At 40.2% G+C, this 72,089-nt stretch overlaps 3 protein-coding genes across 5 annotated transcripts in view; 1 reads left to right on the top strand and 2 right to left on the bottom strand.

Annotated features, from left to right (window-relative positions):
* The window catches only part of smad2 (SMAD family member 2), an 8,433-nt gene extending 4,950 nt beyond the window's left edge, over nucleotides 1–3,483 (bottom strand). The window contains exons 1-3 of one of the 3 annotated variants that reach the window (XM_049737843.1): nucleotides 3,317–3,483; nucleotides 1,367–1,911; nucleotides 118–207 (exon numbers count right to left, since the gene is read on the bottom strand). In XM_049737843.1, the coding sequence (XP_049593800.1) occupies nucleotides 118–207; nucleotides 1,367–1,623 (347 nt within the window). In that variant the 5' untranslated portion in view covers nucleotides 1,624–1,911; nucleotides 3,317–3,483. The remainder of the gene's footprint in view (nucleotides 1–117; nucleotides 208–1,366; nucleotides 1,912–3,316) is intronic. The other 2 variants (XM_049737844.2, XM_049737846.1) reach the window with 2 other exon arrangements.
* A 314-nt stretch (nucleotides 3,484–3,797) lies between these two features.
* On the top strand, nucleotides 3,798–6,233 carry si:dkey-175m17.6 (N-acetyllactosaminide beta-1,3-N-acetylglucosaminyltransferase 2). The gene is made up of 2 exons (XM_049737847.2): nucleotides 3,798–4,198; nucleotides 4,650–6,233. Exon 2 carries the CDS (start codon nucleotides 4,676–4,678, stop codon nucleotides 6,005–6,007), a length of 1,332 nt encoding a protein of 443 aa, XP_049593804.1. The 5' UTR covers nucleotides 3,798–4,198; nucleotides 4,650–4,675; the 3' UTR covers nucleotides 6,008–6,233.
* An 8,615-nt stretch (nucleotides 6,234–14,848) lies between these two features.
* Nucleotides 14,849–67,489, bottom strand: LOC125979519 (ephrin type-A receptor 5). The gene is made up of 21 exons (XM_049737834.2): nucleotides 67,383–67,489; nucleotides 61,513–61,573; nucleotides 48,240–48,320; nucleotides 46,288–46,352; nucleotides 41,336–42,044; nucleotides 32,785–32,940; nucleotides 32,079–32,417; nucleotides 28,549–28,673; nucleotides 27,941–28,030; nucleotides 27,564–27,633; nucleotides 27,331–27,433; nucleotides 25,277–25,344; nucleotides 24,726–24,851; nucleotides 24,481–24,666; nucleotides 24,158–24,219; nucleotides 22,642–22,709; nucleotides 22,405–22,546; nucleotides 21,506–21,655; nucleotides 20,102–20,295; nucleotides 18,856–19,020; nucleotides 14,849–18,796 (listed from the first exon to the last, which is right to left on the bottom strand). The coding sequence occupies exons 2-21, from the start codon at nucleotides 61,553–61,555 to the stop codon at nucleotides 18,685–18,687; spliced, it is 3,054 nt and encodes a 1,017-aa protein (XP_049593791.1). The 5' UTR covers nucleotides 61,556–61,573; nucleotides 67,383–67,489; the 3' UTR covers nucleotides 14,849–18,684.
* Nucleotides 67,490–72,089: the final 4,600 nt, after the last annotated feature.

Raw genomic sequence — 72,089 nt, 5'->3', positions numbered from 1 at the left:
AAAAAAAAATTATGCTATTTTTAGGATTCAGCTATTTAAATTGAAAGTTGGTTGGCCTTGAAGAACTTTTCCCGCCCGCCAATGATGCACAATTTGTCGACATGCGAGTGTGGTCACCTGTTGTGGTCAGGGTATCCGTACATGCCTGAAGAGTCCCACTGCTCTATCATGTGGCCTGACCCTAGACCCCATAGATCTGAGCAATTGCTATAAACACACACATGCATGCACACACACAGACACACACGCACACACACATACATACAAGACATGAGCAAAAAACAATGACAAAAATAAAAGTAGACAGTAAATGTGTGATGTCACATTCTAAATAAGATGAAATTACAAACAGATACATCAACAATTGGTCTCTTATCTTTGCTTTTCATTTCAGAAATCAGTAAGTCAAATGTCATCCCTCCTAACCAAACATGACAGTCCATAAACCACCTTAGCTTTTTTTTTGTACACAAAACTATATTACACATAGTGATGGGAAAATGAAGCTTCAAATGTGCTTCATGAACCAGTTGTATTGTGTCTCCTCTCGATGGCACTGTTGCTTGAAATAAAGAGGCAAGTCTAGATTACTCTGCTTTATGTGAAACTTAGTTTCCCCATCGCTGCTATAAAATTACCAATTAATGACATGGGGGGAAAAAAAAGAAAAAATGCAAATGACTGTTCAAAATGTCAAGACCACATTGAACACTTGCAACAACAGAAGACAATTAGTGTAAAAATGCTGAATATGGCTTATGATTGACGCAACGCACGCACGCAGACACTCCTTCCCACCATCCTTTTTTTTTTTTTGGCATGCAAAGCAATGAAACGTGTACGGTACTACCGATCGTAATGATCCCACCCACGTGTGTGATCTTCTGCACGCTTCCTCCATTACATTCTAACACCTATTTCCTCCCCCCATCTGAAAGTTGTCTGTGGTGAGATGAATCACAAAATTTCAATACGTAGCAGAAGTACACACAACAGGAATCAGAAAAATCTCAAAGCGCCCTCTTGTGGTCGTTTTTCATAATGCCCATTCCAATACTTTTTCTCCAGACATTAGAAAACGAACGACGTCAACAATAGAAGCTCGGTTTCACGTGCGGGGTTTTGGTTTCCTTCACCACCGGTTTCACTTCTGCTCCAAGGTTAACCTGCGCGACCCAAATGAAGAAGTGGAATTTCCGTTGCGCAACCTTTTTGTCTGTGATATTGGGACATGTTTTTAACTCCACGTTACGTACGCTGTGCGGTCAGTCAGCTTTTTTTTATTAGTTCCTTCGAGCGAGATTGGAACCCACAAAGTGGAAAAAGTCGAGAATATGACAAAGTTTGCATGTGTGCGCCATCTCACCTGGGTATGGTGACACACTTTGTGTTGATGTTCTGCGTGCTGATGGCTTTTTCCAGCTCATCTAGCTGCCCCGTCTTCTTCAGCTTCTTCACCAAGCTCTTGACGGCTTTTTCGCACCATTTCTCTTCCTGCCCGCCTCCGTTCTGCTCCCCGACACCCCCGATGCCGCCTCCCGCTCCTCCGCCTCCCGCCGGAGTCTTCTTCCAACCCAGAAGCCGCTTCACCACCGGGGGAGTGAAGGGTAGTATGGAGGACATGTTGTGTGTACGTTGTGTACGTCAATGTTTTGAGTTAGCCTCTTAATCTGATGTCAAGGGATCCAGGGAGGGAGGGGGGGAGGGATGTAAAGCTGTTAGGCTGTATTGCTAAAATCCTTCAGGAAATAAAAAGGACAAAAAGAGAATATGCATGTGGATTTTGTCTCGTCCAATTTAAAGTCATTCGTTTTAAGGAAAAAAAAAAACCTGGACAATATTTCAATTGGAAAATTTTTAGATGGAATGTGCAAATGCTGGTGGGAGCAGAAAGCGGAGTATCCAATAATCCTAAAATACACAAGGGGACAAAGATGTGCAAAGTGATGAGAAAAGTCATGAAGGCTGTTGTCACAATTTGTGTACAGGCCAGTCGCTTTGCTGAAATAATTGTGTCAACATAGGGTAGCTTTCGGTTACTAGGTCAGCGTTAAAACCTAATCCATCTTAACAGAGGTGACAAATCTTCTACGTTGATGCTGATACTAATCAAACGCTAATCCCACACAAAAGTACCGATCCCATTATCAAAACCAGAGTTAACCTTCTCTCGCTGAGCAGTGTCAAACCGCATTAAAACCTGGAGGGTCAAACATGGTGCCTCGCTTGGATTTAGAGAAAACGTGTTTGGATTTTTTTCCACATACTATGAGGAGCGGTAGTGACAATTTGATGTGCAAACTCCAAAAGGTTTCTTCTCAAATCTCAGTCAGCAATATTTGCATGTTTACTTCAAAAATCCATTCAGAGAGACACAGCTGAAAAGAGACAGGAATATATTTTTGTTTTGTTTTTCAAAGTATTGACGTGCTCTACGACCTTCACGTGTAACCTCATCCGATCAATTTCCCTGCAAGGCAGTGAGAGTAAGCTGACCAACGAAATAAATGAGATCAATGTTTATTTTACAGAAAAAAACCATACTGGATCATCGAGGATTCAAATTCAAAGAAAAACTTAGAAGAGGAAGGAGGAGATCATCACTTCTGAGTTCCTTCTGAGATTTTGCTTGAATTGTTTAAACCTTGAAGTGCTCATAAGTACGACAGATCAATTCCACACTTTATTTGATTATGATTATCAAAAATAATTACTCATTGGGAGATCATTGCACGCCAAAACAAAGAGACAAAAGGGAGAAGGAAAAAAAAAACGCCAATCAGTTGCAGAATGAACATATTGGAGTATGTTTGCAAGGCACAACAAAAACCTCGAACCGTGTTGATACGGCTGGCTCGAACGTCAGAATGAAATGCTAATCGGGACTAGCAGGGCCTTGTGGACAAGATAAGGGCCCGTATTTTGTCTGTAACATCAAATCTCACTCTTTGTAACCACCCACAATATAAACACACATGCACAAAAAACACACATGCACTCCTCACACGGTTCGAAGAATAAGCTAATAAGCTTCGCTGCAATCGACTCAGTCTAGACTTTGAGAAACAGCAAAAAAAATAAAAAATCATAGCAATTTTTGATATTATTGCCAAGTGTGTAACGCATTGAAGTTTCTTTGTCTTGCTTGTAATTACTGTTACTCCTTCTCCTCCTCCCTTCGGCTTCAAAAGCGAGTGCGAAAAAAAAATCGCTAGCAAGCTTGCTACTTTGTCCGACAGACAAATAATCAGGTCTGCTGCATGTTTTTTTGTCCCTTGCAAATTTAATATTATGAACTGTTTTAGAACATACTTACCGACTAAGTAAGTGGAAGATAGTCCGGAGGTCACTTAGGTACCTGTCAATATATCCAGCTTTTTCATTTTAAATCGGTCCAGCGAGTCCTTAAAGTGGAAATACAATCGCCGAACCACCGGAATGATGGCCCCTCATTCAAAGCTCAACCAAACTGTATTGCTTGTATCCACACTAACACTACGGTTTAGCCCCGCCTTTTCTCTCTTTTCATTGGCTGGATTCATTGGTTCAGGCAAGGACCCTGATGCCAGATACGTTTTTTATTGGTTGGTGTCAATGTCAGTTCTGTACTATTGTGACGTTTGCATGGATCGGTGATGTTTACAGTTTACTTTAATTGCCCTACTATTATTTATTTATTTATTTATTTATTTATTTATTTATTTATTTATTTATTTATTTACTATTATTGTCCTTGTTGTTATTATTATTATTATTATTATTATTATTATTATTATTATTATTATTATTTTGTTGATATTAAAACAGAAGGATCATGTCAGTGTGAGGCTTTTGATAGGTATTTTGGTGGCATCATGCAAATACAGTGTTACACTGGCAGATCCTGCATGCAAATCCATTGTTGAAAGAAAAAAACAGGTCGTTTGAGCAGCTTCCTGGGTTTAAATTACTTGGAATTTCATCTTAATATAGATGTTACGTGTTGGGCCAAGAAATTGCGCATGCTCAGTGCTTTCTCCATCTCACCTGAGACTTGTTGCTCAGAAGCGGAAGATGCCCAGCAGGGTTTCTTTCTTTTCTTTTACATCATCATCGACATCAGTGATGCTTAACCAGACGGGAATAAGAACTATCGAGATGGATTCTTTACCTCACTGAGCCTCAGTCAATTGGACCTGTTTTAGAATTTTGTTGTTTTGTAAGTATTGCCTTCCCTCCTTCCTCTGATAATTTTCATGGAATTTATACACGTATATGAGAAATTAAATATATGTTGTCTTTTAGATTAAATGCTGTAATTTCTCATTGTTACATCACGTCATTAATGCCGTTGACAAAAAAGGAAAAGATATTTTACCGAATGCAAACTGAGGTCACACTTATCTTGACTAACAGTAGGGCAAAGACAAAATATTTTTAAAAATTATAAAATATATATTGCATGTCCTCCAGGTAGGTAAAGAATGATGCTCTGAGTTAATAAATCTCGCTGGGCCATCACCACGGTAACAAAAACTCAAGAGGGTTGACTGCAGTGCTAGATATAAACACACAGTATGCTACTGTAGGGATATAAATTCATTCAGTTATTTGAGGCTTGTTCATTTTTCCATAAACTATATAAAGATTTCTATTTGCTTTGTATACAGGCGTGTGCCTAATTTCACCACATGCAATGGGCAAATACTGCAAGTGCAACGGGAGGCTGCTTTGCATGTGCCTGCTGCCTTGCATGATGACCGGCCATCTTTTGATTTATATCCTGGTAACCATTTTCGTCACCATCTCCTACACTCCCCCGAAAATAACCGTCCACTACATCGCTCCGGGGATTTCAGCAAATTCCGGGGCCTTGGCCTCTTATCCTCTCAGCCCCTTCTGGAAGCTTCATCTTGAGCACAGCGCACTGTGGAATCAGTTGCAGCACTCCTTGGATCGTCACTACAATCCGATACTTCGAGGAAATGCGACTGGGATATCGAAGGAGCCCAGAGGAAAAGATTCATCTCAGGATGAATGCTTTTCTGCTTGTGTGTCACGAAAATGTTCAGACTCACATCTGTATGATGTCAACAAAATACCGGCACAATTGAGAACATTTGTCAAGTCGATGCATTGCAGGAGTTACCCGATGATCATCAATCAACCCACCATGTGCAAAAGGAACAGAACCAAATCAGGTCTTCGTTATCCAATGCTTCTCATAGCAATCAAATCTCAAGTGGGGAACTTTGAAAACAGGCAAGCCATCCGTGAAACCTGGGGGCGCAGCGGTTTTGTGACGGGGGAGTTCAAGAAGAAAGGTGGATTTGTGCAGACTGTGTTTCTGCTCGGCAGGCAGGACTCCAGTACAGGACCTCACCCGGATTTGAAAAACTTCCTGGACTTAGAGAATCGAAAATACGCTGACATCCTTCAATGGGATTTTCGGGATTCTTTCTTCAACCTGACCCTGAAGGACTTGCTGTTTTGGAAGTGGCTCCAGAAATACTGCCCCACTGCTGTGTTCATCTTCAAGGGGGACGATGACGTCTTCGTCCGAACCGGTGCCCTTCTCGATTACTTAAATCAGCAGTGGGAGGATCACAAACGGCGTCTCACAAATGAAACACACATGGATTTGTTTGTGGGGGATGTCATTCATAACGCAGCGCCAAACCGGGATCCATCGACGAAATACTACATCCCGGAAAGTTTCTACAAAGGAGCCTACCCGACGTATGCCGGAGGAGGCGGGGTGGTGTACTCTCGCTCACTTGCGTTACGATTAAAAGCGGTGTCCCGCAGGGTTTGTCTTTTCCCAATTGATGATGTCTACCTGGGAATGTGCCTGGAAAAACTCGGGCTGTCTCCAAGTCATCACCCGGGTTTTTTAACATTTGATCTCCCGGAGACAGACAGGGAGAATCCCTGCGCGTATAAATCTGTGCTGCTTGTTCACAGGCGGAATCCTAAGGAGATGTTGACATTATGGCACAAGTTGCAGAATCTGAAGAATCGATGTTGACGTTTCATTCCGTCTTAAACTGACTGACTTTTCGGACTTGTAGTGAAATATTACATGATCAGCTTTCACATCAATGGAAGCAAAAAAAGTGACACTAATGATCATTTCACAATGTCCCGAGAAACTTTTAATTTCATATCTTTGTGCTATATTATATTGTGTGCTTTAAATGACTTAGCTTCACCTGTGTTAATGATGCCATGAAAATAAATTTATCTGAACGATATTTCTTATCTGCTAATGATGGGGAAAATGAAGCTTCAAATGTGCTTCACAAACCAGTTGTGTTTATTTGACTCCTCTAGATGGCACTGTCTGTTCAACATTACTGACTTGACCTATGCTTAGCTTCTTCATTTAAAACTGCCATCCATCCGAAAAAAAAAAATACAACTGGTTCATGAAGCACATTTGAAGCTTCATTTCAGGTTTTAGTCTCAAATTTTTTAACACAGGTGTGAATGGCTGACTATGTGTCGGCCTTGTGACTGACAGGTAATCAGTCCAGGGTGTCACTCTAAATGAGATGGGCTAGACCCCAGCTTCACTGTGACACTTTAACAAGCTAAGTGGTCGGGAAAATGTGCAGTCAGATGAATTTCAGTCTGTTTTTAGTCTGGTGACTTCAAAGGTTAAGCCTGCGGCTCTCCTGGAATTATCTATGAGGGGTTTACCAGGAGTCTACTTGGAGTAGTGATAAGAACACTTCCACACAAGATCCCGGAAGAGCCTGAGTGGGGTCATGTGACCAGACTCATTATTTGGAAACTGGCATGTCCCGAGAGGAGCTGCCTGCCAGCAAATCAGCAGTGGAAGAAGAAGCATGCAAGGCGGGGCATCCTGGAAGATATTTGAGCCACCTGAAGGGAGCTTATTATTAAAAAAAAATAAAATAATTATTTGCTAGTATGTGTTGAGGAACTCACTCAGCATGCATGAAAAAAAACCCTGCTGTTTTTTTTTTTTTTTTTTTTGCATTTCTATTTGCAGTTACAAATTTATGAAGATCATCCTTATTGAATGTTGAGCATCCAAAAAGTAACTCTAGCTAATTCAGCCTCACTCCCAGACAAACTCCATGGTGGTTTTTAAAGCCTGTCATATTCATGTGCTCCCACAAGGTGGCAGTGTCGCACAATGATTATAATCATTATAGGGCGACACTACTCTGCTAGAGGTCAAGTTAAGTTAAGAATCAAGATTAAAAGAGAGAGAATGACCTGGTAACTTCAATTTAGAGTAGTCATTGAGAATATATATATTTTTTTCATTATGGACTGACGATGGTACAAATCAACAATGAGAATTGTCTTATTGGCTTATTTAGTCATGCATGTATTTTTTTTATAAATACAAATTGTTTCCAGAATCATTCCAGTGACATCTTCGTGGTAATATTTTCACTTTAATTCACTTTTTAAACCTTTCATCTGCCGATGCGGGACTTTATTCCAGACAGTCTGTGAAGTAAGTATGAAGGACCAAGTAGGGCAAAAACAACCGAGGAGGCAGATTTCAACATATTCCGCCTCAAAAAAAAGATGATGAAACATCACATCACTGCTTGGTTGATACTACGCCGAGGCCAGTGTCAATATTTTTGACATACAAAGAGAATATGTGATTTTTTTTTCTTTTAGTTGCTTTCACCTTTGGATGAACTCCCCAAAGTGGAGGCAGAAAAAAAAGTAGCTGGGGTAGAATGATAGGTAGCAAAAATAGAGGACGGATGGGGGGGGGGGGGGGGGGGGGGGGGGGGGTGAGGAGGAGAAAGCAAGGATCTGCTCCATGTAAATCATCTTCATTGTTCTCCTAATGCTGCTTGTGGGCAAAAACATGCGGATGCACTGAAGGAACCAGGACGACGAGAATCTCAGGATGCAAACTCCCACTTCCTTCTTCTTGTCTCAATCTGTCCCTAATGGAGCTTTTTTTTTTTTTTTAATGAATCACAATCTTTACCCCAAAATTAAAGAGTTAGCCTCCTATCTACCTTTGTGCTTGTGATGGGCATCAACACACACACACACACACTGCCGCCAGCACATCAACATGCAGTCATTGGGTTGGCATCGGATCGCAGGCTGCTAATTGGCTGCCAAGGAATGTGTGTATGTGTGTACGCACAAACGTGTGTTCCTCTGCTGCAGAGCCGAGGTTGCTAAGAAATTCCCGTCACGTCTGTGAGCCTCGATTAAGATGTTGCTCCAGTTTCCAACAGACAGACATGTGGGGAGAGGGGGGGGAGGTGAAGTGAGGTGGGGGGGGGGGGGGGGGATGAGAGAACGCTAGAGGAGGTGGGGAGAGAATGAGAGGTGATGAGGCGGGAAAAAAGTGAAGAGTGAAGGAGCTAGCGAAATGCTGCAGTGGTTCTGTTGTGGAGGAAGTGATCATTCTCTGAAGGAAATATTTTTTCCGCATATGGACGAAAAAAAATATTGGATTGGAAATTTGATGAGCAGGAATCACATTGTATTTTTTTTTTCTGTAAAAATGAATTAACAGTCCTCATTTTAGTCTCCAGAACATCTTAATATTCCGTCCCCTTATTCTAACACGCTGATATTATCTCCACCATGCATCTGGTGTATGCAAAACCATGCAAAGCTATTCTTCTCCAGATGAGCCTTTCATTTCGTGACGTTGGAACAAATTGATGGGAAGTACAACATGTGGCCTTAACGATAACAAGATAATTAAAAGCAAGTTATGAAAGCTTAGATTATTAGAGCAGATGACTTTTTGCACTTTCCAAATGACAAGGAGGGTGATGTTAGGGTGAACGTGTGACAAGGAAAATGATGAGAAGGAATGAGCAATAGGGGAGAAGAAAAATAAACACGAAAGGGAATCTGGGTGATATAATGAAGCCGTGTGAGACTGTTGAATGATTCTAGGTCAAACTTACAAATTTACTTTCATGTGCACACTGTACGGGTTTGTACGCGCTCAGATATTTCACCGCAGAGGCCGTTATGTAATCACGCCGGAGAGGGAGCGAGCGAGAGCTCAGAATCTGTAGCCTAATTAGACGCAGACGACGGCAGACACGTCTTACAGCTGTCTGTCTCGTACTTCCACCGCAGCCAAGCAGCTGCTTGTCTGCTTTGGAATTTTGACAGCTTTATTTTTAGTCTGATGTTTTTTTTAATGAGATGCATTTAATGACTTGTTTGGGTCAGGTCGATAAAGAGGAGGAAATTTACCAAAATTTAATTTTTAAAAATTTCTCACACTGCCTCTTTGCAGATTTCGACCCAGAGAGAATTTAAAGAAATAATACCAAGTTGATCTTTCCCCTTTTTTATAATTATTGCAAGAATTGATTAACACGATCGCCCAAAGATGAATATCATTCATTATTAATGATAATATAATTTTCAGCAATGCATTATTTCAAAGGTGCAGGTCACTATCAAAAAAAAAACTTACTGACCCCTGACCTTGTCTATTCCATTATTCATTTTCCCACCCTCAAATAATCTTTTAAAGAAAAAACATTAATTAAAATTTGAGTTCATATGGATTAGTTACAACTGCATGGAGATGCTTTCGTTTTATGAATATTAACGATATCTTTGAAATGCCATGAGAGCAAAAAAATATTTTCTTTTTTTGTGGACGGTTTGTGCTTATCCGTGCGTGTGAATGAATGAACGTCTCCGACCTAAGTGATCTCAAGGTCCTATCATGTTTGGAGGATAATTAAATCGGTAATGAAAACCAACCTGTTCTCATTGCAATCGATTTAATCGATACCGCACACACACCTATATCCATTTCCCAACCTGGAATAAGCAAAGACCACTCTCAAGGTCTCAAGGAAAGATCCAACTTGGTTTTGAAATTGCTTTCATGGATCTATTTTAAAATCTGCACCGAAATTTCTTCCATGTTGCCTTTGGTGTCAGCAAGTTAATAAAAAATGCATGATTTGGACTTTTCACCTTTGTGATTTTGATTCCTTGTATAAATCAAAGGAAAATGGAGCCTTTTATGGTAGGAGCTCATCCATGTTTGATGTGCAGCCAGGAGGGAGACCTAGATAATAGAAACGATCACACAGATACAGTCCTGTGTTGGTGTATGTGTGTGTGTTTCATTCCACGGAATTAATAGACTTAAATTAGCGCATAGCAAGAATTGTGCTATGTAGCGTAATGCTAGCATTTAATAACCGGGTTGCCGTCTAATAGCTGTGAAATGCGACCCTGCAAATTGAAATCCTACAAATGAGGTCAAAAGGTCAAGAGCTTTTTTCAGACAATTCGAAAAAAAAAAAAAGAGATACATGAGACGTCTTCCACTCTTATTCATTCCTCAACCATTCAGACAAATCCATTCATTCCAGAGAAGCAAGTGTCTTCTGTGAAGATCCGCAAATATAAGAAAATAAAAACTCGAGTTCAGAGCACAGCCGATTGAATTCATCAAAAAAAAAAAGCCACTGATTGTCTACAGGGAAAGTCCCGAAGGGGAACATAACATGCGCATATTTTCTGGTGTCCCTCGGGAGCTTGATCTTGCTGTGGGATAAAATCAATAGTCATTTTCAAAACATGACTTAATAATGAGTGATTACACACACGGCGTGGCGGGAATGAGGTATGCAACCATTTCACTTTTTAAAGCAAATGGGTCAATCGGGAAGAGTTGAAAATGTCTTTAATCAATGGCGAAGGTTTTTTTTTTTTTTTTTTTTTACAGAAAGGCATCCCCCTTTTTAAAATGGATGTTCCCTTTTCAATCCAGATGATGCATTACCGTCATTAGCGTGTCTTCATAGCCAGCATTCGATATTAAGACAAATGAGATGTTTCACACTCAAAAAGACATTCTCGCCGTATAATTTATACATGACAACGTTTATAAGGAAAGACACTTATCTAGCCTTGGTGGAAATTTGTTAGAAAAAAAACAAAAACGATGGAGGTAATTTAAAGTATTTTGGAATTCTGATGATGATCTTTTCAATTCCAGCGTTATAGAAGAAAGAGACAAAAGGAGACATGTGTATCATCGAGGTTGCTGAGGTCATAATAAAAAATAAAAAAACTCAAGATGATACCTCAAGGCCTTGGATGTTGACATATCTCTAGAAGTAAATCTGCGCTAGTGTTCACCTTTCCATGAAGGGTGTGATCACACTCCTGAGCTATCTGGGGAACGTCTATTCCTCAGCACTGGAGGCAAGCCTGTGATTACAAATTCAAACTGTAGGCTACAATGTGCTTTCCTTCTTAATTGACAGAAATCTCAGAAGCAGACGAGGCGTGATGGAGAGTGTCCACTTTGGTGGAGTGAGGATCTAATCTGGGAAATTTGCATAGAACGTAGTCCTAAATGCTGATAGGAAAATTATATAATAAAATTATATTCAAATTAAAATAATAAAATAAAATAAGAGTAAAAATTGATATTAAAATTATTATAATTTATTAAAATTGAAATAATAAAATAAAATAGAAAAATTATATTATATATGCTAAATATATATATGTATGTATGTCAAAATATAATGAATATAAAGGGGAATGACCTTTTATCTACTCCTTCTACTGAGGGTTAACATCTCGCTCACTTGGAGTAGAGTCAGTTGAGCTGGTTGTCGCTTTTACAATGGATGAACCTCAATAAGTGAAGCTAGTAAAAATCCATCCGTCCGTTTTATATTCCACTTATCTAGCTCCCTGTTCGGGTTGACCGGGGAGCTAGACCCCCATCCCAACGGACGTCGGGTAATAGGTGGGCTACACCCGAGGCTGCTCACAAGTCAATTACAAGGTGATTGAGAAAAGTGCATTGAGTGGAAATCGATTCCACGTCAGATGTAATCATCGAAGTGACCTACAGCACTAGTAATGGCTGAAGGAAGTTAAATCATACCCAGACTAACAACAAACAATTGGAAACCGTCCAAAAATTAAGCAAGGGATATAAAAACACAATAAGTCACAATTTCTGTTGCCCTTTATAAAATCCTGACGTGCATATTTATGATTTATCTTTATTATGAAGCTTCTCTAATAATTCTCCTAGAACACATTACAGAGGTTACCGTACAGAATCCCCAAAACAATTATTAAGAGAGACGAATCGGTGCACAGGCAGCAAGTCTTTATTAAAGTACACGGCTGAAAGCTCCGCCAAGCTCCAAATGTGCCGTGCGCGACCTACAATCTCAAACTGCCAGGAAAGTCTGCAAAACACCTTCATGCGTAGCTTTTGTTCATTTTGTGAGCACCAGTAATGTCATGGTTCTTTGTCTCTTGACTAATTTATGTCTTTGGGGTATTATTTAAGAAAAAGAAATAAATAGTGAATCAGTGCGTAATATTAAAAAAATATATAAAATAATGTAAGAAATATAGATTAAAAGTATAAATATAAAATAATATAAAATAATATAATAAATCAGCATATTTAAAAAATCAATAATGAAAGAAATATCAGTGTGTAATATTAAAAAAATAATATGATATAAGAAATATAAATGAAAAATATAAATATACAATAATATAAAATATATATATAAAATAATATAATAAATCTCTCTTAATATAAATCTCTTGGCTAATTTATATCTTTGGGGTATTATTTATTTAAAAAAAATAGTGAATCAGTGCGTAATATAAAAAAATATATAAAATAATATAAGAAATATAAATAAAAAATATAAATATACAATAATATAAAATAATATAATAAATCAGCATAATATTTTAAAAAATCTATAAGGAAAGAAATACACAGCGTTTAAATCTCAAATCTACTCAGCATTGCTTTCCATTTGTGTGAAGCAATGCATTATTATGAAGCCATTACGCAAGATTTCATCACCTGGTATGGACTCCACTAATTAGGAACCAGCATGGCCAAGAACAAAGAACATCCAGCCGGTGACAAAGCGTGCAAGTCTGCGCTGGCATTCATCAGACCGTATTACCCAAGAGCAACGGCGCTCATATTACAGCCATTAATATATATTTGTATCTCCCCCGTGTCTCCAATTTTTTCCTCCATCTCACCTTGACCGACCTTCAACACACGTGCGATCGCTCGTATCTCAAAAAGACAGAGCCCATTGGTCCGAAAGGACATCACATTAGGGACAATTCAGCGCGTGCATGATTGACTGCTCGGGATAAAGGACCTTGGAAAAAAACATCTGGGCAAATGACAAATACCTCCCTCTGGCTACCTTTGTATGAAGGCGACAGGCAAGAGAGAAAGGTGGGGGTGGTTTCCTCGTGTCTGTGTGTGCGCGTTGACTTATCTCCAACGCTACACAAAGACCTGCTGGTGACGTGTGTGTATGTATGTGTGTGTCCTTGCCAGCCAGCCACTTGACATCACACGGCCCTCTCATGGCAGGCTTGTCGGATCACTAGCAGAATGGATAAGGCTATTTACCAGCGGCTTATTTGCTGGGGGGGGTCAGACCAGAGTTTCATGTCAAAGCATCGGCGCTACACTTAGATCATCTTTATCTGCTCGTGTCCACCTTGAGCTAACAGCTACACAAATTGCATTTGGGGAATTAGGAGAGGGGGAAAAAAATATTTTGCACGTAATTTGGGTCAATGGAAACAAAAAATGAAAAAGTAAAATATCCAAATAGATAATACATGACAACACAGAAACGTCATCATCAATTCCTCTCAAGTGACAGCTAAGGTTCTACTGAAGGTCATTCATCATGATTACCGAGGACTCTCGGCAATGATTTTGAAATGACCCAAGGGATATTTCGACCGGTGGCATGTCTTCGAGAGAAAATTACTTTATCGTACCATGGGACACCTGATTTTAGACGGACCGTTGACGGTAGCGGGACGGCGTAGGAACAAAGATGGCAAACAATAGGCCACATTTGACAGAATCCAATATGGAGTCAAAGCGGGATGAAGGTGTCTGGAAGACGAGGATGAGGATTTAAATAAAAAGATACTGTCTGCAACGTATATTGAGAGACAGACGGGAGCTGCTGACATCAACAGCGTGTGTCACTCTTGTTGCTCGGGCTTGCATCATAGCCTTTGGAACGACACCATAAAAACCTCTTTGGGTTTTATTACAGAGTATTACTCTTAGCCGCTAATGCATTGTCAAGTCACGTCACTTTTATTTATATAGCGCAATTCACAACGGAAGTTAGCTTAAGGCACTCAACAAAATGGAACGGCTGGAAAACCTGGCCGAGTCAGTCACAATCGATTCTGCCAAGCTATTCCATCTTTGATTTGTTCAAATATTGAAAATAAAACTTTTGAATGAGAGTCCAAGGACTCCTCAGACTTTTTTTTTTCTGTAGCTATTATTCGTTTCTTCCAGTGAAGTTCCACTAGTGTTATTAAAAAAACAGCAGTAGTTGTAATTTTCAATTTTAGTCAACCTTTGACAAATTTGACCCTTGACACCCGCAGACAACTGTGATCACACAATTACCTGTATTTCTATAAATCTTTCATCAGGTGCCATTTTGAGTGACATTTCAAATACCAAATTCTGAATCACTTCCTGGTCTTTATTACGTAGCCTGCGAGGCAACAATTTTTCTGCGTAAATTCTGTTGTAACATAATATTCGACATATTACTCTTGGATCCGGCTTGCGAAAGGAAATTGTTTCTTGTGAAAGGAAATTGTTTTTTGTCGAGCTGTGGATACATTCCTTAATCTATGAAGTCAAGTTTATTTACCCTCAAAACATCGATTCATCCATTTTTTTTGACGTGTTCGTCCTCATTTGCTGCTCCGATTTGTAGACAGATCAATTAAATCATAAAGTCTGCCTCCACCAGATTATGAATCCGATCCAAAAGCAATCCAGAAACGGAGACACATTTTTTTGTCCAATTTTATTGAAAAAATAGAGCATTTGAGAACACACTACAAAAACAGCAACACAAACATAATACATGACGGTCTCAAAGACAAACTAATCGCACAACAGTTACTAATTATGTTTCACTGTGCTTTCAATGAATCCAAAACTGTCATTCAATTGTTGAAAAAAAAAGTGTGCGCTTACAATACAATTTTTGTTTTCAGCAAAACCTGATCACCACATGTCTGTAAATAGCGGGAGATAAATCGACGCAAAGATTTCCCGAGGTCAAGATTCATGCTAACGCTTTGCAAGTTGGCAAACCACGGGACGGGTGGGAAAACTTTTGAGTGATTGGCTTTTTCTTCTATTTGTTGTTGTTGTTGTTTTTAATGGCACAAAAAAGTTGTTGTCATCAGTGAAAAGAGGAGAACGATGACCATAATAATGGAACTTATTGCAGTATACCGTATTTTTTGGACTATAAGGCACACTTAAGATAATTTTCTCAAAGATCAACAGTTCACCTGATCCATTGAAAATTCCATAAATATGCCTTTATAGTCAGAAAAATACGATACTTCTTTTTACAATTATCGATCATTATTCTTGACTTGCCTTCAGCAAATCTCCGCTAGCTTAAAAGCTAGTCTTTCGTCAAATGACATCAAAAGAATTCAAAGCTAGTTTTCATATAATATTATAAATTGGTTCACATATTTCTACATGTGTATGGCAGTTAATAAATATTTGGAAATTCAGTCATTTCAGTTTAGCGGCATTGCAGAGAAACAAGTCTATGCTGGAAAAATGAAAATAGTTTATGGTGGTAAGTAGCAATGACATGCGTTTATGATTGATTTTAAAAGCTATGCAAATTAATACGAGCTGTCAACGTAAGACCACTTCGAAGTGGAATTGCTGGAATGCTTAAAACACCCTCCAATAACGTTCACAACATTGAGCGAACATCAAATCACCGTCATACATTTGTTCAAGCCATGATCACATTTGTGCCACACATTAAAAAAAAAAAAAAAATGGTGTTCGTCATCATTGGGAATGCTTCAAAATTACGACCCAATTCTTGTGCTCAAGCCGAATATAAACAGAGATAACTTCAAATAACTTTGCGGCGGGGAATTAAAAAGAAGGGTGACAGATTTGTCATAAAGTGCAAATGAAATTAGTTCCAACATACACATTGTCTGACATTCTTCTTATTGCCTGGCAAAAGTGAATAAAACGTCGGGGCACGATCAAGACGAAGCATTTTGGCAGGGGAGGAAACGACGGTGCTAAAAAGATACGAGGCACTTAGAAGCGTGTACGATTTTCCAACTGTTCATGCCCTGGGCATACGTTTTGAGTTATAATTAGTTTGGTGGTTGGGAAAAGCCAATAACCACCACGTTTGTGCGTGATCCCCCCAAATCTGACACATTATTTCAAAATTATGAAATGATTGATGAAAGTAATTTAAGAAGCAGTAAAGCAGATTCAGCCGGCGTAATTGCTCGCACCGCCTGTATATACGCTCGGCCATAAACGATGTTAACGATTCAAATCGGTCGAATGGAGCTGATTATTGACTAATTGTGTTTTGAAGAGAGTTAGGCAAAATGGAGCGCGATTATTTTGGCCGGGGTGTTGTCAGTCAGTTTCGCTTAGCTGAGATTCATGCACACTATAGCAAGTCCTCGGGGAAGCATTAGTCTGCTCGATATGACACTTGCAGGAGTCTCCCGTCTCATTAAAAAATAGCTAAAAACAATTTGTTAGTCGATTGATAATTTCCCCCATGACAGCCAAATGTTCATCCATCCAAATCGTCACAAACTTAATTTGTTCCGGGTCTCACTTTCTGTGCGTTTATTCCCGTCTATTTTGATGTAAAGAACAATTCCATTGTCCTATTACATAAAACAAGATAGTAAAATGTTTTAACACCATAACTCCTCCCAACCACAGAAGAGGCCTTCGGTTTGACTTATTTAAAAGTCAAAACATGTTCTTAAAAAAAAAAAGTGAAATAGCCTTTTAAAATCTTACATTCTTCCAGTGTGCTTTTCAAACAGTCCATTGAGTGTCCCCCCCTACTAAACCATCTCCTATAAAAGTACTTTTACAATCTCGATTCAGTACCATCTCCTGAATTACCGCACAAGCTATGAAGGAGTGTTAGGGCCACGGAGAAAAGAGAAAAACATAAAGTAAGAGGATGGAGAATAATGTTTGAATATTAGGACTGGAATCAGACTTCATAGAAATTTAGACAATTTGTTGTTAGAGTTATTTTCTTCTAAAAATCCAGTGTTGCCCTAATACTCGTTCATAAGGTTTTTAAAAAAAAAAAAAATCGCAGTCATCGGAAAAGGTGAGGTTCAGTAATCTGCAAATTTTTTTCAACTTGTAGACATTGAATAGTGTAGGAAAATATTCACTGTTTCTGTATATAGGCTGCTAGAAATGACTCTTGGGGGCACAGGCGGAGCTAGGCTTTTTCTGTGAGGGGTGGCTAGGGGGCAAAAATAAAAGTTTTTTTTTTAAAATAAAATTCCCAAATCCAAAATATTCTTGGAATTTTTTTGATAATGGTTCAATACATGTTCCCTTAAGTGGATGGGTTAAAACTTTTGAAAAAATCCCTGGAAAGCAAAATATCCAAAAGTCAATTATTCCTGTCCCTAATTTAGAGTGGTCCAGGTCGATCTTTTAAGAATGCCGATATAGAAACGTCATTTATTAAGTACTGAGATGCTCGATCAATAGCAACTTGACCACCTGCATGGTAGACTGAAGAACAATGCTCCCTGCTTTAAATATTTATAATACATTATATACATGAAATACATGTAGGCAGAGCTTCACAGATTAAACGCAAACACTAACATTTTTTTTTGCATTTTATAGAAATACAAATAAATAATAAGTGATTATCGATTTATTCAATATTGCCTCCGTTTGCCAGTGGTTCCGTTTCAATGCGGTGCACTGTGGTGGAGAAAAACTTGCTGAGGGTTTTTTTTTGCAGTACCTGAAAGTGGACGTGAAGGCTTCATTGGAATCTTAACTTGAAGACTCATCATGGTTGAGTGATTGTTGACTGTTTCCGTAGCAACATGGTACATCCGCTAATCAATCAAGTTCCAATTTTTTTGTCCTAAGAAAGACAACATGAAGCGATCTGACATGTTCATGCAATCTGCGAGCAAACTTTAGAAGAGCGGGTTACCCGTGTCATTTGCTGATCAGAACATAATGCAACCGTTCAGATGAGCATCTGGAGAACTTTACATTCCCCCAATATCAAAACAAAAATCGAACCAGGAAATTTAGAGTTTCCATTTCAGGTTTCAGTCAGTACACATGCTTGCCGTTCATTTTAAGATTTGATGGAAATGTACTTGAACGTGGAGGAGTTTGACGGCGTCCTCGTGACCACCAAACACCAAACAAAAACCAGAGATGGTAGCCGTTGGTGCCTCGATTCACTTTCCAGAAGACGCTAAGCAAAACATACAGATCCGCTGGACTCAGAAAACCTTAGCTAAAAGAAGAACGTATTTGTGTGTAACCAAAAAGTGCTGGTAGCTCTCCACGTTTGAGAACCGAAGCAGTGCCGGGATGTAAGGAATCCCATTCAAATCCTCTGGATGGAAAGTCTTCAGTCAACCATGTTCCCTTTTTTGTAAAACCACTCATCTCCCTTCAGTTTGGTCTGTGACACCCCTAAAAAAAAAATCACTGGTCCATAGAAAGTCTGCTCCTTATCATTTAAAAAGTGCTCAGCCGCTCTAGGTCCAACTGAAGTCTTCTTCATACTAGGTCCACGTATATTGTGCGCATTAGATGTTGACACTGGTATTGGAGCTGTTCATAAGGACTCTCATTTCCTGAATGCTAGTGATGATTTTCTTCTGATGACCTGCTAGGTTCACCCCAACTCTCCGCAAGTCCCTAAAAACAAGAAGACATGAAGACACCATCGGATATCATCAAAGGATATTGTTCCTTACTCAGATGTCATGTGAGCGACCGTGTCCAATGACGAGTATCCTCCTTCCATGAAGAGCTCCGTGTAACGACCCATCTTGATTGAATCCAGCCACTCGCCTACTGTTCTACTCCAGACGTTGCAGTCTACATCTACACTGGCATGCTCCACTAAGAGGTTGGACACCCTGAAGACAGCAATCAGGAAAAAAAAATAATGCAATCGGTGATTTGGAACTTTTGGAAAGTAAAATCTGCTGTCAAGGCGGAAGGCTGGTTGAGATGATATTATTTCCCCCCTTGGATCGAGAAGGAATTCAGATTTTTTTTTTTACCTCAGACAGAAAAACGTCCAATTTACGGCAATCCTAATTATATTGTGAACGGTGCACACTGCTGGAAACAAAATGGCGGTGTATTTGAAGATCGTTAGAGTGACAGCATTTTTTTTTCCGACATATTGCCTTCATTATTCTCTGAATGCATTGTGATGCAAATCTGAATCTATAGTCCACTCATTACTAAGAAAACATTATTCAGGTTATTCTCCATGCCAACAAAGAGAGGGCGCCGAGCTTTGAAATACAAACGTCGAAGGTTGCAAACAGCTTTTTCGACGCCGCAGCTAGCTAATAGGAGCTTCATTATGCATAAGGTCTGGTTTTGCTCCAGCTCCTTTGAACTGTCGAGCGCTATTGCTTTGGTTGTTACATCGGGAATTTACTTATCTTCGTAGAATAGGCCGAGAAATGATCAACCGTTGTTTCATTGCCTCCATCGAGAAAATGAGGACTTAAATGTCTCCATTACAACACGTTAATGTCATTATACGCTAATGTAAAACTAACTAATTGGATGTTAGAATACTTTGAAAGGCAAACAATTGAAACTATTGCTTATTCTTAAGAAAATCAATTTCATTTATGCCTTTTTTTTTTCTTTCCCACCTCTTCCCTCCAACAACACGAAGCGATTGCGGTCTTTTGTCTAAAGTGATTTAATTATGCCGCCGCATAAGAATTCGACAGACTCTATTTACATTTAATCTGAATGATGATGAGTTTAGCTCCGAGTTTAATTCACAAGAGAAGGAATATGTAAAGGAAGGTGAAGATAGTCTAATTTAGCAACAAGGTGAATTTTCTCCAAACTGTCAAAAGAGGAAATTCAATTTTAAGAAAAAATACCATTTCAGTCTGATTAATTTAAATGTGTCCTTCTGATTTAACGTACATTAAGTATTTTTTATTTCATTTTATTAATTCTCACCTGTGTGAAGAGTTGACCAGATTTTTCAGCGAGCTAGGGTTGCGAATGAGTTTGTCGAGTAGACATACGATCTCATCAAACTTGGGCCGGTTGCTTCGTTCGCGCTGCCAGCAGTCCATCATGAGGTGGTAGAGCGCCTCGGGGCAATCCATCGGACCCGGTAACCGATAGCTCTCTTCTACCGCTTTAATGACCTGGAGAATTGGGTGGGAGTTGTTGAGAAGGATCGGATGGCCAAGACCCGAGGACAATTCCTTCATCTTAAAATAGACAACAATCGTCCAAAGGGTAAACCCGAGATTATTGGCTAGCTGAATTGTGATGTTGTATCTCATGAGCACCATGAAGGCATCATCTAGTATCGGCTAGTTAATCATTTGTGCGAGACGGAGCAAATCTGGAGGTCTCAGCCTACTTCTGCTCGACTCAAGACTGACTGGAGGGAATTGGGATGTTGAAGTTCAGTCAAAAAAAAAAAACAGATTGCATTTAAACACACATGCGTAGGAGTGTACGGTGAGAAGGCCAACACGCCACGAGGCACAACGGCATGAAGCTGACTGGCAAAAAAAAAAGAATGCAGATGAAAGACAAAAGGCAGGATGAGAGAAAAAGCGATGGTGTGCAGGAAAAAAAATGAAACACAAGGAGAAGGCTTTCGGAAAGTAGCTGCAATTTCTTGTGCGGATCGGAGAAAATCCGCCATAACGCTTTCAATTAAACATCAAACGTCCTCCTCTACTTCCCTTCTTTCATCCTCCCTTCCTCCCCCTCTCTCGCCACTTCTTGGAGACAGACGGCCTCATAAGCAAAAGGAGGTGGGAGGGGCTGGCGGATGAGGAGGTCACTGCAGGGCTGCGTGTGCACGTGTGTCTGCTTCCACGCCGGTGAAATCTTGGAGGACTTCGGGGTTGTACTTTTAAGATCCTCCGACACGCTCCTCACCCGCAAGTGATTTAGGTCGGCGGCTACTTAAAAATGTCATGTCATTTGCTCCGACATGGTGCTACAATAAAATGGAAGCTCAACGGAGCAAATGTTTAAAAAAAAAGAAAAAAGTGATATTCCCTCCCACGAGGTTCTGCTTAGCTGTGCAACTTTGTGCTCGTTCACGCGCTTCGCCGCTCGCCCCCCCCCACACTAGAAAATCTGATCTTCTATTAAAGCTATTCATTCTCATTGTCAACACTTTGCAGGAATAGATTGACATCAATAGCTTCTGACATTAGAGGAAGCTTCTGGAAAGGAAACTCGTGTATTTCACTAAGACCTCCTTGCGACATTTTTTTTTTCCACAGAATCCCGGCAACAAGGCATTTTAAAAATATCTGCAATATTTTATGCAAATGATTAGGGAGGATGAATCTGTGTGAGGTGAAAATACACAAAAATTCCAGAACTTACATCTTGATTGGACATCTCCCAGTATGGACGCTCGCCGTACGACATCACTTCCCACATGACGATGCCGTAACTCCACACGTCGCTGGCTGAGGTGAACTTCCGGAATGCGATGGCCTCGGGAGCTGTCCAGCGAATTGGAATCTTCCCGCCCTGTGACAAAATATATAAGAATATTACAAAAAATTTTTTTTTCATTTTTATTACCAAAGATTTTGAACTGAACTCAAACACGAGACAACCCACCGTCATGTTAATGAATGCTAATTTTGCAATAAAGATAACAAGGTTGATATTCTTTTACAAATACGATGTGTGTGTATGTGTGTGTGTGCAGCCGCGTGACTTCATTATAAAACGTTCATCGCTAAGATAGAACATTTCCCGGGATGACTGCTGAGCCAAATGTGCTTTCAGTCGATGAGAAGTGAAATTAGCTTGATGCGGCATTGATGAACACAGCAGCGGGATATCTCCGAGTCTGATGATGTGAAGGGTGTGGATGATGTTCCTCACGCTGTTCAGTCGGAGCCGAGGAAAACGCCAGCGAGTGAGAATGAGTGGGGAGCAGGAAGAGAGGTGAGTGACGGGATGTTTGCCGCTAATTGAGTGCCGGAGAGGCCGAGGCGACTAATTGGCTGGAAGCTGGAGATTCATTTGAGAGGATGTCACTCGTAAAAAAAAGACGTCCACTGTTGTGGAGTGTGGATAAAAAAAAAAAAATGCATACAATATAATCCGACTTTCCGCCTTTCAATACGTGATTTACCATTTATTGTAAACAGAGTAGTTGTTCAACTTTTAAATGTCACCTTGGGCTGTGTTGGACAAGCAATTTCTTTTATGTGAAAATGAAAACAAACTGCCAAGGCGCTTTCCCGAATCAAAATGCAGCTCCTTACCCGTGTGGTGTAAGCAGCCTCAGGGTCGTCCTCCAGAACACGGGATAGGCCGAAATCAGACACTTTGCACACAAGGTTGCTGTTGACCAGGATGTTTCGAGCTGCCAGATCGCGGTGGACGTAACCCATGTCAGACAAGTACCTGCATTCATTAGCCAGAAGGAGACGATTGGCTTTTAGAAGCGAGCCGTGGAGAATTGCTGTCAATATCAAATTATGTGTGTGCGTGTTTGGTACCTCATGCCAGATGCAATGCCACGTAGCATACCAACCAGCTGGATAACAGTGAACTGAGCATCATTTTTCTGGAGTGGAAGACGAAAAAATAAATGGGATGAATTGAGCTCCAGCTGTTAAAATGAACTGATTAATCGACAAGCAATCGATTATCAAATTGAGAGCCATTTTTAGTGTCAGCCTCTCAACACTTATTTCATTTACCATATTTTCCGCACTATAAGGCGCACCTAAAAACCTCCAATTTTCTCAAAAGCCGACAGTGCGCCTTATAATCCAGTGCGCCTTATATATGGACCAATATTGAGCCACTACGGCAGGCGTGTCCAAAAATACGGACTTTTATATGGACAAAGTTTTAAAATGGGCCATTCATTGAAGGTGCACCTTATAATCCAGTGCGCCTTATATATGGACAAAATTTTAAAATGGGCCATTCATTGAAGGTGCGCCTTATAATCCAGTGCGCCTTATAGTGCGGAAAATACGGTAGTTTTTAATCACTAAACAATACCAACAGTAAATGGGGAAAATGATTTTGCAATACACTTTCATGCAAAAAACTTTTTATCCGATTAGTCGATTAATCAAAAGAATAATCGGTTCTAAAAATATTCAATTGTGACAGCCCTAAATTGATCATCAGGGTACATCCCCTTTGTTACCATGAACCTACTTTCCTTTTGTGCTTTCAATCTGATTTTCCACCACTTCTATAGCCCACCAAAGCATCGACAGTGTAAGGTCCCATTTAGAAATTCAATTCCGTGTTAAGCCTGACGTACGAGTATGAGCATCGCTTACCGCATTGTCAAAATGGTGCAACAACTAATCCAGAAGCCCGTCCAGGCACTTGGCGGTGTCATTTATACTGTCCTCAGTACAGCAGCCATCCATGTAATTACTTGACAGGCTTTTGCGAGCTGCTCTGCCTGCTGCTCGACCCCTCCCTCCCTTCTTTTGGCATCCAGGACCGTCCTGCTAGCACTTCCCTTGCTGCTCACAACATTCTGAAGGATTTTTAGTACCATTTTGACATTGCTGAGATGAACCAATTTAAGAAGCAAACCTGAACTGCTTTAATTGATCAAGGTGCCATTGGAAGGTATGAAAAGCTTGAAGTGGTTTGCAGCAAGAACGATTGAGATTCCCGTCGTTCCAGTCATGTGAAGTATGTTTGCAGCAAGTAGCTACATTTGGCTTTGAATGTCTGAACTTAATGAGGCATTTAGCTGGAATAATAAAAGCTAATTGGCTGTATTGTCATTCCCCGTTGATCCGCTTTGCCAACAACTGCGGTGCAGCATTCAACAAAATCACCCAAATGTATTTATTCATTTTTACATCCCGAGAAGGACACGCTTTAGCGACGATAATCCATTCACTGATTAGCTTTCAGTTTGCTCATTATTATTCATCCCCATTGTCTATAGTTAGTGCCATATTTACCTCTATTAAATTTGTTTCTTATCATCCACTTGTCAGTTGTGTCTTGCAATATATTTTTTTTCCCTACCTTCAGGAATGTGTCCAGTGATCCATTCTCCATGTATTCGGTGATAATCATCACTGGTTTGCCTGAAAAGAATAAATAAATAAATAAATAAATAAATAAATAAATAATACCGCACAACAGTGGTCCACAGCCTTTTTACGAGTGTATAAAAGTGATCAAGTCATCACAAAAATCACGAGAAAAAAAAATCTTATATAAGCCGCACCTGACTATAAGCCACAGGGTTAAAAATTTTGGAAAAAAGTCGCGGCTTATAGTCCGGAAATTACGGTAAATAAATAAATAAATTATATTATATTTTTTAATAATTAGAAGACACTGACTCTTGGTGACCACGCCCTCCAGACGAATGATGTTAGGATGATTAAACTGGCCCATGATTGACGCCTCCCACAGGAAGTCACGTCTCTGATGCTCCGTGTATCCCGCTTTTAACGTCTTGATGGCGACCTGCATCTCCCTTTTCCCCGGCAACCTTAGCGGGCCGCTGCACACCTCGCCAAACTCCCCTGAGGCACACACAAAGAGCTTAGAGCTGCAAATATACAAGCTAAAAAAAAAAACTTACCAGCGCCAATGATTCTTTCGATGGAGATGAATGACACGTCAATCTCTTGGGCAAATTCATGCACAGCCTGGTTAGGGTCTTCGTAGGTGAGGGGGTCAATGTAGGTCCGCACTCCCGGGAACTTTACTGCAGACACACAAATAGCATAAAACATTTTTTATATTGGTGGTAAGTCTTTCAGTGTGCTAGTAACACACTCTGGCAGCATTCTGCTTCTCATGAGCCAACACGGCAGTCTCGGTCACCCCTAATTGCAACAGATGGGCTACAGAAGACAATGCCAAAATGTTGCCAAATATATGAGGCAGTCAAGACGGGGAAACCATCATGGCTATGTTTGGATTCGGCCAGTGTGCCAACAATCAAATGCCCCGAAGATCTCTGGCTGGAGTGTCATGGAGACACACATGGTCAGACCTTCCGGGGGGGAACTAACCCGTAACGACACGGCCACCGTTTGAACCCTCCATAGTTAATCGCTGATGACTTATTGTCTCACCCGGAAATCCAGAATGTATTTTGGATGGTGGCGAAATGCAATGTAAACTTACTATGCCCATTATGGAAGTGCATTTTTTCCTCTTCGGGATCTTGCTTTGCTTTGCTGTAGCCACACCGCCTAGGAAAGAGAAAAAATATATTTTTTGTATTTATTTATTCTGTTTTTTTTCCTATAATTAAACAGCAAACTAGAAGGAAAGTTTTTTTTTTTTTTTTGTAAATGTTATGTATAAGCAATTTACTATATATATATATATATTTTTTTTTGCCTGTGTACCCAAAAATCCACCCACGAGTTTGCGCCAGTCCAAACAATTTCTCTACGTCAATATTTACACATCCGAGCCATCGGATACAATCAGATAACCTAGATTAAACAAAGGAGATTGATTTTGTACAAAAAGCCATGGGTGCATACACACACACACACTCATTCCAATTATTTTAATGCCGGCTAACCATCTGTAATTGAATCCAATCAGGAAATTTATGATGCCTGCCAAAAATGCTCAACAAGAACACGAGCTTCTTATTTTCACGGTTGATCAAACTTGAAATTTGATTATTTGTCAATTGAGTAAAGCATTGCTGCCCTAATTTCCATGTATAATATATTTAAGGTAAGCATAGCTTAGTTTTGTCATTTTTGAGGGGGTAAGTCAAACAAATTCCAAATATTCACGCATGCAGCTCTTATTGTGTAGGACAGAAAATCCAAGAGGCTTTCCATGGGCAGCTGGATATTCACTGTATATGTGCGTGCGTGTGTGTTTTGTGTCAGCCCGAGGGTGTCTAGCTTTCCGGATCTGTTGAGTCAAGGGATTTGAGATTGCCCAGTGGCTACTCGGCCTTCGGACTTCCTGTATGGCCGACGTCCGTGTGTAAGCGTGTGGACATGCATCACTGCGTTGAAGTGCGTCTGCACATGTGTGCCCTGATTCTATGTCAACGGATGTGCGTTAGCAGTCTGGACAGTAAAGATGGGGAGGGGGGGGGGGGGGTGGCCTGGGGCTGGGTTCCTGGCCCAAATTCAACAGGGGAAATTCTCTTGGGCTTCCATTTTTAACCTTTTGTCACACATGTACTATGCTTGAGAATTTTCAATTTATTATTATCATTTTTTTATTATTATTGTTACATATATTTGGTGAAAATAATCCAGGCTCTTTTCTTAAATTAATTTTTTATTTATTCTCTTTGGTTTCCATTTTTAACCTTTTGTCACACATGCACTATGCTTGAGAATTTTCAATTTATTATTATTATTTTTTAAATTATTATTGTTATATATTTGGTGAAAATAATCCAGGCACTTTTCTTGAATTATTTTTTTATTTATTCTCTTGGGTTTCCATTTTCAACCTTTTGTCACACATGTACTATACATGAGAATTTTCAATTTATTATTATCATTTTTTTATTATTATTGTTACATATATTTGGTGAAAATAATCCAGGCACTTTTTTTGAATTATTTTTGTATGAATATTCTAATGATAATTGATGAGTTTGGCCACACAGCATATATTCCACTAAAGTCCAGACTTTTTTTTTTTTTTTTTTACGAGGCCCATCCGTTGTAGATACTGCATGCTGGGCACTCCCCCAGACAGACACAACACACTGGCAGAAAACAGCGCGGCTCAGCATATTCTCCAACAAGGATCAATGATATTCATGAATCCAAGCTCTGACAGTAAAGCATTGTGACCACAGCAGCTGCTCTACGTGACCTCCACAGCGGATACGGCTGAAGGCTGCAGCTTGGAGCTGTGATACTGACGGATGCGTCGGCTTCGCTCTATCCCGACCTTTTACACAAGTTTAAACACTTCTGATGCCAATCCAGATCCAACGAGATGAGGAATGCCTCGGACAACTATCGTCCTCATCAAAGAGCAACGACCGGGTTGTCATAACAACTCCGGGGCTACGTTTGAAGGTAATCATAACATAGATCAGCGATTTCCATCCAACCACATGAAATCGAGCTACATCAACGTAGGCCGATCCCCGGGGGAAGCATCACTTTGCTTATCTGTCAAATTGATTGAGGGCACGGCTCAGGTGGCGCAGCGGACTCCGAACCGATTGGCCGCCTTACCGTCCGCTGAGTAGAAATCCAGCCACCACCGCCAGCAGGACGAGCGCCAAAGTGATGGCCACCGCTACTATGGATGCCTGGGCACGTTCGCTCGTGGCTGTTACTGCCAATAAAAAAAAAAAAAAAAGGATGTAAAAAGTCTTGGACTATACTGCTGATACAGGTGTGAGATTTTTATATCGCCACGCTCGCCCGCTCGGGCTTACACTCCCCGTTTTTTTGTGTGAACTTACGGTAAGGGCTGGTCTGGAATTCAAAACGCCGACTAAAAGCGCCGTAGCCCGCAGACGTTCTGGCTCGCACCTGCAAAGTCCACACATATTCAATCCTCACATTATTTCTATTATTTCTCAAAGGGGGGATTAATATCAAGTGTGATCAAATTGATCATCCGCCTGGAACTGATTGCTCAGTATTGAATTCTACTGACTATAACCACTTCCAAATATCTTTATTGGTCCGCGCATTATTATTTCCGAGGGACCATTTGTTTGATTTATACGTCACTTCCAATAAGCTAAATCTTTGCAAGTGCTCGCCCGCCTTGTGTAGATTCTTTTCCGTGTCATCTCATTATCATTAATCGATGTCGATATGGATTTTGTCCGACCTGGAAGATGTAGACCGAAGAGGGTTTGAGGCTTTCCACTACCATCTCCGTCTCTCTGGATTTTATGATGGTGTAGCTGGAGTCCTGCTCCTGTTGGAAGAGAAAGTGAATATTTGAAAAAAAAAAAAAAAAATTCTGGTGCGCTCAGTGCTCAGCTTTGTTTGAACGTCTGAGGATCAGTTACCCAAGTGTAACCTCATCAGGTTTAAACAAGGCTCAAAGCCAGTCCATTAGCCAGAAACCATTAGCTAACCACTGACCACAAACCTTTTTTTTTTTTTTTTCCCCTTCTCGCTCTCTCTCTCTTTACCTTTATTATGACCTTCCCAGAAAAGAATGCTTACAAGGAAGAGAGGAGGAAGGGCACAGGATCACTGAACTGAGCTGAAGCATCAAATTGCTCCCTTTAACAATGTCCACCTTCAAAACAGCTTTGGGGAAAGGCAACATTATTTTCACAAGGTGCCGTTTAGTAGGTGTCAGCAAAATCATGGACTGTGAAGAAAACCCAGAATATGTTCGGCAGTAGAATATTTTGGTTACGTAAATCGGCAAAATAAGGTATTGCGCAACTAAAGGACGACTATTAGTAACATTTGTTCCTTTACCTTCTCAAAATACTTGATCTCGTATTCCAAGATGATACCGTTGGGTCGGTCCGGTTCTGCCCAGGAAAGTGCGATGCTGCTTTTACCGGCATGACCTTTTCTCACCACACTCACCGGCGAAGGTGCTGCGCACACACACACAGACACACACACAATTACAACAGAGCTGACAACTGACAAGGAAGTTTAATCAAACTGTCGAAAATATCACAAAGCGCCAAAATTGCTGTTCTGAAACCATTTCGAAATTGTGAAGATATTTCCAATCAGTTGTAATTTGTGACTGACTCATTTCATCCATCAGGTCCCCCCCCCCCAACGGCACGACACTTTTTGTATTCAAGCTCCTTCGGGAATTTTTGATTGTTTTCAACCCACTGAGCTGTTCCAACCAATGAGATGATTTCTAGGCCAAGGCAGCTCAGCGAAAATTTTGGCATTGAAATGCCCGAGTGTCTAATTAAACTATCCCGTTAAATCTTGGGCAATTCATTCAATGCTGGCAGAAGGCGAGTCGAACTGTATCAATCTGTCACAATGCAGAGGGAGCCGCAACACAAAAAAATATGAGGAGCAATTTTAGGAAGCTACTTCCTGGTTCATGTAGGGCGGTGTAAAAAAAAAATTGAGACTTGAACAGTTGAGAATTTAATTGTGAAAAATTCAGGAAAAAAAATGGGAGAAAACGTCAAAATTCAAAAGTACCAGCATAGCTTTGCATGCTAGCCTGAGGTTGTGTGAATTCGATTTGAACATTTTTAGATAATTTATTCTGGAGTGAGCCGATTTGCGCGAGTCATTGAGCCATCCTGAACGTAACCTGAACGCTTGGCCCAACTCTCCCAGGGACAGTTGGAGAATCTACGACACAAGAGGCTTTTAACCAGGCAAAATGCTCCCTCTGGCAACGTCGACAACGTGAGTGTGTGTGTGTGTGTGTGTGTGTGTGTGTGTGTGTGTGTGACACCAAACAACGTTTCAGTTTCAATGGTCTCAGCAGAACTCTACGGGGAATAAATCACGGCTACATACAACGGTAACTGTATCCTGGAGTAGATGCTTTCACAAAAGTCCTATCTGCAACATCTTAAAAGCCTGAAACCAAAAACCGACACACACTTTTTAAATACTGTAAAGGCTCGGCTGTCATCGTGCTTTTAGTTTTCCTGCAGATTAACCGGGAATAAGGCACTCAAAGTACTTTTTATATTTATAAATTATGAGGCTTTCTTAAACAGACACGACGGGAAAACCGTCGCGCTTCTCGTGCGCAAACATTTTGGGGTATTTCATAAAATGAGCACCAACGTCGGCAATTTTCCGCACGTTAACTTTTTATCTTAACGCTGACAGCTGCCCACTTGTCAACTTCAAGTACCTCCGCCTTACATCATTATCACAGTGCTGAAAATAAAACCCGAGCCAACCACTTTGTCTGCAAGCCTTTGGAAAAAGCAAAAAAAAAAAAATCAATACAGACCCTCGAACATCTAGCTCGGGTTTATAAGTACGCCGAAAGAAATATCAGTCGAACCAAAAGTGTAAGAGAAGTAGATAAGCTTTCACCGATTTCATCTTGTTTTCTCCCGACTCTATTTCAAACTAATCTTTTTGGTTTTATAACATCTGCAATACACTTCTCAGGAAAAACAAAATCCCCAACTTCATAAAGTTCTGTGTTCGTGCTGCATAACGGCCTCCAACATTTCTAATCTGCCAGTCGGAGTGATGGACATGGCGCTTCCGTGAACCTGCCCTTCAGCGCCGCCGTTTTATTATTCGACGCGGCTTTACAGGGACACCGTGAAACGGTCTGTTTATCTGACCCCTTATCAAGTATGACACTTCCCCACACTTCAGATCTACTCGTCCTCTGGCTTGTCAGCTCTCCCGCTGGCCCGCTTTCTCGTCTCGATTCAAAACGCAAGGACTGATCAGAAAAACGCGACTAACCAAAATGGGCTCAGGATTGTTTCAAGTGCAGCAGGGAATAGGATTGAAACGATGCAGAAAGCCTGAGTGGAATGATGATGGTAGCAACATCTGGGAAAGGTGACATCTGTTTTGCATCTCTGGTAAATAACAAAGCTGTCAGCCTTAATCAAGCCATTGAACACAACACCGTGAGGAAATTAACACGGTTTGCACTGTTGTGAACTGCTACCAGCACATTTTGGGGGTCCTTTGGGGGCTTACTAATATCTTTTCTCACTGTGTGTAAGCAACCTGCTGTCACGAAGTAACTATCATACCTTCGGAGTAATCTTTCTGTCCATCTGCTGGAGGCAGTAATGGAATTATTTTGTTGCTCTGTTGAAAAAAAAAAAAAAATCTGATACTGTATTTTTTGGACCAGGTTATAAGGCGTGGTCTCACTCAAAAATTTTGGGAATTTTTCAAATATTATGTGCATTACTGCACATTATTTCAGGTCGGACTGGATAAGAACATGACGTTTGGGGGAAAATGTCCGTGAATTTGTTTAAACAAAAAAAATTGAGGGCTTGTGTAATCATCACCCCTTTTTTTTATGGGTGACAACCACAGAAATATTTGTTATGATAGAAAAACTGTTAATTGATTGACTCTCTAATCATATTAAGATTGCATTTTGCACTGTCAATTTTAAATGCGTCTTATAGTCCGAAAAATACGGTAACTACTTCGCCATGATCCCAATCCAGATGAGATTTTGACAAATTTCCAAACTAGCCTATGGATAAAATAAAAAAATCATGTGATCTGTTGGATTTATGAATGATGATATATTGACAACTATTAACATAAGAAGAGCCAATTTGTCCAAAATGGCTTCCCAACACTTGAATGAAAAGAACAAGTGTAATTTAACCAGAATAATTGCACCCATTGCCAAGGAGTGGCGATTTTACCAGTCATATGTAATCTAATGTAATCCCTAATCTCCAATTTGGTTAACTCTAATCCCGCCACAACTCCGATGAACTCAAAGGGAGCTCTGCGCTCTGGTGTAATCCACTCAGATTGCTGACAGTCACAGTGACGGCGGGGTTAGAGGTCTGTCGCTTCTCTTGACTGTCAAACAACCATCTGTCTCTTCTTTTCCCAGACCGAGTGACCGTCCGCTATTACGACTTCCTCCGATTCCACGATAGCATGCGAACCTTTCGTCAATAAACTGTCTTCTTTTTCAATTTATCCCCTAAATGGAAGCAGAACGCAGACATTTTATTCCGCTCGTTCCATCATCCCGCCATCTTGCCATTTCATTACAAACAAAACTACGCAAGCACAATTTATTTGTTAACAAGAAAAATTGGCTTCCCAAGCAGATGCTTTTGCAATTTTAATCTCCATTTGAATAGAAACCAAGAAAGCTCGTCAGATTGACAAGCATGGCGAGATCTGTTATCTGTTATCTCGACAACGGAAAAAAAAAAAAATTATACTGCCATCATGTAAACATGCATGTCATCAGCATAATTAGTCTCATTGATTAAGCTCCGCCCACACACGACCATTTATGGACAAACTGTAAATCGACTACATACCAGCCTGATTGGTGGTCACATTGAGTGACACATACTGCCTCGTCCGCTCTTGAGCCATCTCCGAAACTCCATTGATGGCCTCCAAGAGGAAACTGTAATTGGTATGGGACTGCAGGTCGGCCACCATCACCGAAGTGTTGGTCAGGCCCACCTGACGTGGCAGAAAGCGAACACTGGCACCACACTCTTCCAATCCCCTTCCGTCCGGCAAGACTTGTCTGCAAAGGACGTTGTAACGGATGTCCTTCCTGCCACCGGACTCCATTGGAACGGACCACTCCAGGAAGACGCTGGTCTCGTTGACATTGGAGATGGCGTTGCGGGGAGCCGACGGCGGCCCTGAAAGTTAAAGCGGACTTCTCAGTCAGAACAAATCAAAAGTCACTTGTGAATTTATCTTCTTAAGATACTATTTAAACAGTTCTTTTGGTTAGATTAATTTATAAATATTTTATGATAATAATTTACTCAATATTTATTATAATAAATATTATTAAATAATATTTATATATTATATATATAATTATATATAATAATATTTTATTTTATACATTTTATTTAATGAATAAAATAATCTTCAATATTTATTAGAAAATATTTCTTATTTTTATTTAATAAATAAAATAATCTTCACTGTCTGACCAAAAGAACTGTTTAGACAATAAATCAAAAGTCAATCTGTACAAATAGAGACGTCGAATCTCACGTGTGCAGGCCATATTGGGAGGATCCGAGTCAATCTTGTAATATCCTTCTTCGCAGCTGCAGACAGTTGCTCCGGTGTGCCGGGCCACGCTGTGGGGGGGGCATTTACTGCAGAGAAGAGACTCCAGCAGCGAGCGGTAGAACCCCACTTTGCAAGCTGAAAGACGGGAGCGGATGCCGCAGGGAGGAAGGGGGTGTTTAAAGATGAGATGATAGTCGCAGATGTAGAGATAGAAAAGGGCGGCATGGAGGCAAAGGTCAAATGAAGTGGGAGAAGAAGAGAAAGCAGTTAGTTGCTTTGACGGAGAACGAGGTCACAGTGGCAATCACACTTTCCCGAGGAGTTTCGATGCCATCAGAGATACCGATCGGCGTGATAAAAAGGAAATAAAAACATTTCTTGCATTGTTTTTCTTCTAAGTTTCTGTCAGGATCCCTCAAGGGATTACCGGGAAGGACTTTTCTTCAAATGTTGACATTGAAGCCTACTTTTTAGCAAGTCAATTGTCTTCTGTTGTTTTTCCTCGCTATATTGATCGCGCACGGGGCTGTGAGTTGTCACAATGCGGCTGTCAAAAAACGATTCGAACCGTTCAACCCGTCAATCTCCACTTCACCGGTTTGTCGCCAGCAGCAGATTAAAAATGTGCTCTCACAACAATGCGAGAAACAAGATGTAATCTCCAAAAAAATAAACGGGGTGGACGTACAGCGAATGTTAACACGCAAGAATGCATCGACAACTTCTGACTTGTGCTGGTAGACAGATACAAATAGACACGTGTGATAATGGAGCTTCCACAGGGGGAGCCTTGTCCTCTTAAGGCTTGATCGCTCCTTTGTTTCTTATTGCGGCACTTTTGTGGACCATTCAGACCGCAAGTGTGATTAATAACTACATTAAGCGCAGATAAAACCACAGAGGTAAATAGGAATGAGGGGAGATGTGCAAGATTTGTGTGTGGTTCTGTGTGCCCGTGCAGTGAGTCACCTTGATGGAACCTTGCCCACTTGTCACGGAACGTTAGGCCTGAAAAATTCTCGCTTTGACCTTGCCGTCTGACAGGCCAACCCCCCCGTACACACAGTTTTAGCTTCAACGATGCCACACATGAAAGCGAGCCTAATGACAATTGTTTATTTTTACGACGACTGATTAGCACGTCTATGTTCTCGTTCTGAGCGTCGCGCTCCGATTTGTTTTTTTTAGGTTGTTTGGAAGGTTAATTGAAGAGTAAATCCTCCGTCGGTGTGAATGCTTGTTTGTTTTCTTAAGTGCTCTGTGATTGGTCGGTAGTCCGAGGTGGACATCACCTCTTGCCTAATGGGGATAAACCGTCTGGAAAACATATGGGCATAGTTTTTGCTGACTCGTCATTTAAGTGATTGTGTTAAATGCAAAGGCTTGTGTGGGATTTTAATCATGGCGTGCAATGTCGGTCTACAACCAGCAGAGGCGCTGTTGATTCCGCTTCGACCGGTTGTTTCGACATTATTTTCACTTTCTCTTTTTTATGAATCCGTCGATGAATTCCACTCAGTGAAGTAGGAAGCGACCTTCTAACAAAACTCTTGTTAATGGATAACAACCTTGGCAGTGGTCATCGTCTACGCTCCGTTGAACACCGGCCCGGGAGTTTTGGTCCAAACCACTGAGCTGCTAAACTGCTTTTTGAGACTTTATAAATACCACAATAAAGTTCTATTTTGTTCTGTGTGCATAACCCAGGATGTGGGAGAGACAATTGGACACCTGATCTCTCCAGCCCACCCCCCGACACACACACACACACATACACACACCAGATTTATCACCACCATCATCTCCGGTAGCTCCCCTTGACTTGAAGCTCCAACTCCCCCACAGACAGATTACAAAGAATGAAGTAACTGTTCCTTTCAAATACAAAACCCGGCAAGGATAAGGATCTTTGGATCCAAACCAGTCCAAGCAAAAATAATACAGACAAAAGTTTAACCAAGCAATCTAAAATTTGTCCATAGGGATGAGTAAATGACCTAAATTCAATGGAATTAAATTAATTCAATGAAAGTGTCAGTCTATTTCATTCTAATTTTACGCATGTCATTACTTAAATAAAGTCAATTAAGATAAAGGGTCACATTGGAAATGTATACCTAGCAAGACAGAGGAGGTAAAAAAAAATCAAAATAAAAAAAAAATAAAACACCTGCATGCTGCTTTAATGAAAGTCAGTCAGTCAATTCTCATAGGAAGCAACATTATTGATGTTGAATTATGTGTTACTCATTTCCATTTATGTTAAATTCATCACGCATGCATAAAAGTGAACACTGATCATCATTGGAAATTAATTAACTACAACCCGAATTTGTCAAACGTGCCAGGACATATGCTGACAATGTCATGAATATTTCTGAATTAGTGACACAATCATTTTAAATCATTGGAATCAGATTGCTCATTTTCATTTTTTTTTTATGGTTGACTAAAATATGTCCTACCTTCCCGTGCGCGTTGCCCTTGGCCAAGCTGTCTTTTGATGCCACACAGCGTTTAATGCACAGAACAAAGGCTAATAGGTAATTAATATGCAATCCACGCTAATGCGCCATTTGTGTGTAGATGCGTGTGTCTAATACGCAATTAATATGCATCACACAAAACCGCATCCCGGGCAATTAAAAAAAATCCAATGGTGTCCTATGATGGCCATTAACGAGCATCCTCTTCTCTTGTCACTTTAAATACTTAAAATGCCTTTTTGGTGTTTCGAATATTTTGATGTTATTATTTATCAGCATGAGTGTTTTCATTAAATTTTTGTTGGTTCACTAAACGCTGCAGACAAATTGACGCCAAATTGGTTCGAATACTTTGCTGGTAGGAAACAAAGTAAATATCCTCTTCCTGTATTTGTCCCACAGTGAGGCTTAAGAAACACAAACAAAGACTTTATGAATATATTTGGGCGTTTGTGAGTGTTTTGGGATTCCGTCGCTTTGTTTATTACGCTCATTCACTTTTTGTGTACATTTATTTGCCAATTTGCGTTTGTATTTGTGTGTGAACACAAACAATGGCAGATGATAATGTCGTCATATACAATCGAGTTAACGGGGCTTTCCTGTCATGCCGGACAATGGTCCTCTCTGTCATCCAACAATCAGTCCAAGACTAAAAAGGTCAAGCAAAAAGGTCACGATAGCTTATGAACCTAAACCAATTTAGTGGACCAATGAAGCTCGGCTGGGGAAGATTGGACGTTAGATGTCACGACCATAAATAAGTCTGGCTAAAATACAGAGACAAAATAAAAATAGATATTGGATTAAATATTTATGGAATGTTTACTCGTTTCGAGCTAGCATAACAAAGCGGCTCACAAATGACCCAAAGCTGAATTGAGGTGAACTTGGGTCAAGAATGGTATCAAATCTGAGAAAAAAAATTCTGCATCTCCCATGTGGACCGTTCACAATCTGCATACAAAACATGCGTGTGTGTGTCTGTGTGTGCAGCTGCACGTACAGCTGCAAGTCATTAAGTGCACGCACGCCGATATATTAGGAACGCCAACGTAGAACACAATGAGATAATGAGGGAAGATGTTATGGACGTATATTTTGTAAACTAAAACAACCGGCACGTGTGACTCAAAGATCAACATAGCATCAGAATGTTAGTCGCATTTTGTAGAATACCGTTGGGCAAGGATGAATAATCACAATTTGGATCAGAACCAGATTGAAAACTAGTGTAAATACACACCTGCGGCATCTGCCTGAATTACTTATTAAAATTCATACATGAAATTCTTGAGAAAATAGAAAAAAAAACACATTTAAATTCATTTCATTTTTGAGAAGTGTACCTCGTGGGTATTTTCGGAAAATGATTGTAACCAATTCAAAATCAGTTCGTATTTAAATTAGGTCTGGACTCATTTGCAGCTTGCTCACAGTGGGGAGGGTAAACTAGAGGATGCCCGAGTGGGGAAGTTGGTTTACCCAACAAGCACTCAGGAAGCACTTTAGTTGTCATGACAGCATGGCCATGTTTAGATGATGGGGTGATAAGCGAGGGAGGGGGGGAGGAGGAGAGAATCCGAGGGGAGAACGCAAAACGGGAGCATGCCAGGCGGTTTCCAGTGAAGCGGGATCTAAAATGATGAATGGCAGCTCTTTTTGGAGCAAATTGACTCAATTCATACTTGAGGAGATGATGGAAAAGGCTTCCATCCGCCCCTTGCAGATTTCTATGCTATCATTCACCGAGGCGCCTCTGTTAGTGCCGCATGACGGCTCGTCCATTTTTGTTCAAGCTGGCTTCTAAGTGTTTGACTCAAAAGCCACATTAGGAAAAGGGAAGCTTGGAGCAACATTGTGTGGGAATCGGGCGTTTTTATAAATGACTCCAAAATGCTAATGAGGGAATACAAGTAATACAAACTGAGCTCGGTTTTTCCGTGTAATGATGTTTTTCCTTTTTGTTTGTTTGTTGTCTTTGACAAGTTTGACAAACACGGGAGAACATCAAGGGGAGAGCCGCCTCTTGAGCAAAGAATCCCAAAGGGACATCCAGCATTGCCCCTGACACACTTAGACGACAAAAATAGAAGAAACATTCCCTGCGGCATTCCAGGAATTTCTTTTCATTGATGCCGTCCAGGTTTTTGTTTGTATTCTTTATCTACTGGCATCCCGTTTCATCTTTCCCCACCTTAGCATCCTAGCACTCAATTTCACTGGCCATCTTATATAACATTTTCTCTTTTGTCAGCCTGGCTCGAAACGGAACAGACCAAAGCCGTCAATCACTGGATTCTAGCTTTATTTGCATCATGACATCCAGCTCTCATACCTTTTTGTCAATATTGAAAACAGTCCGTCAGTGTGTTCCACTACTTCAATGGAGCGTTCATTATTTCAGCAGCTCTCCTTTAAGATCTTTTCAACAATGCCCTTGGTTGTTTTATGCTTTGAATACAAATGGAGCTGTTCTCCCGTTAATGATGAAATTCCATCATTAGTATATGCAGAACCGTATAAACTTTATTCATTGTTTCTACTGGTCTATTATCGAGACAGGCAAACTGAAGGCTAGTTCGATCGGCATTTGGTGAGAAGCAGCATTGGACAAGTCTGAAAAATGATGTCATAGTGTTGCGAGATGTCAGTGCTGACCATATAAACTGCTCAGCAGACGACAAAAACGAATATCAAATGCGGAGTTCCACAAGGGTCAATCCTGACACCACTTCTATTTCATTTCTACATTTCTACAAATGGACCATCAGGTACTGACAAGTTACTAAAATTGTACCCAGGGCAATCTGTGGAGGTACCAGAGAAAAAGAATGAGTTTCTCCGCAATAATTACATTTGGTTTCTTTCAAATACACACGATTGAAGTCCTACTGAGATTTCTCCCTGTTCTCCACGAGCTCCCCAAATTCAATCTAATCATGTTCTCACTCGCGTTACACATCCAAAATTCATTGCTCGAGTTGGGCAGAGCGAACTCAATCTCCAAGTTCTACCCACGCCTCCATACTTCATCTCTCTCTTCATCCATCTGCCCACTTCTGTCCTCAGTTATTCGTCCTCCGTGGCCGTCGCCCCAGAAACAACACTCATCCATCTCTTTGTCTATTTAGCCTCACACCCTGTAGTGAGAAATCTTCCATTTCTCTTCCATCCACTTGTTTTCCCATCATCCTTTTTATCTGTCTGTCCATCTATAGACTCCCCCCCCCCCACCTTGTTTGCAGTCCCACCCCCAACTCGTTCTTGTCTCGCTTCGCCGGTTCGCTGTGCTGACAGTGCCGCTGGCTTTTCCCAATTATCTATACATTTCACAAAAGCACATACAGAATTTTTATCTGTCACCTCACACAAGTGCATAATATGTAAATATAAAGTTGAATTTTGATGACTTGTTTTCCAAGTGTTGAATGAAATCGTTTCGATTGTTTTACAGTCATTGCTTTAATTTCGATTCTTGTTGTTGATGAATGACATGAAATGCACAGCTGTGATTTTTATTAGGTGCTCTACATTTGTCGTAAAATAAAAAAAATAAAAAAGTTGTCCGGCCGTTAAGAATATCAAAAGTATCATAAAACGGTCAATTAATCGAGTTTTTTACGACGGAAGGGAATATTTCTGGAACGTGCGAATTTGAGACTTATTTCAGTTTCGTATTCAACCGATAATGTTTCATTCTCTTGTCACTGCACTTCACGAAGCAAAACATTTTATTACGTTTGTTTACAGCGGAAAACAATGACTCCATTCGCTTTGGATTAGGAAGAGTGACGAGACTGGGGGGAAAAAAAAAAAGCACTTTATCATTCCTATTTTATTTTCCAAGACCATGTCAAGTGAATTTGGAGATACAAATCCATCGCAGAAGTTTCACCTTTTAAATAAATTCATTTCTTTCAATGGCCTGTGTTGTTTTTCCGCAAACACAGACATAATGTGGTGACACAAAGAGAGAAAAGGGTCCCGCCGCTTATGCCGTTGGAGTGCTAATGTAGGCGCTTGCATTCAAGAAAAGGCAGCGTGAGGCCGTGAGGAATTGGGAGACAATAAATGATTGACAGTGACATGGAGATAAACGGCAAATGGAAAAGAAAAGACACGTGAGCACCAGGGAGATTGGAGGAAGTCAAATAAAGATAAAAACCAGACAGTGGAATAGCGGCGTGCCAATGAGGTAAGGTAATAAAACGCGAGGAAGACAAAGGAGGTGCGAACGAGCTGCCCGCGACTGTTTCCGTGCCACTTTTACAAAGACCGCGTTAAATCACGCTCGGCTCGGCAGCGTGCGACATTTTCTCCAATTGTGTTGAACTCTGACCTGCAACGATTCCCACTCGGCGAGGCGTGCGTGCTTGAAACAGGTGCTGAATAGGCTGAACGTGGCAATAATATGCAATTGTATTATTTTCAGAGCGCCGCGTCTCGCTTTTAAGGGCAAAAAAGGACTAAATGAAGTGAATACAATAGCTTTGTTAACATTGCAAAAAAAAAAAAAATATATATATATATATATGTATAATATATAAAAAAATATATGTATAATATATTAAAATATATATATGTATAATATATTAAAATATATATATATGTATAATATATTCAAAAATATATATATGTATAATATATTTAAAAACAAAAATATATATATACAAAAAAATCAATATTCAATATTTTATCTGAATTCAACACCAATCCAAACTTACAAGATTGTTTACGAAAATAAATATCGAGTTATATTAGAGGAAATATTTCCTTTCTCATTCGAACGTTTAAAAAGACTTGGCAGAGTGACAACCTCATTTGCATGTCCGAGTGTAAAAACGACTGTAGCTTCATTAATTGCTAGAGGAGTCACATTTATTTGTTTTGCTTCGTTAGCGACGTGAGCCGTGTTTACCGGTGAGCAGCGAGACGTCTTTTATCCAGAAATAAATGTTGAACAAGCTGTAATAATTAGCATTTAACAACTTTTATCGTCTCGGAGCCTGGAAACGCCAACGCGCCTTGAAACGAACAGCACCTAATGTTTGGTAACCTTCAAATGTCCCTCCCGATATATATTTTTAAAGACATCCTCACATTGTATTTTACTTTGACAGTTAAATTCATTTTGGGGTTTTCATGTGGAAGGAGAAATTCTCCTTGAGGCTCAGACAAAACGTGCTCTCCACTCGCTGTCAGTTATAAAACACGGACGTTCCCGCCACCTTTACGAGAAAGTAAATTGTCCTCAAGTTACTCCTTTTGCTTTTCTGCCATCTATTTTCGCGGAGATGATTTTTAAGGTAGACATTGTAGCAAATAATCACGTGAAGCTGGGAAAGTATTGTGACTTTCTGGTGATGAAAAACTCGACGTGCTAAATGGTCCTTGATAAAGCCACTTTGTGGACTAACCTCACATAGCTCGGGGACAATGAAACAACAAAGTGGGCCGGCAGGGCGCGGGAAAGGGGTGGGGGGTAGATTGGCTGTCTTGTAATCAGAAGGTCACGAGACGAGCTGAGCTCCGCAGCTCATATTAGGTGTCCTTGAACAACACTGAACTCAAAATGGCTAACGACTGAAGCGCACCATGTTTCTAGGAAGTGTGAAATATCGAGAGTTGGTAAACGCCCAAAAGATTCAAGATTCAAGAGTTGGTGTTCGTGAATGAACGGTACGAGGCGATGAGGAAACTCGTCGGCCATTTTGACTAATGACAGTATTGTCAGAATATTTTTGTTAAATACATTGAGGATAACAATGCTAATTGCTGTCTTGTTTAAAAATAAAAAGCATCAGAGAAAACAAGAGAGGACAGGATGCACATGGGAATGTCAGTTGACGTCGGAGGCGGGAATGTTTGGGCTCTTGGCTTAGCAGAGCGGCGACTGTATGAGAGCAGCAAAGTGCTTCGAGGCTCAGGGGGAGGAGAAAAAAAAAAAGTCCACTAAGCCGAGGAAAAGCACATGCACTCGGTGGAAATATACAGTCAAGACACCAGATGAACAAAAGCAGGTTCAAAGTTTTTGTGCTCACCTTGACAGGATCCAAGGATTTCTTCAAATCCAGGCTGGCACACGCACTTGCCGATAGGAACCAGCCATTCACCCTCGGTGCTGCAATGCATCCTGGGAGGTTCGTATAAAGGCAGCGAGTTGTTGATGCAGCGACCCACCACCTCCACCAACTGCGAGGCCTCCGACCCGGGAATGGTGTCGGAGAATTCAGCCAGGCTCTTGACGAGTAACGGGCAGCGTTTGTAGAAGACGCGAACGGAAACCAGAGCGATGCAGGCTCCCAAATCCTGAAAGGCCAAGAAGAAGCCCTTCCGAGTCAAGGGGCCTAAATCCCGAACTTCGGTGTTGAGCTTCATAACCCGATCCCCGAGGTCGAGTTCGGTGAAGCTCTCGTCGGCCGCGATGGTGTCGATTTTGATGTACTGGCTTTCCTTCAAGGCCCTGTCTTCCTCCTCCGTGATCCCATCACCCATTTCTCCATCCTCCAACTCCCAGCCATCCGTTTCGTAGTAGTACATGTTAAACGTTTCCTTGCAAGTTCCGACGCCACCCGGAAGGCTGTTGCAGTCTCTCAGGGTGAACTTGAGTTCTATGTAAACACGTTGGGCTCCCTCGGTCAGTATCCAGTTGGTGTGAAGCCAGTTGTTTTGGTTCTGCTCCATGACCCGACACACTTGGTAGGTGTGGATGGGGGCATAGTCTTCATCGACTTCCCCGATTTCTTCCCACTGGTACAAGAAAAAAAAACGATTAAGGTGGTGGTGGTGGCCATTGGGAATTTCACATTTTCCCAAACGGTCCATGGGAACCCCCGATCCATAGAGGAGTAAATCCCTTAAATCATTTGACAATATTCCATTACCATGAAAATCTCGTCAAGGCTTAACATAGAAAGAGGAAAGTACCTAAAGAGCCATGAGTGCCTCAATATGGACGGCAAACTAATCCTCATCCCTTCCACCTCATTTTCCCTCAGTCCAAAGGAGTAGAGGGACTTATGAGTGTATGTATTTACCATAAACGAGGGCGGCGTCCTTGTCAGCAAAAAAACGAATTAGCCTGAATCTTGTCGAGCCACACCTGCCGAAAAGTTACAGTCTAGTCATCCCCGACTGTGTTTGTTCACAAAGTTGGAATGTAAATGATTTCCGGTGGCATTAATTCCTTTCCGCAACTCTCTTGGGATATGGCTATTATCTGCATCGCTAGCACTCTCCCATGGCTAATACAGGCGCTTTATCATGTCAGCGTAATATGGCCGGAGGGACCAGACTATGATCTGGTGTTATAGCTTAATAGCCCATATTAATCATCCTTTCTGCGGCTGCTGTACACAACCTTGTGCCTTTGTCTCCCCCACCATGCCTCCCCCTTCATGTCTTTCTGCATCAGTCGCCTTCCACCTGATTACTCCTCATCCCCTCCCCACCTCTCAGCCTTTTGTTTAGGTCGTAATCATCCACTTTCTTTGTTGAGCCATTTAGGTACCTAACACAAGATTGTTGTTTTTTTTTTTTTTTTTTCTCAATAGGAACGCAAGGAGATTATTAAGAGAGGACATTTCAGGACATGACGAGATCACTGCCGAGACGATTCACAAACATATGCATGTGGAGATATTACTGGAGTTATGTCTCCCCTGTGTAGACATTAAGCTTCTTACCGGTTAGATCGCACGGATCCTGCAGCCTTAACACACACTGACCGAGTAACCCCACAATATTTTTTATAATACTAATGTGAAAGGAACTTGATCAATTTAGATAAATCGTCGATTTTTTTGAACGACAAGAAACAACAGCGACATAACAGCGAATCAGGGAGGGGAGGGGCTGTCAGGCGGAGGTAGGACCTGGACTATCACCTGGACTATCATGTGAGTATTTTCAACTTTTTAAGACATACCAAATAAGTATTTTCAGAGTATAAGTCGCTCTGGAGTATAAGTCGCACCAGCCATAAAATGGATAATAAAGCAGAAAAAACGTATATAAGTCGCACTGGAGTATAAGTCGCATTTTTGGGGGAACTTTATTTGACAAAATCCAACATCAGGAACAGACATGTCATCTTGAAAGGCAATTTAAAATGAAAAAAACTGCGACTTATACTCCAGAAAATACGATCAGTAACTTAATTATAAAATCAACTCAAGATTGATCTGCAAAATAATCCACATCATCACTCTAAAGTGAAAATAACGACAAAGTTTGATCTATTTTACCTCGCCATCCCACTCAGGCTCGCCGTCCTTATCACTCGCATGCAAACACGCTTGAGTCCCCGTAGGCATCCCTCCAGCTCCTCATTAGCGTGTGTATTTGTTTTGCTGACTATTATGTGCATGCGTGTTTGTGTCTACGTTGTGTCACATCAGTCAGCGTCCGACCCCCCGCGGCTGCTTGGAGTGCCCTCCCGGCATTGCAAAGCTGTCTCCAACTTATTATTACCGCCTATTACAGCTGACCGCCATGACACCGTAATAGAACAGCACCTCCCCGGCTCTTTATCCGTGAAACATGAAACACAACCGCGACAACCGGCGGTAACACCCTCACTTTTTTTTATTTTATCGACTTTTGCACCCGGCTGACTCTGCTCTGTCCATCACGGTAATCATTTTCCTCCGCGTTCCAATTTCTGCAAGTTTTCTTTTCACATAGCCGGTAATTGGACTTCATTCACCATCAAGTCTTATTTTTTTTTTTCCCCGTAATGAAATGGCAATTTGGTTCACATGCAAAATTGACTCATATATCAAAAAAGTTACAATGATGGGTTATTATTATTTTTTAAATCTTTCAACACAGTTCAGATCCACATTGTCGTGAGTTGGCTACCATCAGCCATCGATGCCATTTTTGTGAACGTGTGCGTTCAGCATTCTTGTCGCTCGTCTGGCCTTATCTCGGGCTTCTCACGCTGAATCAGCGAGACGGTCGAAGCGTGCCTGAATTCTTTTTTCAAAATCATCGCTCCGATGCGTTTTCACCAACGAGCTCGTAGGTGAGATTTTGAGTGAGGTTTGTGTCAAGTGTCAAGTTTGTGCCGGATTTTGTTTTTTGTGTGTGTTTGAATGATGCACTTATGTTGAAAGCTTATTTTGTGTGTTGATGTGGTGAAACTACCAAAAAGGTTTTTAGTAGTCTCTCAAATGTCTTATGCACTAAATTTGAGTCTTTCCACGATGTTTTCTGTCATTTTTTTTGAAAGAACTTGATTCAAAATCATCCATCCATGAGGCATGCACGGTTCATATGCCAAGCATGCACGAAACTCTTTCAGATTTTCAAGTGCGTGAAAAGTGAGTAGCTAGTTTCAGAGTTGTTTTGGTTCCTTCCAATCTGACGCCAGCTGGCAGCTGGCAATCACGTGCCTTTTTCGTGCCTTCAATGTTTCAAGTCCAAATGTTTTCATCACTGAGCCTTTGTCAGCACTCTCGATGAAGCCAGGAGATACGGTCCAGATCAAACCGGGCCTGGAATTGGTTAGACTAACAGCCTATAACCGAGACAGGTGACATGGATGGAAAAATAATGCTTATTGTGACAACCCTCGTTTTTTTCGTGCCGCCTCTTTTATTTTTTTTTACTTTGCTTGAAGATGCAGTAGATAAAAGCCTCTGTGAAATAGCATGCGAACAGCAGCTCAGCTAATCTGCCATCACTCTCCGACACAATACGGGAGATGAAATGGAGGAGGGATGGTCCCGCTGGAAGAAAGAACAAAGTTAAGTGTTCTCGCCAGGACTTGCCTTTGCCGTCTGGGTGTAACTTGCAAATAATTCAGGCTTGACTTCCATCCAGAAACCTTTTACATAACAAAATAAAATTTTTGGAAATATTTGGAGCATCAGGAGTAGATTAATCCCATTTAATTCCAGACGAAATATTCCTCAAACACACCTTCCATGTGTTTTTTTTTTTTCTGTTCAAAGCCAACTGAAACATTTGGTAGGGAGCAAAGAAAGGAAACTCGCAAGGATGGTGAGATAAAAAGACAAGCAGATGGCAACAAGGACATGAAAAGAAACGGGAGGCAACGAGGAGAGATAGAAGAAGCCAATGTAAAAGATAGCGGAGGAGGAGAATGAAACAAACCATCTGGAATATGAGCCCCCAAAAAAGCCCCCTGCTTAACATCTTATTTAGCCGTAGTAGACCGCTGCTGCCAAGTCGGTGTGTGTGTGTGCATGTGTGTGTGTGTGAGCTAATAGAGGCTGCTCCAAATTGGACTCCATTGTAAACAGCTTCCACAATAAGAATTCTAATAGTGAACAACAGTAATTGCTGTTCCTCCCGCAAATCATTTGAACAAGCGACAATATGGTAAAAAAACAAATAGCAGCTTGCACTGAATGGAAGAAAAAAAAAAGCTAATATGTGAGAATATTGTCTTTTATTAAATACATATAGATAAATATATACACATGAGGTATAGTCCTAGTAGATTTATATGATTGGGGCTATGTCTGCATCACATCTCCTCCATGGAGCACCAAAACAGCCTGAGGAGCCGTGATCAGAATATAAAAAAGAGGAAAGAAATCGCTCTGGTCAGCGTGTACGCTGGTTTGACGTGTACACCTGAATATTTACAAGCGGGAGATGTTAGCATATAGGCTACAAGGTAATCAATGGGGATTAAATGGAGCTTTCTGTTATTGGAGATTGTATTTTTTTTCCCAGGACTGCAAAACAGGAATTCGATTATTGTTGATGTTTGTAGTGACGTGGAAAATACATAACTAACTACTGCTGAGATTTTATTAATCGGTTATATTACCGATTACTCGATTGACTAATCGGCGCAGAAAGAATTTTGATGAATTTCAATAGTCTATTTAATGAATTAAAATGACCCTTAGAATTAACTAGGAGTTCTTAGAAACTTAAATTACCTTCAACAAACAAATCTATTTGATTATATGGTGGAATTTTTTCCCTTTGAATGAATTTTATGCACACTCACCCCATTTTTCGGGTACGACACCCATCCGAGGTCTCCCGCCACAGAGCGAGAATCCAGCAGGTTAACTGTAAAATAAAAATAGCAGTGAGTCGAAATCAAAGATATGAAAAGTATCGAAATAAAGAAGTGAGAAATGAATAAAGTGCACAAAGGTAATTTTCACATGGCATGCAACATGGGTAACTTTGATTAAGAGGAATGAAAACAGAGGTTGGGATGACGTAAGATAAGATAAAAGCATGTGGGCAAGGTTCACTCCCCCTTAACACATCACTAATAATGTTGAACTTGTACACGGTGTGCACTCAAATAACAAAAGTGAAAGTCCAACTCTTGTCTGATCATGTTTGCCAGCTAGCTGAAATGCAGTTATGCAATTAATCAGCAAAAAAAGAAAAAAAATCCACATGACGGATGTATTTTGGATTATTATTTTAATCAACTGTGAAAAATAAACAGATTTTAAATGACACCACCTAGTGGCCATAAAAAATCACGTTGAGTGACGTAATGAAAAAAAAATCTAATAAATTCCGAATTCTCCGAAAGTAACTTTTCTTATTCTGTACCTAAAGACTCGCTCCCGTACAAACTCCGCTAATCTTAAAGTCCCTACCGCTCTGCTGAGAATAATAAAAGATGTCCTTTGGCGCTCGTTAGACAACTAATTAGGCCATAAAGAAGAGATAAGTGATGCTGAACTAGATCATATGGGAGACGTGGCTGCTTTCACTCTACCTTTGACCATTTAATTCGTCATAATGATTCATTCCAAGCATTCAAAAGCCATCGTTATTTTACATATTTAAGATTTTGAAATCGGGAAGTCCTGTTAAAATCAAAACGCAGGTGGGCGGCATATATGTGACCTCTTTTTGGTTCCTCTTTCTTCTCCAAATTTGCAATCATGCAAGCTAGCTTGTCCAGTGTGATCTTTATGGCTCACCTTCTCTCACGCATTTCCACTTTATGTCATTTAACCAAATGTGGCTAATCCACTGTGATGGGTTTGGCCGACACTAATGTCAAATAATATTATCATTAATAAGCCCTGGTGGTCTCTAAAACAAAAGTGTGGGCATCTTGCACAACACTAACATGATTAAAAAAAAACAACAATCAATTAAAACGTGCAATTCAAGAAGTTTCCTCACTACTGGAGCTCATCTTTAAATATTAAAAGAGCCATTAAGATCTTTTTGGTATTCACCATTTGTACCTCCAATTAATCACCAGCCTTGCAAACAAGAGAAAGAAAATTGGCCGATTAGAATGATGGAAATAGCAAATTACAAAAACAAATCATCAATTGAGAAATCAAACCGGGAAGTAAATGTTCAATAAAAGCCTGCTAATCAGGTGAATTCCAACTTTCTACTGAATTATGGCGTACACAGCAAACACCAGTAGCGAGCCATTCTACAACCACACAATGGACAAAACACTTCTTCAGTGCACCCTAAACTTTGTCCAAATAAATCTATCATGTGAAGAATAAGCAGGGTGAAGAATGTTCTCTCTTTCTCCCCCTGGATAATGCCAACTAATAGCCTTCGACAATAGCCTTCATCTCACACGATTAGAATTCTGCACAGTGGGCAGACAATAGCGTGGGAACACAACCTGACACTCCGTTCCAAGCTGTATTGACATCAGCCCCCCTTTTTTTTTTGTGACAGGTGAATATGACGCGTCAGGTGACTTATGTCATCATGTTTGCATGAGATGATGAAATGATACTGACAGTTTATTGATTACATATTTTTTTTAATTATCCAAAAGAGGAAACATTACAGTTAAGATGTTAGTCCACGCAAGTGACATTAAAGGTAAAAATGTTTTTTTTTTGACATGTCAAAAGGAGGCGGAGATCCACGAGACGCGCACGGAGGTCCACGAACTGACTTGTCAGCGTCAAGTCAAGCCGAGAAGATAATATTGAGAGACATTACCTTCATTTGCCGGGATGCACCACGCCACACTCCAAACCCACGTCCACGCCACCAACGCCGCTCCACAACTCCTCCAACGCGCTTTCATGGCGCATCCAAAAAAATAAAGAAAAACAAAACGATTCAAATGTAAATTGGTGCCTGAAGCTTGGCAGGTTCCCTCAAAATTCACGTGGTGAAAGCATGAGTGACGTGGAGTGTCCGATCCGTGGGGTGAGAGCTCATGTTCTGCAGCGGGGAGCTGAACGCTAACTGTGCGCTCCGATCACCAGCTGGAGAGACTGGACGGAAAGGGGCGGGGTTTAAAATCAGATCCTATCCAATCAGGAAAAGTCCACAGGTAAACCCCACCGCAGGACTCTCGTGGCGCAAAAGCCTCAAAATTGCTCCTCATAATAAAGGCGTAATGGCTTTACATGCGCAAGTGTGGCCATTTAATTGGATGTGACACACGCAGATGGGCAATTTAGAAAATGCAGGGGGGGGGGGCATATTTTTCATCAGTGGGGCCACCCCTAAATTGCCCAGATGCATGACAAAATCCAAAGAACAAAATAAATACTATTTTTTTTCTCACGCAAAGGACTTCCTTTTAGAAAAATAGCTAGACAGACTTTGTTCCGTTTTGTGTAGTTCTCCATTGTGTGTGGTTTTTTTTTTTTTTTTTTTTGCAGACACCCTCAGGCGACAGCTAATGGAGGTGCAAATCTGTGTGGTGTAAACTTTGGGAGTCGTGACTCACTGACAATTAAGTGTCGCTGCACTCCTACTCTGATGTCTGTTGTCAGCTTATTCATTTTTCTTTCTTTTATGCCTTCATTTTAATATTGTGACATCTTATGATTAAACTGCTAAGTCAGGAGAAAAGCTCAATTGTGTATGATTTTTTTCCCCTTGTAAATTACATTAAAGGCTTTTTTTTTATTGTGTTCTGACATTTTATTATATATTATCTAAAAATAATGCTATATTGTGTACAGTGCCAAAAATGTGGGCAGCTACATTCTAGCTGGCATGACCTCCTAAATATTCTCACCTTTCTGAGTACGGAATAGAATCATTTGTTGCGTGTAAAAAGATGAGCATCATCGTAGGTGTTGGTGTTGAGTACGGGTGTTGTTTTTTGTGTGTGTGTGCATGTGACAGCGGGTGTGGAGGTGGTTGTGGGATGCCAGAAAAGTGTGTTTTGCTCAAGGTGTCGCCATGCAATGTTTGCAGAGAAGAACGCCAGAAAAAAGATATCAAGTCCAAAAAACACATGATATCATTTATTGTTAATTTCTCAAGTCACATTTTTGAGGTTGGACTTTTCTCATGCATTTTGAATTTTTGAGTTTAAACAGGCCCTGCCGTGAAGGTCACGCGGCATGAGACCAAAGGTCAAGTCGGAATTTTGCTTGACTTAACTGTGGTTGACCTCATTAGGAACTCCAGTCGGGCGAAGCAGCAGGTGCCCTGACCGATGACCGGCAAGAATTAATTTTTTTTTAAATCACACCGCCAAATCTACTGAATCACCATGTTTTAAATTTCAGCAAATAAAATCGACCGCTCGTCCTCCACCCACGAAATTAGCGTCACTTGACCAACTAATTGCCAAGTAATCAACCTTCAAACAAAGTTCTGCTCTTCAGACTCTTTGGCCTTTGGTTGAACCCAAAACATGGAACTCATGTTTGGGGCTTATAAAGAAGGAAAGCTCCCCAAAACACACACACACATACACTTGCACACACACACACACACCCTTGGGCGTCGTTAAGCCCTGCTTAGCAGCTCAGCGAGTCTGGCAGGCAGCGCTGCTGATATTCTCGCTCTATTTTGGCTTGTCCCCCTCTTCTGCACACTGCTCCCAATCCTGCTGCTCTTCTTTCACACATTTTATCTCCCAAGTCAGAATATATACTTCATGTGAGAAGGGGCTATGTATAGGACCACGGGGATAGATTCTTCTAAGTGGAATCATCAGAGAGAAAGAAAAAAAAAAAGAAGAAGCCTGCGAATGCATGACAAGCCTCAAAGACAAAATACGCTCATTTAGACTAAGTGGAGTTTATGAGAATTTTATTACAGTAAATGAAATAAATATGTGAAATGTAGTCCAACAAAATTAAGACTGCTGTTGACAGGGTTTTATTTTTAATCCAATTTTGTATTAAATTAATTGTGTTAAAACATTTTAAATGAATACTTGTCATTGATATGCAGCATATTCATTAATGTGGATTTTAACTGTGTCAAATAAAGTCCTTGAGCCCGATGGATGTACGGATAATATCGCTCTTGGTAGGGAAGTGGTAGCCATCGGGAATCAGATTTTTCTTTCTTGATTTTTCTATATATCACGTGACAGGTCAATGTCGACGTTTCGTTGGCTTCCGACCGCGTGATATTTACAATGCAGCTTAAATGGTAACTTCTGCTTTTGGAACATCACGGGACGCCCAAAACTGGCACGCCGCCGCCTCGTGTTGGTGCCATCGTTATTTGCAGAAGGCGATGTTTGAGGTGCGATTAAACAGTCAGCGGAGGACAAGCACACATTTGTGACATGGCGGCCATGTTGTGGTTATATAACTCGCCCATCGTTCCTGCCAGCTGGACTTTTTTTTTATTTTTTAATTGATCACATCTATTTCCTAAAGGCCTTTACTTGCCTTTTATCTCGTGTAGCTTTTGTTGTTCTCTTCCCTCCATTTCGTTCCTCCAAACTTTGCTGAAGCTTTTAAAAAAAAAAAGAAGACATAATAGGTGTGATAGACAAAGTTAGCAGAAATCCATAAAAATGACTAAATCAGTTTTTTCATATTTCTGTCCTTTTTTTTTCATTCCGAATGCATACAACCAATTTTCATAATGACTCCTGTATAATTCCAACTAGGGGAAGACAAAAAGAGCCGGTGGAACATTTTCAATCTGCGTAGGCATGGAAGGTGTGATAATGGGCTTGGATAAATTGAGACGTGTTCAGCAAGGAAAACGTCTGGACAGGAACGAGAGCAATAGGCGTGTTATCGTGCACGGTCCACATTATATAAATTCTTTCAAGGCAAACATGTTGGTTAAGGTCATGTCAAGAGCCTCCAAACAATTTTCCACAGTCGAGGATTTACTGTGGACTTCTATTACGTCAACCTTTTTCACTCGTTTTATCCCGTAGCTAGCAAGATTTATTCAGCTTGCTACCACAGCCACAATAGCAATATAATACCATACGATAATTGTCCATAAAATCAGATTTTAATAAATCACAACTACCTGAACCAGATGAAGACATTTCTAAAATAGCAAAAAGGTAAACACAGATGCAAGCAAGCTTGATTTGGACTGAAAAGCATTTGCTGGTTGCTGTGGAGGAGGTATTGCGTCGCTTCCAGATCTAAGGAGGACATTTATATATCTACTTGTGCTTGCCTGCACACACAGATGGTTTCATGATTGGCGTGAGTATGCCAGGAGAGAACTGGCACAGCTGCTGGACACTGCAGAGGAGCAAGAGGAGCACCTTCGATGTGCAGCTTCTCCATGCTCACAGTTGAATGAGTGGAAAAAAGAAAAAAAACACCTCAGTGGGTTTGTTTGTTATTTATTTTGGTGTGGTATAGGTCAATAAAGAAATATGGTCCATTCATTATTCTGTTTTTCCCCTATTGTTGTATGCCTTATTCCTATTATAATTATATTTTTTTTCATCTGTATAACATGTATTAGGATGCATATTTCTCTATCCATTGAAATTTTATCTTCAATGTCTTCATATTTCTGGAGAATGCCACTTCGTAAGCCCCTGGAGTTTTTTTTTAGACATTCTCCATCATGTTTATTTAATCTATGTACATTTTAAATTGTTTTTGTATGTGAAAATAAACAATGGTTTTGGTTTATTCACATGGTTTGTTTGTTTGCTTTGAAAAAACTGTGCAATGTTCATTACATTTTTAAAAACTTCATTTTCTCCTTTTTTTATTCATTCACAAGGAGAATGGAACCATTACCGCTACCCAAGAGAACAAGAGGTTTTTTTTTTTTCCCAGTTAGCATACCTGTGGGTAATTCTAAATACAGTGCTCCACAAAATACAGTCCAGATAAAAGTTTCAGCTCACCAGTAGTTTTGTTTTGATAATGACCCCTTTTTCACAGCAGTCTGTATGACTTGTAAAACATTAACACCAGGACACCATGCAGCATGTTCCAACAAGTGCAAACCCAATGTCAACAAAACTTTGTCGAGGTACACAAAGAAAAAAAAAATGAAAATTTCATGCTGGTAGGTTGCCTGAAGGTCAACTCGTTAATCATTAGCCTTTTTTTTTTTTTCTCCATAAGCCAACATTCATTATCTTCCCCTTATGATGATTTAAACTTTTATTTTATCCCCTCACACAAGCCATAAAATGTCTCCAAATAAAATGAAAAAAGTAACACGAGAAAGGAAAGTCAGTCTAAATTTACCCCGCTGAAGGGATTTATTGCCACTATGTGAATAATTATTGTGTAAAAGAGGTTACGTTCCAATTTACCGTTGAGCTTCCTCTTTATAAATAAATAAAAACTAAACACAGGCACGGATACAAGCGAGGCTTTAACAAGGTGATTTATGTTTGCATATTTGCTGTTGTTATTTTGTGTGTGTGTGTTTGCCTGTGTGTGTGTAAACACAAAATGGACGGGCTTATTTTAATCTTGCTTTATGGTGGTTTGGGAGTGCTTTCCTGCATACATTGTGCAGATGACAAAGACAGCACGGCATTCCATTATCAAGCCTTATTTATAAAACAATGCGGAAAATAATTTGGTTTTAACTTGTCACAATGTCGTCGGAAGAGAAAAAGGATTTAAATACCTCACCAGCCAATTCCACATTGTGGCTTCTGTTTTTTTTTCACAATAAAACATACAGAAACAAATCTTCCATGTTTTTTATTTCCATACTGTCATTTATCCTGTTGCAAATAGTATATAATAATAATCGTCTAATCACTTCCCGTTTTATAGCCTGCAGCGTAGGCTAATTACGACGGAAATGAACTCATCCTCAGTACAAGGCCATTAATAATCCAGCCAGATATAATATATAGCAGGACACAACCTGTATTTGATGAAATTATTTGAGTGGCCGACTGTAACTGTAACAAATGGATCGCATTACCTTCCGAGTCGGCCCCTCCCCTCTCCGCTCGTTTCCATAATACAGAACATCGGCGAGGACGAGCGGCGGGAAATTAAAATTTCAATTCAGGAAGCGCAAGAAAAACAAAGAAAAGGCCCTCTCTGGAGTTTGATACCCCCTGGCGGTTGCCAGATGGAGTTAGTTCCACTATTTTGACAGCTAAGTTTAAACCGTGTAGACCATATGTGTCAAACCCAAGACCCGGGGGCCGGACTTGACCTGCCACATCCTTCTAGGTGACCCGCAAAGACAAATTGTGCAAAAATGAGTTTGACACCCCAGGTGTAGACGGTTTCTTATGTGAATTTTCAAAAGTTTTGTATTATCGTACGTGTTCTTCAATTTTATCGTATCATAGTTTAACCATTATCCATGGCTACACAAGTTCAGTGCTTCTATCTCGGTATGTTTGTGTATCGAGATTTATCGTAGCTTATTTTGAGGTATATGTGCCCCTAAATTTGACAGTCACATGTTTTCTTCTCTCTCCTGCCGGTGAAATGACACCAAGGGATCACAGACGACTCCCCGCGTTCAACAATGGCATTCTCATCTCCATAATCCAAAAGAGAGGAGAGAGGGCAGACAGAAGGAGTGAAGATTCAAAAAAGAAGGAGAGAGCGAGGGAAGGAAGAGGTCGAAAGAGGATTGGAGAGGAGAGGAGTGGAGCAGGAAGCATGAGATGGATGTGACAAAGTCTGCAAGTGAAATTAGGAAACAAAATGGGGCAGGGAGACCATAAAAATGAGTATAAACAAAAATTGAGAAATTGCGAAAGACGGGAAAAAAGTTATACACAAAAATATCGTCAACAAAGCTTTCTGGGGACCTTGCACACAAACACACACAAACAGGAACTCGTAGCGCACAGGATGTGTGAGGTTGGTTGACCCAAATATAAACAAAGAGCAGACACACACACACACACACACAGCAACCTTGAGGCAAACCAACATTAACATTACACTTTGCTACATCCGACGTGAACTTCTGGCGTATATATGCATAGCGCTCCCCGTGTCACTGCGGCAGACAAGTGTTTGTGATAACTTAGTCATCCGTTAAAATGCGACATGAAGGTTCCACTGACGGGCGTCGGCAGCGCAAGGATCAAGAGGAAAGAAGACGGGGGTTGGTAAAGAGAGAGAGAAACCGAGACGAGTAAAAAGTCCGCCCTTTCACATGTCACCACATAGCTGCAGGGGCAACGTGGGTGTGATGAGATTATCGGAGAAATTCAACTAGGATGTTTGGGGTTAACACTAGAAATGTATGTATCTATGAGGAGCATGTCAAAGAGGAGAAACACACAAATCATGTCATCCAAGGACATGGTTCTTTTCGTTTGATCCTGCTAGCATCAGTCAAAGATTCCGGCCTAATGGACTGTACCCTAAAAAAATCTGCTGGGCTAGATTCCAACAAATCATTGACCCTGAACAGCGTAGAAAATTGATGTCTAGAATGTGACATGATGCAAAGCGCTAAAAGGTGATGTCGAGGAGACGGCTATTGTCATATGGAGCAAATCTGCATCTGTAAAACAAACAGCCAATCAGGAGGTCCTCTTGTTGCCGCAGACTCCGCCCCCCCTACCGCTTAATAGAGATGTCTCGACCAAACGCCCCCTCCTTATCCTTTCCTTGTTAAGAGTGTCTTGGGGTGTTCTCTGCTTATCCGTCCCCGCTTGTCAGTCTGTCTTTCTCTTGCCTTTTATCTCCTAATTTCCCAATTTTCCCCCTTTTTTTTCTCTCGGCGGTAAACAGACCCCCGCTCAAACTGTAATTCCATCACCTCTCTCTCTCTCTGTCTACATCCTTTTCGTCACCCTCATTTTCCCTCAACCCTCTCATCTTTCCTCCCCAACCCGTCCGCATCTTACGCTGTCCTACTTTCCACAGCAAGCGTTATGAATTATGTGCAACTAGCTGGCTTCATGAAAGAATCATCTCAAGCGATGAATAATAGATGGTGAGGTGAATAGAAGTGTGGTTTACAAACTGTGTTTACCCTCGCCGCCTTATTGACTGTCTTATCAATTTTTACGGAAACATCTGATTCATTTTACGAAGCGCAACGGTGATAAAAACAGGCGGCTGAATCATCGCCGAGTGCGAGTCGTTTTTCATCCACCTGCGAGTACAAAAAAAATTTGATTCGATCATGCGGTTCTCTTAACTTTATTCTCTGCAATTCGGACTTCTAGTGTGGAAAGAGGAGAACCTGGTGTCAAACGCAAAGTCGATGCAAAATCTGTCTTTGCGGGCCACGTAAAATCATGTGGCGGGCCGTATCTGGCCCCCGGGACTTGAGTTTGACACCTATCCAGAAGGTCAAGTAGGAACTGAGTCGGAATCGAGGGTAAAATTAAACTTCCTGGATGAAAACCAACTTGAGAGTACTCTCGAATCGGACGACAGTTCATCTTCCAGCCAAGATATCCAAAGAATGACCTCAAGAAAAGTCCATGAATGTCCTTAAGTGGCCCATCCAGATCTCAAACTATTGATTGATATTCCAAAAAGATCAGAGGCTGCAATTGCTACTAAAGATGCGTGGGCAAAATGAAGCAAGAACTGTGAATAGTTATGTAAATTTATTCAGGCAGTGTGTAGTAATTTGATTAAAATATATTTTTGGAATAAGACTTGTTATATAAAACATTTTAGTATTCTGTGTGAAGAAGTGGCCTAGTACAGTTCTCAGCGATTTGGGTGCATCTTGTGAATATGTTACCAAACTATTCAACAAAGAACGTCATGTGTCGTCCATGTTGTCTTGGCAAGCAAGGACGGAGAAAGAGCCGGCGGTAACAAATTACGTGGTAATTATAAATCAAGAGGACGGTAATTCTACTGCGACTCTCTCCCCACAGGATGACGACGGAGAGAGAATGGAAGTTTGAAAAAATGTCTGCAAAGAGCAAAAACAGACGAGGATCAAGAATTCATTCTTTTCAATTGGACTTTTTCCATTGTAAATTATAAATCGATTTGATCCCAGACTATTGCTAATTAAGTAAATATTATGTGTCTGTGAAACATTTCCGCCATTTGTCTAACAAGCAGGTGCTTCGACTCAAAGACGAACGCTCGGCTGAGCAAGACAGATTGTTGACAGTCTCACTTCATTGAGCATGACTTCATATTAAATTAATTAAGTCGTGACCTCTGTGGTTTGTTTAGATCCGCAATTTATGTTTTTAAGACGACGTTGGACCTTGTTGTTGTGTTGTAGCTTTTTTTAGCTAGCGCTAGTCATGAAAGTTAATAAATAAATAGCTATAGCGCAAAATAGAAGTTCTCGCTTGGGCTATCAAACACCTCGGCGCCAAGACTTTTCCGTGTTTGAGCGGTCCAAGCATCACCTCTAATCCAATGACTTCATTAAATGATAAAGAAAGACTTTAATGAGTGCCGCCATAACTTTGGACATACCGCAATTGAAAGAAAGACAAGTGATTGGAATTTGGCAATAAGCTCTAAGACACTTTTGCAGACTGTTACTACAACCGATGTAAATTATTTAATTTTACAATTTTGTATTTTAAGTCACTTATAAATCTAAATGGTTTTATTTTGAGCAAAAAGAAATATCGGTGTCGTCACCTATGAGCAAAGGTGAACATGAGAACAGGTATGGCACAGAAAAACGTTTTTGGGAAATCACAGCCAAGATGAACTTGGGTTCAAACCTGAAGGGTTTCTCCAAGTATTTTGGCTTCCTCCCACTCAAGTGCCCTGTAGGGTAAATCAGAATTGTATTTTTACCATCTAATGGGAGCCTAGTGGTTTGGAAAAGCAGTAGGGATGCCAACAAGGATTTTTATTGTTTCACTCGCAACGCAATTCACGATAAGAAAAACATTGGACGAAGCGCAGATATGATGGAGTTATGAAAGTTCATCAACTCTGGTTCCTTTTTTGTCTGAGCACGGCGCTTACATAAAAGACTGCAAACGTCAGTCCACGCTTGATGTCCTCTCAGCCAGACCATGAAATACCCCGCTAGTCTGGATCTGAAGCGATAACACGAGCATTAATAGAAGTCCATTTCTCATTGTCTGGACTAATTAGCAAAAGTTTGAGATGACTGCCACTATGGCGCAGAGCTTCAAACTTGAATGAAAAATATGGGTGTCCAAAAATGTAAATATACTGTATGTATATATGAATATATAAAATATATATTATTAATATTTGTGTATATATTAATGTATAAAATATATATTATTGATATTTTAATAATATATAAATATATATAATATATATATATATATATATATATAATATATATATTATATTATATATATTCAAACTTGAATGAAAAGATTTATTATTTTAATAGGTCCAAAAAATGTAAATATAATGTGTGTATACATTAATATATAAAATATGTATTAATATTTGTGTATATTTTAATATATAAAATATATCAATATTTTAATAATATATAAATAAATATAATAATATAAAGACAAAGCGTTAATTAAAATTCGAGCGCGAGAAGCATGATTTTCTCTATGACAGTCGGCCTGAGGTAACTCGTGGCCGCCATGTTTGCGTGCAAACTTCCACTTAGCGTCGGTGTTCACAGCAGTGTAAACGCGCAGGCCGGGTCGGGCCCGGCTGCGTGTATTGATGTGCGACCCGCAGCGAGTGTCTGTTTGCTCGGGTGTATGCATGCGCTCATATTTTATTGACGCTCGCTCCTCGGAGGGTGGCTAAAGCTGGCACGGTGTGTGCCTTTGGAGAGCTGTGTGTTTTGGCTGAGGGGAACTGTAGCAATCACACATGGATGAAAACATCACAATACTGGCAAGATGGATACCTCAACACAGGAAGGACAAATGTAAGGGGGGGGGGGGGGGGGGGGTAACGGGGTCCACACACTTGATCATGCATACCCGCACTTGTAGCGCAATTTACTTTTGCATACAAACATATCCAATCAAACATGCACGTACCCAACGGGGAGGTCAAACATGCATGCAAACATGCACTTTATTGCCTGAGCATGAAAAAAAATAAACATGTTCCCCCCCCCCCCCCCCCCCTGCCCCCTCCCTCGCCTCCAATCTCTGCTTCAACATCTGTGATAGCAGCTGGGGGCAGATTTTCTTCCTGAAATAGCTGCCTAATATAATTACAGATAATAGCATTATATGTCACACTATTTGCATAGCGGAGGAATAAATTATCCCGCATGCATTATTTTTCATAACCCTCATTCATATTCTTTGGCCACCTTGGTCCATCCCTTTATCTTGATTAAATATTAACTTCTGATCATCTTCGCGAATTCAGATCAGCTGCGGAAAGTTATATCATCTCTTTATTGTTAAACTATTAATCAAATATCAAGATATTAATGAAACAATTAATCAAGCCATTAATGAAACAATTACTGTCCAATAAAGTTCAAGTTGCTTCAAGTTTGGCAACAACATCCTTGGGTTAGGGTTAGGGTTAGGGTTAGGGTCCTTGGAGACACGAAAGTGCATGTAGATGGAGTGATGTAAGTGCATGCCATTCTTATCTCAGATTGAATTGTTTTGCAAGTGCACAAAGAGTAGCTAAGAACAGAAAAGCCGAAATAAACAATCTATTATTGATAAAGCCGCAGACGAGGCCCGAGCTCAAATCGATTTGTTCGGATGGTATTGTTCGTCCCAGGTGCTTAATGCTTGGGGTATTTCAGGAAATTTCCAAATATAAGGCGTAACGGGTTATAAAATATACACACACATGCCCACACATTGCAGATTTAGCATCCCCCCAAGTTTGCTAGCATCGGCGGCGACACATTTTACCGTATGCCCCACCATCTGTGCACTTTGTTGCATTCTTGTGTCGCCCCTCGTTCACTCGCCGCTTTTTTATTTCATCTCTTTTTCTGTTTTCCTCCAACCTCGTTCCCACATTTGCAACCATTTGAGGCGAGCACCAACTGTGAATTTCCTCCGCAGCACATTGTGTTAGGTCCCAGGTGAGTCGTCCTTATGTGGGCTTGCCGGTTACCTTTGAGCTTTCCCTTTGAAGGCCTTCTGGGCCTCGCTGGGAAAATGTTAATTGCTAGCGGACACCGATCCGTGTTCATTAAACGGTTTTCTGTTCGCTCGAGCAGATGCTTAGTCAAGGAGAAAGATTTGCTTCTTGTTCTTTGTCAATAAGACGCTTGTCAATAAGACTGTTTGTGTTTGCAAATTGCTTAATGTGTTTGATTATGGAGCGTTTATTTCGAGTGTGTAAATAATGAAGTTGGCACGAATCGGCAAAACTCAACTGGGAATGGTGCTAGAAGTGAACATATATGTAAATATTTTTTTTTATACTGATGTTGCATTAATTCATGTGCATTGTCCCTATTCAAATAAATAAATAAATGAATAAATAAATGAATAAATAAATGAAAAAATGAATAAATAAACGAATAAATAAATAAATAAATAAATAAATAAATAAATAAATAAATAAATAAATAAATAAATAAATAATTTACTCATTTCTGGGTCAACTCTATCAAGATTGAAAGACATTTGATGTTCATCCATGTCCTGGTAGATTTGAATATATCAAGTGTGTTATCTGGCCATTGTCATTATTAATATTCTTCGTAGCCAAAGGGCTGAATTCTGTGTTTCTCTAATTCAGATTTTTTTTCATCCACTTTGCTATCCCTACACCCAATCACATTGTCCATCATCACCTGAAAGGCATCATTATCTGCGCCCCCCCCCCCCCCCCTCCCCTCCTCAGAATTGAAACATAGAGGAAATAATGTGGACATATTATATCCAATGTAAATTGAAAAGTAATGACTTTTTTTTCCCCCCTGGTTCCATGTTTCCTCCATAGCTCACCTGGTCTAATATCCCACTATTTTAATTTATTACTTTGGATTTTTTTTTTTTAAATGTCACAATATATCAATACAATATAAAACATACTGCACCGAACATCTGCACAAAGGCCCTTTATGGTCCACGGCACTTGTCAGAAGTTGAGCCACTGGCCTCCTTTAACTAGCACAAACTAATTAGATTACACTAATTGGAGAGGTCTAGTGAGATTAATGGCAAGGTAATACTTTTTTAGACATAGATTAATGTGTCATTTCATTGTGCAGCTTGGTCACTTTTATTTGATTGCTAAAAATACTTAAATATACCACTTAATTTATTTCTATTCATTTACTTGGGCACGAGAAGACACTTTTAGATATCTGGAATATTTTGAGGGCTTGTGGTATAAAAAAATGGTTTGGAATAAAATAAAAATAAAACAAAATAAATTAAAAAAAACAATTTGAGTTGTTGAGTTAAACTAGGCAGTGGAAACATGAGCAACTAGCGCCCTCATCTGGTTAGAAGGATTTCTGAATTCATTATATTTAGGAGCCACATAAAAAAAATGATAGCAGCCACCAGGCTATTTTATTGTTGCTGCTTATTATTTAGTCATATGGAGAGTTCATTATCAGTGAAGCTATTCAGCGGAGATGCTGACATAAAATTCGCTGACAATTTTATGATTTGGTCCATTGCTCTTTAATTGCACCGCTGCTTTAGCAGGCTTGACAATGATGTGATTTAATGGGCATCGTTCACAAGCATAACAAGGTATGCAAAACAGGATCCGTTTTTATGAAAGGATTATGACACTGACATTTTGGATTTTAATTAGAAGAACACTTCCCACAACCTTCTCAGTCATTTGCGATCAATACAGTTGATCCATGTATTTTTAAAAATGTATTTTATTTGTTATATATTTATATATTATACTGGAAAGTATATTTGTTTACATTATGGTCTTGATTTTATTTTATTATTATTTTACCAACATAATTTTGCAAAGTACGTTTGTTAATAGTTTTATATCTTAGTTGTGTGTTTTTTTTTTAATTTTCCACTTAACCTCAAAGCTTTATTTTTTATTTTTTTAGGTACAAAATAAACGTTGCAATTTTTCTATTGACCTATAGATGTCAGAAGCATACAATTTATGAAGCAAACTCTGCTGCTTTGCAGTCATCACACTTGATTTCTAATTCACATCTCACTTTGAATTCATATTGATTTGTTTAGTGGTTTACTCACCTAAGAATTCCATCAGCATGGCTAGGCAACTCCAGTCCTGCATGTTTTCCACATCTCCTTGCTGCAACACACCAAATAATCCTGATTATTATCCACCTCCTGCAGACCTTCCTAATTATTTGACCATTTAACATGGAGACCTAAAAAACATGGACAACACAGAGTCCACCAAATTTGCCTACCCATGTTTTAAAATATAATCTCGGAATTATGTAATACAGCAATCTGTGCGGACTCTGGTTTTGGACCCATTTAATCATTTTCACAAAAACAGACACACAAGGATAGAGTCTCCAACAATGATGTAACCGATATTTAACGAGAACATATTGTTTACATGTATCTGTTTGTTTACGTATAAATATCACAAGCTCTCTCAATCAGCCCCTTCTGCTCCACTCACCAGCCCAAATGTCAATCCATTGCTGAGGGTTCTTCTCCCCCCCCCCCCCCCCCCCCTCCCATGAGGCAATTATTCACAGTCTACTTCTTGTGTTTATTATCTGTGTTGTGTGTGTGTCCATTACAGAAAGAAACTAAGACGGATTTTTTGGTAAAATAGGAAATAGTGAGTTCTCCCCCTGGTTTCAGGGATGCCTGTTTTAACTTTCTTCATCCCAACCCCGCCCTGCCCTCCTCTGCAGTCCACCAAATTTCTCCTCTTTGAAGCCCTTTTTCATCCACCTTGCACAACACAACCATCTTGGGTCCCTTTCTGTCCTGGCATCTGATCTTACTTCCAGCTCCCCTTTTTTGATTGACCCTTATCACAGCTCCCTCGACCATTGTTTCCTCAACTCGTCAAGATAAAATGAACATCGGGGATACAGCTGACAGATTGAGCGTGTTACCCTCAATGCATTTTAATAGGGATTGGTGTATAAAATTTATTCTTGCTTTGTCTTTCTACCTTGAACTGTCAATTATTTTCCAAGTCTCCAACACAAACTGAAATTTCACCTTTCCCACCATTTTGTTTTTCTTAGCAATCATGTAACAGGAGCGGCTCGGTGGCGCACTGGGTAGCACGTCCGCCTCACAGTTAGGAGGGTGCGGGTTCGATTCCACCTCCGGCCCTCCCTGTGTGGAGTTTGCATGTTCTCCCCGGGCCCGCGTGGGTTTTCTCCGGGCACTCCGGTTTCCTCCCACATTCCAAAAACATGCTTGGTAGGCCAATTGAAGACTCCAAATTGTCCCTAGGTGTGAGTGTGAGTGCGATTGGTTGTCTGTCTCTGTGTGCCCTGCGATTGGCTGGCAACCAGTTCAGGGTGTCCCCCGCCTACTGCCCGATGACGGCTGGGATAGGCTCCAGCACGCCCGCGACCCCCGTGGGGACTAAGCGGTTCAGAAAATGGATGGATGGATGGATCATGTAACAGCAGCATCCGACGAGAAGGTGTGATGTGAACATTTCGTTTCGACAGCAGTGAGGGGTCCAAATGGTGTTCACATGCAGGCCAGAGGAGGTACATAATCCCACCGGGGATGTTCCGGTATTATCCTGGGTTATCCTACCAGGATGGAGTTTCCTGAAAACCCTCCAGTGTGACATATCCAGCAGGTATTGAGACGGAATATCTTCTGATTGACTCGTGTGGAAATATTTGAAGGAACAAAATTTGCCATTTTAAAATACTTGGCTCAATTTGTTCTAAAAATGTCACAGAAATCATTCTGGCTGGTGTCTCAGACATAAAAGTAGGAACTCATGAATGCAAATGGGATCGGCACCGTTTGATGTCGTTTAATATTTAAGTTGCCTTTTCTTTGCACGAGAACGCTGGGATATAAAATCTTCCCGGCGCAAAAATGAATACCTCAGTGATGGTGTCAAAGAAATATAAAGTTAGTTGTTAAAACAAAATGGAACATGAAGTGAAAGGGACAGACTTGTTAATGTGAAATAAAGTGGAAATAAAGACCACAAACAAGAGAAGCCGTACAAATAATAATTTCAAGTTACGGAATGGAATCAAAGTTATTGTCACTGCACAGAACAACAAAATTGGCTTAAGAGTCACAACCCGTCCAAGAGTTAGAAAAACACAATTACCAACAAAGGAAGACTCACCAGAGAAGCCTGACTTGCCAAACGGGGCCCCGGGTTTATTAGATGAAGCAAAAAAATAAAGAAGTGGAGAGGGTGGGGGGGGGGGGAGAAAAAAAGTCCCAAGCTTTTGCTCCCACGAGGGAGGGGCACAGCATGGGATTGGAAAAACCACATTAAATTGAACAAGCACAGTGATTCAAGAGAACACATTTTTACATTGACAGCCTTGGGAGAGCAAAAAAAAAAAAAAAATCTAGTAGCTGACTGACCTAAATAAAATGTAGTGTTTGCAAAAAAAAAAAAAAAACTCAAATGGTAATCCCCTAATTGGAATCATTGATTCATGAAGAACTGTTCCAACTTGTCCCAAAAAGGATCCGTGGACTTGACACAAAGTGACGCAGTGACCCATTGGGAGCATCCTCAGAGATCCAAAAACACATTAGCAGCTATAAATAATAAAACATACAAAGTCACAAGTCCAAAGTCGCACTTCTCCAAAGTCCACTGAGTAGTGACCCACATAGGGGAACTTTTAAAAAATCTTATTATTTGGGGTCTTTTTGAAGCCGACTGGTGCCTGTGATGGTCCTCACCAAAAAAACAAGCTACTTTATTTGTCACAGTCTCAGTTTCGAAAATCAAATTACCGTAATTGCAAACTAACAATTTTCCTGGTGGAAAAGCAAGTTCATTATTCATCCAGATGGTTGCAAGCCGAGCGAGCAGTGCCCCCCACCCCCTCCCCAGCTTGTTCCGTGCCAGCCTTTGAGGCCATTATGCGATTAGGTCGGCTCGAGCTGATGACCGTTTGACTGAGAATCATCTAATGACCTCTCATTTGTCGTACCGAGCCACGTTGGGACTGGGCGTCACGCTGCAAAGGGAGGTGTGCGCCGCTTGGAAAAATGCAAGCCTGTTGAAAAGCACACCCACGCAGACAACTCCGGTCCAACGACACTTCTCTCGTCGGGTTCTCTCCGTGATTTACCGTACGTCAATACCTTACGGCGCTCTCAAAGTGACGGTGAGGATAATTCAATACAAGGGCTGAAACAATCGTTTGAAGAGGCTGCTAACTCCAATAAACCGACTGAGATAAGGACATGACGTCTCATATGGTTTACTGATTTACGTACGGTGGCGGGTATGACCAAATCGCGTTGGCAGATGTCGTTTACCTGTAAATGTAATTGCGTCATTCATCTGGAACTGCTCCGAATAGAACGGTGTGAGATAGGAAAGGTAATATATTCAACCAATGTTTGGTTCCAATCAATAATGCAAGTGCAGCTGGAGTGAGCCAAATGGGTTCCCTGCTTAAATTAAAGTGATTAGTTTTATTTACAAGTTAGAGCGTTAGTGATGGAAATAGATAAGAGGTAATAGAAATACAGATCAGGTTTTTTTTCGGAGTTTGGTACTGGCACTGGTTGGCGTTCAAGGATAGCTCAGGCGGTCCAAAAAAATGCCAAACCCAAATAATTCTACAAAAATAAATGTTGATAAAAATACATTAAGAGCTCAACAGGGTCGGATGGAAATGTGCGGGAAAAAAAACTGGAAAAATAAAAAAAAATACCCAAAAATCAATTATTTGATCCAAGCATTTTTTGTACATGCTGGCAGATAAATAAATGCAACGCTTCTTCTGGAGGTGCGGGCATTCAAGGTGCTGTCTCATCTTGTCAGTGGCTTCTGTTGCAAAGTTCTAAACAAGAAACCAAGTAACGAGACACAGACAAAAAAAGAACTCGAGGAAATTTCTGGGTCTGTAACGTTCCCATCATTTCAAAGCATTTAGAGAAAACACTATGACCGGCAAATTAGGGTCACTGCCAATCATGCTAAAGTCATCATTCAAACTAATGTTGTGCTTGAACAGACTCATTAAAGCAACAAGAGAGTCTAATAGAACCAACGGATCCAGTAATGGGGTCACTTGGAAGGTCATCCGGAGCCGGTGAACCAACAGGACATAGTTGTAATGTTAGAGTGTTAACCAGCTTTATAATCTAAAATTCATTCTTCTGCCAGTGCACCAAAAAACAAGCACGAGTATGAAAATGTCAGTCCGGCAATTAGTCCGTTGCAGTTCTCGGGAAAACACAAAGTAATGAAGACAATGATCGGGAAAATCAATGGCGCTGATTCCATGAGGTCAATTTCATGAAATAAATAAAAAGCAAAGAATGAAATAACGCTTCATAATGTTACGTCCGCAGCGCTCTAAAGTTAGAAAAAGTTGCAAATGTCACTAGTCCATCAGTTCACGGTTGTTCTCCCCCCCCCAGTGTTGCTATAGTGTGCACCCCCCACACAAAACTATTTGTTAAGCCATCGCTAAAAGGCAAAGCAAAAAAGTCACTTCTCGATCAAAATGTCATGTGCTGGATTACACAATGGCGGGTGGAGGAAAGAAAAAAATCCCATTTTCTCACGGTCCCTTGCTCAAACATATCATAAAGGTCTCATAAAAAGGACAAACCTGGAAGTGTGTGTGTCCAAAATGAGGAAATAAATATGTATAACATAACATAACATAACATAACATAACATAACATAACATAACATAACATAACATAACATAACATAAAAAGGACAAACCTGGAAGTATGTGTGTCCAAAGTGAGGAAATAAATATGTGTAACATAACATAACATAACATAACATAACATAACATAACATAACATAACATAACATAACATTATATCTTTGATAACCTACTAGGCAGCTTCTCGTTTATCATACCTCAAGCCCGCCAAAGATCCCGAGAGACAAAAAAAATCAGCACCTCCTGCCAGACAAACTCATTCCCACCCACAACTTGCAAGTCAAAGCAGGCAAGGTGAGCAGATCGAAAAACCAATGTGCAGCCTGACAGGAATGTAGTCGGTTACGTGTCATTATGGATCCTGGATCCAAACAGCCAATAAGCTTAAGTAAAAATGGAGCTGTCAACGTCTTTTTTTATTATCTACTTCTTTGGAAGAGTTTTAACGTGTCTGTCGGGAATTTGGACCAAAAGCCAAGACAAACCAATGGGATGGTTGCGTGCCGATATGGCCCGCGCCCCAAGCAATCAATTCAATACGTATTTACATTAATTAAGACGGGCTGAAGTATAATTTCCCTCTTGCTCTCTTTTTATATTTCAAAGATGAAATTACAGACTCCAAAGGGACATTGAACTAATTCCTACTTTCATTTTTCAGACTATTTTAATATGCCATCTAGTGTAATATAAGACTGCACCATGCAGAGGATATTTTTTTTTAGTCATTTTAAAACATATTTGCCGTATTATAATTAGCCATTCCAAATGCTTAGCGCTGTTAAAGTATTCATTTGCTTTTCCGCGTAGCAAAAGTCGGCAAGAAACGACAGCCTGACCTCTTCAACACAGTCTCAAAAGGCTCATTAAGTCAGTTTGCATTACAACTGGCACGGTTGACAGTTTGGAAACTGATGACGGGGTCGCGACCTTGTCACAGCACTGCGACAACTTCTGCCGCCGGCTCGGGCCACCTGTGGGAACGTGATATGGGCCGTTGGGAGAGTTATATTCTCCGAGGCCTGCTTCAATCTGTCAGGTGAAAATAAATAATTGTCTCTTTGTGTGTGTGTAGTAAAAGTTAAAAAATGGCTGCCTAATATATATCTTTTTTTTTTTAAATAATTTTAAAATATATGTCATAATGTATTTTTTTATGTATTTATTTATTTTTTAAATAAATTTAAAATATATGTCTTAATGTATTTTTTTATGTATTTATTTATTTTCTAACACCTTCAACGTCAAGTCTTTTCATTTTCTCACCCTGCCAGAAATCCATTTTCAGAAGTCGTCCCTTTTGGTTTGGAACTCGGAAAACCTTTTTTCGAGAGCTCTTACCTGCGTGTCCTACCACGACTTAAAAAAATATATAAAACACTTGTGAGACAAAATATACTTTAAGGCCTACATGTACACACATAGAATAAATCTTGAGGTTTCACAGATGGTGCAGGACAAAGCGTACATTAGCAAAAACCCGAAAAAAAAAATTCATCACAAACACTAATTCACATCTTGGAGTGTATTTGAACAAGAGCCAAATTGGCCCGTGTGCCAAATTGGATTTCAGATTGTGGCAGTCAGTTCCAATCATGTGGCCTTATATCCATGACAGTGCAGATATTTCGACTCAGCTCTTCCAGGATGAGCCACAATCTCCATTAATGGAACGGCTTAATCTGTTTCAAGAGCCACCTTAAAGCTCCATTATGAATTCCGTTCTAATATTAAAACGAAATCGAAAGACGTCGTGTGGAGTCGCCACCTTGTCCTCATCACCGCCGTGTGGTTTGAAATATCTACTTGTTCTATATTTTTTGTGTGTTTTTTTTAAAAATACATAACTGGATAAAACTGTAAAGGTGAATCATGGCTTTTGAATGAAAGCCAGATCTTGAATTAAAATCCCGTTTGAGCTTTTAGTATGCCGAACGCATTGTGGATGGCTCCCCAACCGCGTTGGCAGCCTCTCGCTGCCTCCCTTCCTCACATCCAGCCTTTGATGCCAGCTGAGTGCGAGAAAGAGATGGGACATGAAGACAAGCCGCGGCGGGTGGGGGTGATGCAGATGTTAAGTGCAGAGGAGACTCGAGGTGTGGAAAAGTTTTCTCCCTGCAGGCTGAACGGTTGAAGAAAATTTGCTTGGAAAGGTAGAATTGGTGCATTACTTAGCAGATGAGAATGAGCGACTCATTGCCCGAAAGCTTTTGAGGCAATTTTTTTTTTCTTTTTCTTATATCAAATTGAAAGCCTGATTATTGGACAGGTGACGGATGCTTATTTCATATTGGGATTAAGTGAAAGGGGTTCCCTCACTTAATTTGAAAACCTATTTCATTCTCGTGCAACTCCTTGAGTAGAAGAGTCATTAAAACAAACAGGCAGTGAGGAAAGACCCAGTGAATTTTCGTAGAATTAAAAATCACGGAAAACGTCAAATTTTCAATTTGTCTTCAATTGCATTATGTAGAATTCAGGAGTGTCAGACTAATTAATAATAATAATAATATATATATATAAAATCTATATATAAATTCTATATCTAAAATTAATATCTCTATTTTTAAAAAGTAAAAGACAATTTGTAATTTTAGTCAGTCGATGAAAACATTGTCTTTAAAATGTAATTGGCCGTATCTGGCCCCTGGGCCTCGAGTTTGATACCTATGTAAATTACCGTAATTTTCGGACTATAAGCCGCACCGGACTATAAGTCGCACCAGCTAAAACTCGTAATACAGGGTTCAAAATTTGCGAAAAAAGTCGCGGCTTATAGTCTGAAATTTACGGTAGCTTGAAAATTAGGGGAGTGACTTCATTTACACGATCATGGAAACGTTCAGTTCAGCAAGTCCCGATGTCAAGTTCAAAGTTCTCGCCGATATGTGAAGCTTATTCTGCTTGTTATGTAGCCTAAGCACCATAGTTCATGTCACAAAATGTCAAATTGAGTTTTTCACCATGTTATCTCAGCCTCTGGCCTTTTTCAACTTCCCACTCAGACGGTCCATCATGAGATAGCAATTACGACGGTGTCGACACATGCCGGCTCTGTACTCTTTGAGCATCTGTCTCTCACTCCGCCTCTCTCCCTTGTCTCCTTACATCAGCATCCTTCCCGTCCCGTTCGACTTCCATGTACCTTCATCTGTCTGCTCCCCCCCTCCCATCTCACAGCACCGTGCTCGTCATCCTCACTTTCAAGTTTGTTTGTGAATCAGCCACCTTTCCTCCCTACTCGCTGCGGACTTTCGTTCCATTCTCGTTGAAGCTGAACAGCTGGTTGGAAGCCCAACTTGGCTGCTCCAGACCATGTGCGGTCTGTTTGGATTCCTTTTCGCAATTTTTCATCAAGACCTCATCTTGTAGACACTCTCGGGATGTATGATGTGGAGACGGACTCATTTCACACTAGCCTGTGAGGTTATATTGGGATAATCCATGGATCTATATAGAATACGTGTCACCACTTTGTGTAATTGCCGTACTAAAGAGTCGAGTGAGTTGGCAGCAATGTGTTCAATGTCAGCTTTTATTGGAAAGCGTTTTTTAGAGTCGATGTTAAACATAGTCTGGCAAAGCTTTGTGTCGCTGTATCATATATGACAATTTTGATCCGAGCTGCAAATGTACTATTATTACGGCTGTCAACTAAAAAATACGTTCCGATAAATGGAGAAGGAGCCAGATGGATATTTGGGAAGGGTTTGATGGGACATACTGATTCTAGACACTGTTTGCGAGAAGCATTTCATTATAATGTAAATATAGTTTATTTATACAAAAATAAAAAAACAATAAAAATTATAGAATTTTACATAAAATTTTTAAAATTATATATATATATATATAATATAAATTTATTTCATTTATGTAAAGATTAAATATATATAATATAAATATACTTCATTTATGTAAAGATTAATATATATATATATATATATATATATATATATATATATATATATATATATATATATATATATATATATATATATTGAATTTTACATAAAAATTAAAAAATAATTATACAATTTATAAAATAATATATCTTCAGCAAATAGTTATATTCAGAACCTCGATTTGACAAACACCACTTTTATATATGGGGAATATATTCTACAAAATCGCAAACTCTCATCATGCGAATGTGCATAAAATTCAACTGAACCAAGCCAGTATTTGGCATTCATTAATTTTCTGATAGTAAATTCACTAGTGGTTTTCCAAATATCTGACTTAAGCGTTCAATCGCTGACTGCAGCTTCAAAATTCTGTATGCATGCAGCGCAAGCACAATGCACAATACAGAAATCGAAGATTAACAGAGCCCACTGGGTAGCTATTCAATTTAAAATATGTGGCTGCTTCTCTCAAAGTGGGATTAAGGGCTGGACATTGCACAACACCACAGACACACATGCGCTGCATTTTAAAAAAGACTTGTGAGTCGCACGATTGGCTATAGTTGATGTAAACGACATTTTCACACTCACCGAGGCATGTAATCCTCCTAATCGTAACACTTTTCTAAAACACGTTGAGGCTATTTCGATCTGTCCGAAAGCACAGCAAGCAAATTTGAGTAAGGATTTGAAAATGAAAAATTCAAAATAAAACTTGCATACCCAAGACTGACCTAGAAGTTTTATTTAAGTACATATTATACATTGAATGTATACTGTAGCAGTATTATAAGTTTTAGTGATCTTCCAGGATTCTAAAACTGGGACATATCGAGGGAAAGAGGATTGCCTCCATTTGTATAATCCTGCTTGTTGTGTGAAGGCAGGTGAAGCCAAAGACAGAAAAACTTTGGACAAAAATGATAAATCATGTTTAGAAAACCTTGAGGGTGAAAAACACCAACACATTAGACAATATAGAAGACAAAGCGACTGAGAAATGGAAAAAAAACCAAGGGAAGCGAATACAAAAGAACTAATCACAACCTGACAGGTGGGAAAGGGAAGAAGACAGTCGATTAAAATCTGCGGATTGGCTGGCTAGACTTTGTTTTGGTGTTTTGTTCTTTTGCGCCGTTGTGGGTGTGGACAAAGCTGGTTGTCGGTTATGAAAAGAAAATGGGAAACGAAAGTATCGTTACCTCATCATATCCACGACTGAATTTCTTGACGCATCCTAATCGTTATATCTAACTAAAAATCTCTTCGAGCTAAGGGTCAGTACATAAATTTTAGGTGCTGACAAGATTTTGCAGGAGACAAATGTTTCTTAAGGTTTTCAATCGTTTTTACTTATTCCATCTTCTGTCAAAATATTAAAACTCCTTGGAGTCTGACCTCAACTTTAAATGAAGCCTTAAAGCCAAACATGAGTTGCATTGATGTACCGAGACCTTTTGAAGTAATTAATATGCATTTCAAGTCGTCTACTATATAAAATATTTCTAACGCCTCACTCAAAAGCCAGCCTAGCTTCAACTAATGATGTTTCTTTGTGTCTTCAAGATATGCACTTTAAATCTCGACCTTGGGGATTTGTGCAGAAATCCGTCAACGTAGGGTCATCATAATGGATTAATTGAGATTTACAAATATAGAAAGCCAAATATCTCATCTGGATTCGCAGTTTGCTGAGATTTTTTTTTTTAGATTCTCCCCGAAAAATGACAAACAGCATCCCTTATTTATTTTTACAGACATTTTTACAACAGCGTCATTTTTTTTAAACGCACACTTGTTGTAAATCCATCCCGCTGTGTATGCATGCGTTTTATAACCATCATAAAGTTTAGAGTGTTATTGATTCCGACTTGGTCCTGACTCACAGCTATCGGCTTCATCACCACGCTGATCTGTATCGACTGCATTAATTCCGCCGGATAATAAAACGTAAACTGTTCTACTGATCACCACTCCAAGACTCAAAACTGATTGTTCTGCATTATTAGACTTGCTGGAGGGGCGGTAGAAGTAAAATAATGGGAACAGGGTGACGGTAAAGTCC

The sequence above is a fragment of the Syngnathus scovelli genome, chromosome 13 (assembly GCF_024217435.2).
Source record: "Syngnathus scovelli strain Florida chromosome 13, RoL_Ssco_1.2, whole genome shotgun sequence".
NCBI lineage: Eukaryota > Metazoa > Chordata > Actinopteri > Syngnathiformes > Syngnathidae > Syngnathus > Syngnathus scovelli.
Note: the sequence above shows the minus strand (reverse complement) of the source record. Positions and strands in the feature narration are given on the sequence as shown.

Excerpts from the sequence above, each read along its gene's own strand:
- si:dkey-175m17.6 (XM_049737847.2), top strand. The coding sequence starts at position 4,676 with ATGGGCAAATACTGCAAGTGCAACGGGAGGCTGCTTTGCATGTGCCTG.
- LOC125979519 (XM_049737834.2), bottom strand. The coding sequence starts at position 61,555 with ATGCAGGACTGGAGTTGCCTAGCCATGCTGATGGAATTCTTAG. Across the intron at positions 25,345-27,330 it reads GGATTTCTACTCAGCGGACG|GCGGTGTGGCTACAGCAAAG; the intron begins GTAAGGCGGCCA and ends TCTCTTTCCTAG. Across the intron at positions 24,852-25,276 it reads GCACTTCCATAATGGGCATA|TAAAGTTCCCGGGAGTGCGG; the intron begins GTAAGTTTACAT and ends GTGTGTCTGCAG.